At 39.2% G+C, this 60,948-nt stretch overlaps 7 protein-coding genes and 2 long non-coding RNA genes across 17 annotated transcripts; 6 read left to right on the top strand and 3 right to left on the bottom strand.

Annotated features, from left to right (window-relative positions):
* The first annotated feature begins 7,464 nt into the window (after positions 1-7,464).
* On the top strand, positions 7,465-9,156 carry LOC112166962. The gene is made up of 3 exons (XR_002923512.2): positions 7,465-7,699; positions 7,788-8,364; positions 8,482-9,156. It is a non-coding gene; the product is annotated as an uncharacterized LOC112166962 (long non-coding RNA).
* A 4,270-nt stretch (positions 9,157-13,426) lies between these two features.
* On the top strand, positions 13,427-14,305 carry LOC112203413 (phytosulfokine receptor 1). Its single transcript, XM_024344383.1, has one exon. It carries the CDS (start codon positions 13,427-13,429, stop codon positions 14,303-14,305), a length of 879 nt encoding a protein of 292 aa, XP_024200151.1.
* A 465-nt stretch (positions 14,306-14,770) lies between these two features.
* Positions 14,771-18,662, top strand: LOC112201490. Its single transcript, XR_002936775.2, has 3 exons — positions 14,771-14,995; positions 15,095-15,193; positions 18,356-18,662. It is a non-coding gene; the product is annotated as an uncharacterized LOC112201490 (long non-coding RNA).
* An 11,006-nt stretch (positions 18,663-29,668) lies between these two features.
* On the top strand, positions 29,669-30,535 carry LOC112203414 (leucine-rich repeat receptor protein kinase EMS1). Its single transcript, XM_024344384.1, has one exon. The coding sequence runs from the start codon at positions 29,669-29,671 to the stop codon at positions 30,533-30,535; it is 867 nt and encodes a 288-aa protein (XP_024200152.1).
* Positions 30,536-31,668: 1,133 nt separating this feature from the next.
* LOC112202479 (ubiquitin carboxyl-terminal hydrolase 25) lies at positions 31,669-37,447 on the bottom strand. Of its 3 annotated transcripts, XM_040506032.1 has the most exons (10): positions 37,364-37,447; positions 36,902-37,194; positions 36,275-36,803; positions 36,101-36,176; positions 35,861-35,953; positions 34,583-34,669; positions 33,759-34,492; positions 32,987-33,115; positions 32,222-32,359; positions 31,688-32,130 (listed from the first exon to the last, which is right to left on the bottom strand). In XM_040506032.1, exons 2-9 carry the CDS (start codon positions 37,086-37,088, stop codon positions 32,257-32,259), a joined length of 1,938 nt encoding a protein of 645 aa, XP_040361966.1. In that variant the 5' UTR covers positions 37,089-37,194; positions 37,364-37,447; the 3' UTR covers positions 31,688-32,130; positions 32,222-32,256. The 3 variants fall into 3 exon arrangements, with proteins under 3 accessions (XP_040361967.1, XP_040361966.1, XP_024199259.1); XM_024343491.2 differs by having other exon boundaries at positions 36,902-37,426; XM_040506033.1 differs by lacking the exon at positions 34,583-34,669 and having other exon boundaries at positions 31,669-32,130; positions 36,902-37,426.
* Positions 37,448-38,500: 1,053 nt separating this feature from the next.
* LOC112201877 (probable sugar phosphate/phosphate translocator At3g14410) lies at positions 38,501-44,327 on the bottom strand. The gene is made up of 8 exons (XM_024342805.2): positions 44,169-44,327; positions 42,163-42,270; positions 42,005-42,039; positions 41,421-41,533; positions 40,988-41,249; positions 40,631-40,899; positions 39,114-39,272; positions 38,501-38,880 (listed from the first exon to the last, which is right to left on the bottom strand). Exons 1-7 carry the CDS (start codon positions 44,268-44,270, stop codon positions 39,151-39,153), a joined length of 1,011 nt encoding a protein of 336 aa, XP_024198573.1. The 5' UTR covers positions 44,271-44,327; the 3' UTR covers positions 38,501-38,880; positions 39,114-39,150.
* A 1,047-nt stretch (positions 44,328-45,374) lies between these two features.
* On the bottom strand, positions 45,375-48,855 carry LOC112165572 (tricin synthase 1). Of its 5 annotated transcripts, none has more exons than XM_024302132.2 (10): positions 48,460-48,855; positions 47,909-48,232; positions 47,737-47,790; positions 47,297-47,338; positions 46,912-47,037; positions 46,638-46,705; positions 46,336-46,405; positions 46,145-46,210; positions 45,990-46,067; positions 45,375-45,770 (listed from the first exon to the last, which is right to left on the bottom strand). In XM_024302132.2, exons 2-10 carry the CDS (start codon positions 48,200-48,202, stop codon positions 45,729-45,731), a joined length of 840 nt encoding a protein of 279 aa, XP_024157900.1. In that variant the 5' UTR covers positions 48,203-48,232; positions 48,460-48,855; the 3' UTR covers positions 45,375-45,728. The 5 variants fall into 5 exon arrangements, with proteins under 5 accessions (XP_024157900.1, XP_024157898.1, XP_024157901.1 ...); XM_024302130.2 differs by having other exon boundaries at positions 47,297-47,380; XM_024302133.2 differs by lacking the exon at positions 47,297-47,338.
* A 105-nt stretch (positions 48,856-48,960) lies between these two features.
* On the top strand, positions 48,961-53,931 carry LOC112165571 ((S)-2-hydroxy-acid oxidase GLO1). Of its 3 annotated transcripts, XM_024302127.2 has the most exons (12): positions 48,961-49,098; positions 49,596-49,762; positions 49,891-50,015; positions 50,861-50,907; positions 51,535-51,612; positions 51,756-51,880; positions 52,104-52,170; positions 52,248-52,310; positions 52,747-52,816; positions 52,895-52,995; positions 53,107-53,211; positions 53,549-53,734. In XM_024302127.2, the coding sequence occupies exons 2-12, from the start codon at positions 49,623-49,625 to the stop codon at positions 53,732-53,734; spliced, it is 1,107 nt and encodes a 368-aa protein (XP_024157895.1). In that variant the 5' UTR covers positions 48,961-49,098; positions 49,596-49,622. The 3 variants fall into 3 exon arrangements, with proteins under 3 accessions (XP_024157895.1, XP_024157896.1, XP_024157897.1); XM_024302128.2 differs by lacking the exon at positions 48,961-49,098 and having other exon boundaries at positions 49,623-49,762; positions 53,549-53,931; XM_024302129.2 differs by lacking the exon at positions 48,961-49,098 and having other exon boundaries at positions 49,651-49,766; positions 53,549-53,931.
* Positions 53,932-58,036: 4,105 nt separating this feature from the next.
* LOC112203415 (probable transcription factor KAN4) lies at positions 58,037-59,533 on the top strand. The gene is made up of 6 exons (XM_024344385.1): positions 58,037-58,139; positions 58,258-58,334; positions 58,477-58,513; positions 58,861-58,966; positions 59,225-59,297; positions 59,387-59,533. The coding sequence occupies exons 1-6, from the start codon at positions 58,037-58,039 to the stop codon at positions 59,531-59,533; spliced, it is 543 nt and encodes a 180-aa protein (XP_024200153.1).
* Positions 59,534-60,948: the final 1,415 nt, after the last annotated feature.

Here is a 60,948-nt window from a genome sequence, read left to right on the forward strand (position 1 = left end):
TTGCCTCTCAAGATGTATTCCACCTTCTATGAATGCCATTCGAATTAATACTAATGCATTATGGTTCAAAGACTCTTTTATGTGGAATAGCAGCAATTGCTCGTGATTCGAATGGTTTGTTGGTTGCGGGCAGAGCAATATAGAAGATGGCCCCTTCTGCAATGGCTGCAGAAGCTTTGGCTATTATAGAAGCTGTACATACCTCTACTAGCAAGGCTAGTTTGCTATCTCACCAAGCATAATTAACACCCTCTTTGGGACACCCACAAGCCATGGTGAGGCCCAACCGCTACTTGCATCTTGTAGCCCTATGTTCAAGCTACGCCACGGTATCCGGAAGAGGCAAATCCGTCGCCGGGAAGCCACGTTCCCGTCCTTGCCAAGATGCCTCCACAACATGGCTTTCTACAAGCTTCTTGGACTAGCTAGAATTGTGTGGTTGCTTGTCCCACATCGAAAACCATGTAAAGGAAGAGCATTCCTTCACCTATAAAAGGAACTCTCCTCCCACTTAAACACCATTCATTCCATTACAACCAATCCGATTACATCTCTTGTAATCTTGTTAGGCCGCAAGGCTCGACACACTAGTACACATTCAAGTGGACGTAGTTTCCCGCTAAGGCGGGAAGCGAACCACTATATATCTCGTGTCAATCTCTCTCTCTCTCTCTCTCTCTCTCTCTCTCTCTCTCTTAACGCTAATTAGATCCCCACGGATCCAAACATTAACATTGGCGCCGTCTGTGGGAAGCCGACACACAAAGGCTTCGTTACCTACCACGAGCTTTGGCCTGTCAGCATCCGGTCAACGCCGAGCAAGGCTGATCAATGGTTGGTCAACGCTGACCATGGTTGGTCAGCGCTAGCTCAAGTAGTCAACGCTACACCAAAAAAAAAAAAAAAAAATTTGCCAATTTGCTATGGACACCCAGAAAATTTCTCTGGGCACCCATATTCATTCTTCGAATCATGCATCAGCGGTACATTTTCCCTCCAGCTACTCCCAGCAAAAGCAACATCCGCTCAGCGATCATCCGCTAGCTTCCTACTCGCCAAAAGGAGCTCCGCCAGTCAAGGCTTCACCGCCAGCAAGCTCGACTGCTACCTCCAGTAGGCCATCCTCCGCTGGAAACGGATTACTAACCAACCTCCGACGGAAAATCCTCCGCCACACTGTACACTGTACACAGCTAACAAGCGGCAAGTATCCGCCACACTTCTTCAGCGGCCAAAGCTCCGCTAGGAAGCAAGCTTTAATCATCAGCGCCTTCGCTGAACTCCAAACTCCGCTCAGCAGAGCTTCTTCCGCTAGGCACCGTCGCTGGTCACCACCGCCAGCAGACCAGTGCACTCCGCTAGCAAGCTCCAAACGTGCCAGCAAACGTCGCTGGCCATCCTCCTGCTAGCTCCGCCGCTAGCCATCCATCAGCGGCACTGCAAGCGCCAACCACCGGCGACAAAGGCTCCTCCGACCAGGAACTCCGCCACCCAAGAGCTCTGCTACGCTGGACAAGGACTCCGTCGGCCAAAAGTTCTGCCATCCAAGTCTCCACCGGACTAGAGACCGCTAGCAGAGTATCGCCAGCAACAGCAGCTCCACCGGACAACCCGCTAGCCAACTCCGCCGAGCTCCAGGTCTGCCATCTTCACTGAGCTCTGAGTTCTGCCGACCTTCGATCCTCCGCCAGACTATATCCGCCGGACTGTACACCGCTGACCCCCAAACTCAGCCATCGAAAATTCCAGTCCGGTCACGTCTCCACCATCCTCCGCTCCGCTGAGCTCCAGGCCTGCTGTCTCCGCCTCTCTCTGAGCCTCCGGCGACCTTGGGTTTCCGCTGACTGCACATGTCAGGAGCACCATGCCTCCGCTGACTCCATGACTCCGCTGACTTCGGGTCACCGCTGAAAACCAATTCCCCCACCACCGCTGAGCAAGTACCCGCCAACCTCCAGCGTCAAGAAGAGTGAAGCTCAGTCATTACCCGTGAAGCTTTGATCAAGCATCAACTGAACAACCAATCAATCAACCTCCAGCTAGGTACCACCGCTAACAAAATCTTAACGGAGCATCAAGGTCACCGCTGATGTCCCAGGCTCCGCCGGACAAGTACCGCTGATCCGCTGACCCGCCCAAAGGCTCCGCCCCGCTGACACAACTTCGCCAAGCCTGGTACCTCTTCTAAACAAAGCTCCACCAGGTGTGCCCGCCAATCGACTTCGCCACGAGGCTCGAACTTGACGGGTTCGCCAACTTGTCGGGATTGCCACCGCGAACTGAAACTGACAGGTTCACCACGGTCAACTGAACTCGACTGCGTCTTCACCGTCATCCCCTCATCAATATCTACTCATCATCTCCGCCCACTTAAACTTGTATAACTCGCCTTCTGGAGCTCACTCTGATACCTGAGAAATTGATTTTGCCATCAAGCTATGTTCTCCTTCAATTAGTCAATTGGCGGGCATCTGGGCACCTCCCTTCAATCATGTCTTCGCGCTTCAGCAATCTGTGGTGGTCAGAACAGTCAAAAAAAAAAAAAAAGAGCTGAGTCTTCCTTCACTCTGTACCTTATCCTATCTTTATTGATATGCACAGCTGCACACCACATGCCTCTGCTCTCTATCATAGGTTGTGAGCACACACACTTGCCGTCTGTCCACACCTACACCTCATGTATATATATGTTTATATTTGGCCGCGTGCGACGTCTCCATCAACTATGGACAAATACACCTTTACTGTTGAGCCAATTATCAAATGGGTAAACATATGTCAGACACCCATGAGTTATGTCAAAACTTCTTTGACTTAATCATGCATGCATATGGCAGAGGTGCATGAATTATGCACGTATATATATATAATTATGCTCCACCTTGATTAAACAAGGCATGGCCACAAACAAACGGGTCAAAATTTCAAACTAGTATGCATGCAGGGCATACCAATGTTTAATTAAATTATAGACTTTGTCAAATTTTGTCCTAAAGCCCACATATTTGCACTGTGATTAGCTCACCTCAATCTTGCATATATGGCTCTACATCCCGAATGGCACTCTCACATTTCAAAATAGCATGAACTTTGTTGCCGACTACAATTTTGCATATATACACTTTGCTCAAAATCTCATCAAAGTACATATGCAAAGTATTAGTGTTGATTTTACATACTCATGTACTAATCACCTATTTTGTTCGAAGGAAATTCAACTATTTCTATTGAGCATTCAACCTCAACTACGGGTTGACGGATATTATCGGAGTACTTTATCCGCCACAAGCAATGGACCGCCATGCTCGGCCAACTCTGCTAGCCTCCAAATCGGCATAAGATAAGTAACTCTATCTTATCTTTTACGCTCCTTCAAATTGAGCTAATGTCATGCCAATCACATGCTTTCACTACTTCTAAGCATGCTTATACAATATCACACTTGATATATCTTTACATGCTTCCATAACTTTTAAGCATGCCTACGACATTTTGTAGATTTGGCAACACCTTCTAGGCCTTACATGCTAGATATGTACAAGTACATGCTATGCACATATGCCATGCTTCTATTTTAATTGCAAAATTAAATAAGTATGGGACACTCAAACAAAATTTTATTACTTTCTCTATGTGTTTATCATTTTTCAACCAAACCGCCAGGCGGTAAGGCAACGCCTCATAATGACAATGACCGCTACGCGGCATTGCAGTCAAGTTTCTCCTTCGAGAAAACAGCTAGGGACTAGTTAACACAGCCCACGGCAGCCATTGATCCGGCAGTTAACCCCGACGCTTGGGTATCTAAGATTGGGCTCGCTACCCAACACCCTCTGCTCCGCGCAGCTCCCCTCATCAAACAATTTTCAGACCATCCGGAGGTCTATAGCCAGGAGTGGGGGACTCCTCGCAGGGCCTGGCAGGGGCCCACCCGAAAGGGCAAAAGCGTTCGCTCCAACCAATTCTAGATGGACGACGCACTCGCACTAATTATGCTTGATATACGGCACGAAGCTACGCTTTGGTATCAACCCGCGAGAACACCTTCCTTGACTGGGGACTTCGGGGACTTGTACGTACAGCCCAGCATAATTAGCAACGGTCACGCTCATGCCTCAGGGCATCACCTTCGAGCTACCCGTTAATGCCTTCCCGGCACCCCGAGCTTCCGCTCACGAGCTTTCCGTTCATGCCTTCCCGGCACCCACGAGTTTCCGCTCACGAGCTTTCCGCTCATGCCTTCCCGGCAACCCACGAGCTCCCGCTCATGCCTTCCCGGCAACCCTTGAGCTTCCGCCCACGAGCTTTCCGCTCATGCCTTCCCGGCACCCACGAGCTTCCACTCACGAGCTTTCCGCTCATGCCTTCCCGGCAACCCACGAGCTCCCGCTCATGCCTTCCTGGCAACCCTTGAGCTTCCGCTCACGAGCTTTCCGCTCATGCCTTCCCAGCAACCCACGAGCTTCCGCTCATGCCTTCCCGGCACCCACGAGCTTCCGCTCACGTGCTTCCCGCTCATGCCTTCCCGGCACCCCGAGCTTCCGCTCATGCCTTCCCGGCACCCCCGAGCTTCCCGCTCATGCCTTCGCGGCACCCCCGAGCTTCCCGCTCATGCCTTCCCGGCACCCACGAGCTTCCCGCTCATGCCTTCCCGGCAACCCACGAGCTTCCACTCATGCCTTCCCGGCACCCCCGAGTTTTTCCGCTCATGCCTTGCCGGCACCCCCGAAGCTTCCCGCTCATGCCTTCCCGGCAACCCACGAGCTTCCCGCTCATGCCTGCCCGGCAATCCACGAGCTTTACACTCATGTCTACTCGACACACCACACGTTAATGGAACATTGAATTCTTCTACCATTTGTCACTTGCGACAAATTGAATTCTTTTCGCGTTCCATTAATATGAGCGACAACCAAACAAACACAAGCGTTCAAGCATTCATCATTCACGAATTACAAACGCTTATGCAACTTACATTTATCATATGCAATCCATATGCTCACACGACCATACGCGTTCTCGAGTTTGTACGTCATAAGCGATCGTACTCGGCGCCATTCGAGTGTATACATCAACATGTATCATGCACCCCGTACGTTCGTATATGCCAACGCATATAAGTGCAACTCACATTTGTTGCCCAATGCAACGAGAATCCTACATATGCCTATTTTTTGTCTTTGTTTTGCAGGTTCACGAGTCCCTTCTTGCTTACGGAGTTCGGGGACTTGTAGGGGCTCCGTACCGCCCGGTTACTTATGCTTGGTGACATCATGTGTATAACTCCCCAACCAAGAAGCTCCTCTTACTTGGGGACTTCGGGGACTTGTACATACCTCTACTAGCAAGGCTAGTTTGCTATCTCACCAAGCATAATTAACACCCTCTTTGGGACACCCACAAGCCATGGTGAGGCCCAACCGCTACTTGCATCTTGTAGCCCTATGTTCAAGCTACGCCACGGTATCCGGAAGAGGCAAATCCGTCGCCGGGAAGCCACGTTCCCGTCCTTGCCAAGATGCCTCCACAACATGGCTTTCTACAAGCTTCTTGGACTAGCTAGAATTGTGTGGTTGCTTGTCCCACATCGAAAACCATGTAAAGGAAGAGCATTCCTTCACCTATAAAAGGAACTCTCCTCCCACTTAAACACCATTCATTCCATTACAACCAATCCGATTACATCTCTTGTAATCTTGTTAGGCCGCAAGGCTCGACACACTAGTACACATTCAAGTGGACGTAGTTTCCCGCTAAGGCGGGAAGCGAACCACTATATATCTCGTGTCAATCTCTCTCTCTCTCTCTCTCTCTCTCTCTCTCTCTCTCTCTCTCTCTCTCACTTATCGTTAATTAGATCCCCACGGATCCAAACATTAACAGAAGCTATGCATCTGCCAACACTTTCCCGTTGCAGGGTAAAGTGGATTTTGCTTCTTGCAATGTCAGTATGGAAATCAAATCTCTCAGGATGCAGCCGTGCCTTAAAGTCATGGAGTAGAAAAATAGTTGGGAGTCGAGTCAAGGACTGTGACCTATACATAATCACTCCAAAACAGAGCCAACCCTCCTTCAGTACGAATCGGGTCAACTGAATGGTAATTAGAAAAGCTGCTCTTGGTTATATCAAGGATTCTATCACCAAGAAGGTGAGAGGCTGGAAGCAAGCTACTTTTAGTCAGGCCGGCAAGGAAGTTCTAATAAAAGCTATAGCGACAGTAATTCTAGCCTACCCAATGGCTTGCTTTAAATTCCTAGTTTCTCTCTGCACCCAACTCAATGGGATTTTAGCAAATTTTTGTGGGGAAGTTAGGAATCTAATGGTTTGCACTAGAAATCTTGAGATTTTCTTTGTCTTCCCAAAAAAGATGGCGGTATGGGGTTTCGAAACTTGGAGGAATTCAACAACTCTCTCTTAGCAAAACAAGCTTGGAGAATCATTCAAAATCCTATAGCTCTTTGGGTTTGTCTTCTTGCAACAATGATATTATCCACTTTACTAGAGGGGCTAATATGGCGGCTCATGTAGTAGCAGGATTTGTAGCTCGTGATAATGGGTGGTATGTTTGGTTAAGGGTTTGTTGAGGAAAAATTGCATACAGTGAGCGTAAATGTCACTCAACATAATTTCACTCGTATTCATTAAAAGAATAGAGTTTTAATTAATTCGGGTTCGACCCATTCGAGACAGAATGTGTTTTTAATTACAATCCCCATTACAGGGAAACACCCTTGATTCCTATTATGAAGAAATCAATTGTCGGGATTTGTGTGTTTGTTTGTTTTTGTGGCTGAACCTAGATGTCTGAATGGGTTGCCTACGTACCCTTGAAGATGGATCAAGCCATCCGTAGATCAAGATTTCCAATGGGTGAATGACCCATTGGAGGGTATGGCTTTTTGGAATAGGAATAGTGTTTGGACGAATTTGGTGTGAGTGAACCAGGGATTCGATTTGTTTTGGATTTGTTTGGGGAGGCTATGACGTTTCCTAGTGTTTGACTGATGAGGTCAGAGATTCGAATTAGATGAACCAGGGAGTCAGGGTTTTTGTTTGGACTTGCGGTTGCATCTAGTGGATCGCTAAATTGCCTACATACCCTCAAGGAGGGATCAAACCGTTGTAGTTCTTGAGAATATGTATTTCTGGTGTTGGGAAAATTTGTGTTGGCGGATGTACATATTTATTTTGAATCCGTCGAATGTATTTCTTCTGCAGACACTCCAATTTAATTTGAGTACCCAATGTATCAAAACTTTTATTGGGCCGTGAGAATGGACTTTTGTGTTGTCTGGCAAATGAATTTGGCCGGGCCCGAACGTCGAGATAAACTGTTTGAAAATGGGCTTCAAAACTCGTGAATGAGTGATTCAGCAGGCCCATGTATTGGACACCCATCTTTCTTTCCAGGCCCTTTAGCTTTAATGTCAGGCCCAAATGAAAGGCTTGCTCCATCCATGAGACCAAACAGATAGACTCCATCTTCACTCTGGCCAAACTGATCAGCTGGATTTCTTCTAGGCGTAGTTATCCCAAGCGGATAGATACCAAATTAGAGATGGGGGTCGATCTCAATTCGAATTTGAGAAGGAGATACCTTCTTGTATTCCCAGTAAAAGGGAGGGCTCCGTCGCTCTGCTCTATACCCCTTCTCCTACAGGCAAAATCTGAAATTGCTCTATTGTGCGGAGAAATTGGGTAAAGATCCCATCTTTGTCATCTCTCTCAGCTGGGGTTTTATTGATCTGAACATTGACAAGATTTCTAATGTCTTTCGCTGCTGCAGATTGAGCATTTGGTGTGGCAATTGGACGAGCGACTGGTGTGCAATGTTAACATGAACCAATTTGATTTCTGGTACGGTACACCACTCTGAATGAAAAAGGATCATGTATATGGCACCGCTTCATTTCGATTAACATAATTGCCACCACGAAACAAGTGTTCAGATCTGAATTGCTTTGTCTATGATCACTTAAAGTTGTCCCCATTTTGCTGTTGTGCCACCTGCTATTACACATTCACACCACCGTTTCGATTAAAAGCACTTTTGTCTTTTCCTATTTTTCTTCTTTGATTAAAAGATGAGCACGGTTAAGCATGTATGTCTTGGTCAAAATTGCATTCAATACCATTCTACAGCCCACTTGTTTAATTATATCACATCACCGCTTCAAAATAGCTGACCAAATTAATTAAATCCGTCACCCCTTCACAAAGCATTTACCATTACAACTTAGCTTGTCTCATCTTGTATTTCTTGTTAATTAAATCCACATAGCTTTGTTTTTTAATTAACAATTCAAAGCTTTCATGTGTGCAAATTTAGCTGACCACGAAGCCCTGCTGCCAATTTTACAGAGGTAAGCATTGCAAAGAAATAGTTGCCTACAGCTCTTTCCTTCTGTCTCTTTTCTTTTCTTCTTTTCCTCTTGTCTGCAACTCTGCCTTCTGACTCTTTTGTTTTTTTTTATTTGCAGGTCACAGAGAAGGATTAAAAACAACTTTTAAAGGGTGAGGCTTTGATCATTTCTCTTGGTTGATTGACTTTGTATGGCTTGTTTTGGGAAGTGGTGGTGCAAGGCTTTTACTATGGTGGAAGAAGGAAAACGAGGCAGGGCGGGGAGCTTCTTGTGTGATGTATATTGCTGAGATTGAAGGAAGAAAGTGTGGCGTCTTGTGCAGATTTTTAGCGTTGGAACTTGGCCATTCATGAATGACTCTACTTTCCAGCGTTAGAAACTGCAGCAGCCAAGCACGTTGAGACTCCGGCCGTTCATGAACGACCATATTAGTCTAAACGCAAGAGGAGAGTTTCATGAAGCCGGGCCGTTCATGAACGACCATGTATTTCTTGGTAGCTTAAGAGAGTCACAACAAAAGAGTAAAGGTTGTTCAAGAACAACCTATCTTTTGTTGACAACAAGCTTGCTGAACAGTATTTCCCTGCCAAAGAGCACGACATAAATTGTATACTTGAGCTTCACCTTCTAGGGTTTGAATTGTTGATGGATCTGCTTGGCTTCACACTTTGTTTTGGCAGGACTGTAGCTTGTTTTTTGAATATTTTTCTCCTCTATCTCTCTATCCCTCTGTGTGTTTCTCTTCAGCGTGGCCACCTTTATATAATAGTGGTTGAGAAAATTTTCAACTCACGTCCCCAAACTATGCTGCCAAGGCCAATTTGATACCTGAACTCTCAAAAGTATTAATGTGATACCTATAGACCTAAATTGACATCAACGTGATACTTCCGTCTAAAATTTCTGACGGCACCGTCTGTTTGCTGACGTGGCAAGCACATGGCAAAAAAAAAAGAAGGCAAAATTGACTTTTTACCCTTTTTTGGTAATTCATTTTTTTCTTTTCTTTTCTTTTCATTTCTTCTTCTTCTTCTTCTTCGTCTGGGATTTTCTTCTAGCCCAAGATCAGTCCGACGACGATGGTGACTCTCTCCCAAGAAATTAAAAAAAAAAAAAAGGCTTCTTCTTCTTCTCTCTCCTATCCTTCTCCTCCTCCCAAACCATCACTAACGCCATCAAGATCCTCTCCAATTCTTGCTACAAATCCATCTCCCTCGCACTCTTGTGGATTAACCACGATGTTACATGATAGGAACAAGAACCAAAAGAAATGAAAAGGGCTGAGTAGCAATTAAGTGAGAGAACATTTTGGAAGAAATTGCAAAATGATTCATGAATCAATCTTGAGTCCAAATCAAGAGTTTAAAAATCATAATCTTGATCATCTTCACCCTTCTCCAGTTCATCATCTTCACCCCTACTCAATCCCGAAGCTTTGTCTTCATTCCTATGATCAAATTCAACTATCTTTACTCCACCATCTTCAACCATGTTGTCAACTCTAACATCTTCAACCATCTGATTTTAAATAGAGAAACTAACTAAACAAATCACAAATTAACATGCCCAAAATTGCAGAGAGAGAGAGAGAGACGTTGTACCAAGACCCAAATTAGTAGGCTACGCCTGCAATTTGAGGAAAAATCGAACAGCCCAACAAAACCCAAGCCGAAGAAAAGAAACGGATTCAAGAGAAGGCACCGGTTCGCTACACACCAAATTTCGGCGAACCCAGCTCCACCAACCACCTCCTCCCATCGCTTTCCCTATTCGATCACTCAAGTCCCTCCCGTTCAGCGCCAAGATCGCTATCTTGCTCGACGGCCTCTCTCTCACGGTACCTTCCGGCTGACCGCCTCGTCTCACTCAACAACTCGGCGGCCCCAATTTACGCCGACAGGTCATTGATCATCTCGGCACCAGCAGGTTCTTCGACCGGTATCGGGTTCGATTGGGAGCTTCAGCCCCAAGCTGCTTGGCTCCACGAAACCCTAAGAAGAAGAAGAAGAAAATCTGAGAAGAAGAAGAAGAAGGAAGAAAAAGAAATGAAAACGAAGAAGAAGGAAGAAAAAGAAATGAAAAGAAAAGGAAAAAAAAAAAGAATTTAAAAAAAATGGTAAATTGGTCATTTCACTTTTTTTGGGACCCACGTGCTTGCCACATCAGCAAATAAATGGTATCGTCAGAAATTTTGAACGGAAGTATCACATTGATGCTAATTTAGGTCTTTAGTATCATATTGATACTTTTGAGAGTTCGGGTATCAAATTAGCCTTGGCAGCATAGTTTGGGAACGGTAGCTGAATTTTTCTCATAGTGGTTGGATAGCTGATGCCTTGTATTTGAATTTGAATAACAACCATATCTTTATCACTTGTTATTTTTGAATGTTTGAATTGGTTGAGATATTAATCAACACTTGAATAGTCAAAGGCTCAAAGCTAGCAGAACTTATCCTTGACGTTATTCAAAGCCAAAAGACTTTGAAAAATATTTGAATAGCCCCCCTTGCTTGCTGTTTGAACTTGGTCAAAGATAAAACAAGCTTATCCATGTGGGATTTGGAATGTGATTCATTGCAAGTGTTTTTTTTTTCTTTTGTACGGCAACCATGTAGCTACCGATTTTTTTTATATCTCAACAGGGTTGAGCCTTCTTGGCTCATGGATGTCATCGCTGGTGACGGACTCATAACTGGTTTGGTTAGTAGGGAGGAGAGTGGGGATCTAGTATCCACCACCGGTCATTTCCATATTTTATAATTTACTACTCCTTTGAATAAAAATTTCATTCATTCTCAAAAAAAAAAAAAAAAAAAAAATCTCACTATGAGCTCTATCACGATTGTCAACAAGTACATTGATGCTCTTTTTGAAATCTGATATGGTTTTGGTCTACACTTCTTTCAGTAAACATACCTTATCTACAAGTATATACAAAACTTTTTATTGTAAAGTTGATTATTTTGAGTAATTCCTGGGGCCTTATATAATGCTCACTTATTACTTTATTAGTTATGAAAATACCTAGCAATCTCTCTCTGCTAGAGTTGAGAGTAGAGGTGGCAAACGAGCCACTAAGCACGAGCACGGCACGGGCCCGGCACGGTTAAAAGCGGCCCGGCACTGCCCAATCCCATTAGTGGCCCGGCAGACCCGAGCACGTTAGAATAACGGGTCGGGCTGGGCCTAAGAATATTGGCCCATTGGCCCGGCCCGGCCCGGCCCGTGCACGATATATTGTGGGCCGGCCCGTTACAAACACAAAATTTCATTTTGTTTTTAAAAATATTAAAAAACTACAATGATGAGATTTGAATATGAGACTTTTTTATTTAAAATCTCATGACAATTCCACCAATGCTTTCTTTTATATTGTCAAAATAATGAAACAAAACATTATATCATTGTTTTGACATAAGTATTTTTTTCTAAATATTAAATATATGTTTATTAATAAAGACTGATCTCATAATAATACAACTATAGAATGAAGGAAAGAATAATAGATACTAAATCTTCATTATATTAATAAAAATTAATCTCACAATAATATACTAAAAACAATATATTTTGAGTTTTTTTCTTTCTTTCTTTCTTATAGTGGAATATAAAAAATTATTAGAAATCTAATCTTAAAAAGCTAAGATTAAGAAAAACGTTGTAGAACTTAATTTATTTTAATTTTCTAAATAGTTAAATAAAATTAATTTTTATTTGTTCAAATTAAGATTTTTAAATCGTGTTTTATAGTGGGTAGGCACGAGCACGGCCGGTTATTAACCCGGCACGAGCACGGCCCGGCACGATATGGGCTCGGGCAGGGCTTAATGTTTATGTAAATGGGCCGGCACGAGCCCGGCACGATAATAAATGGGTCGGCCCAAGCACGGCACGAAGCACGACTAGGCCCGCTTAAAATGGGCCGGGCCGGCCCGTTTGCCACCTCTAGTTGAGAGAGCGTCACCCTTGGCATCAGTCACAACACCTTTTTCCATAATCGATGGAGAGCTATTCTGGTACCGATTTTGGTGTCAGCTTTATTGAGCATGGCTTATACCATTTCCTCATGCCAGGAAGTTCGCCTCGCGCTAAATATGCTTGAAAGAGATATTTTCAAAAGCTTTGCTGAGATTACGTATGTCTTTAACAATAAATCTCATTCTCCAGGGAGTAGTAATGTGATTATTAATGCTGTCATTTAAAATCTTTGAATCACCTTCTATTTGGATACATTTAAAACCCTAAATATAGTTGTTAGTCCTGTGCGAAGAGATTGGGCCTCGGTTACTAAAACAATATTTTCTCAATAGTTTTTGCTGAAGTTAGAATACGATAGCCATTAGAATCTCTAAAGATAAAACTAGAGGCTGCTGAATGATCTTGATTCATGAATAACATATCTATCAAAGTACAGTTTGATATAATTTTCAGAAGGGAGAATCCATCTAATAAGCTTTTCAGATTTCTTTTTCCTACTAGTAGCAAGTTCATTTTCTGATTGTAATTATGAAACATTGAAGCAGAAGTAAAAACAATTTTAGCATTTAATTAATCATTAATCCATTGCTATTGAGTACCTAAAACAATCATCATGTCGTTGAATTTTATACCCAAAGCATGAATTAAATATCTAAACTTGGAATACCAAAGTAAATGTCCTTCCTCCAAAACGATTACATGGGTTATAAGGAAGTAGCCAAAGGCAGCAGATGAAATCGCAGGGCGGAAGTAGACAAAGATAAAACTAAATAAATAGGGAAAAAACTAAAAGATTAAGGGAAAAATTTTGAACAAGAGGTTCATATACTAATGTGATGTGGATGTGTGAAAAGCACACATAAAGTGAGTTTCATTTCATTCTCTTGGGTTCCCCCGTCCCCGATGCGACTCTTTTACTATGCTTTTTTGGTTTGAAGTCTGAACCATTTACCTACTTAAATCTTGACGAACCTGCCATTATTCCAACTTTCTCTTGTAATTCCTTGTTCTTTCTTCCTACAGTCAAGCTTCTTAATTCATCCTTAGCTTTGGTTCATCATCGATTTTCAGTGTTCAAAAGCATGTCGTCTCAGTTCTCCATGGCTAAGCTGCTAAGGGCCACAAATAACTTCTCTTCAGACATGATCATCGGCTATGGCGACTGCTTCCTGCTTTACAAGGCTCAACTCTCCAACGGTCTCACCGTCGCCATCAAGAAGCTTGACCCGAGAGAGTTCCCGGGGTTTCGTGAGTTTCGGGCTGAAGTCGAAACGCTTGGGAAGCTTCGTCACCCAAATATCGTCAAGCTCTTGGGGTACAGCTCGGTTGGACATTTTGTGTATGAGTACATCGAGAGAGGCGATCTTCATTGTTTGTTGCATGACTCTGAAGTTCGAGATAACTCGTTACCATGGGAAACCAGGTTTCAGATTGTCAGAGGTGTGGCTGATGGGCTAGCATATTTACATGGGTTGGAAACCCCCATTGTTCATAGGGACATTAGAGCCAAAAATGTGTTACTTGACTTGGAGTTTCAGCCACATATTACTAATTTTGGGCTCGCTAGAAGGATTGAATCACAGCATTCGCATGTGTCAACTTGTACCGATGGCGCCATAGCATACATGCCTCCGGAGTACCTAGTCGGTTGCAATGTGGCTACCTTGAAAGGGGATGTGTTTAGTTTTGGCGTTCTGATGCTGGAAATCGCAACGGGGAGATGCCCAAGCCTACTCAACGAGCTTAATGGCAAGAAAAGGGGGTTAGTGGAATGGGCCAAGCGAATGATCACAAGTAATCGCCAAATGGAAATGGTGGATTCGAGGATTCTAAGGCAGGATTTGGATAAAGTTATAGTTGAGCAATATATGTCCATTGCTTGTTTGTGCACTTTTAATAATGATAAAGGGAGGCCCCCAATGAGAGAGGTCGTTGAGCTTCTAAATGAACTTTCAATGTGAACTAGATAATGATATCTGTGAGTTCGTTGTTTGCAGTTGGAGTTAATTTGATCATGTAAGGATGATATCATGAAATCAATGCATGTTCATTTTATTGATCTGAGACTTGGAGACACTCTCCCTTTGCAGCCCCTTTTAGCCCAAACCACATGCCTAGCTAGGTCTCCAAAGCATATAACCAGCTATATATAGAAGGGAATAAGTAGTTGACTATGTCAAAGGTGTGAGACCCTGTGAGAAGTATGCTTCATAATTTCTTGAACTCAAGTGTGCATTTCCAAGAGAAGGAGTTCGTTGTACTCTTCGTTTATTTTTTTGGGTACTCCTAAACTGTTTTACTGAACTTCTGAAGGCTATTGAAGGAGCTAGAATTGTATATATATTCACTAGGGCACGTGGCGTATTCTGGGGCATTCAAAAAAAGACAAAAGCCTAGACTTTAGCCACGCGTTCACTCATGCCGACCTTATTGTTCTGTTTGCTTTTTACCTTCTGAACCAAAATTGAGGAAGCTTCATGGATGACATCCTGTCTCGTTACTATTGCTGTCAGTCAACTTCGATGGATGATTAGTACTACATCTGGGATTCTTTTCATCCAGAGTTCTTCATGAAACTTGTTCGAAATCATGTCTTCTATTCTGTGCTCGAAAATCATAACAATGCAACGGTTGGATTGTTCTCAATCAAGGTAAAACCGTGTATTGTTCAGGAAAAATCCTGTTTTGATATATAGTTGCCATTTTGGTTCTAATTTGTGTTTGTATGTCCAATTTTCTTCCAAATTCAGTTCATCCTCGCAATGGGTCATGTTCCTACAGTGATGTTTAGTTTAACCCATGAGATCTTCACCTCAATCTTGCTCTGAAACTTACAAGAGTGCTAATTGGTAAGTTTCATGACGTACATCGAATATCTTACTTCTTGTTCAATTTCTATATATTGTTTCAAGTTCAATAACAGTGATCATTAGATATCATGCGCCTCTAAGCTCACTCAAAATCTTATCTCATTCTCTTGTGCAATATTAGCTTACTCTGTTTCAAGTTTTTGAAAAGATCATCTTTTACAATCTGCCTTGTAGACTGTTTGATAAATTGTCCTTGATATTGTTGGATTCACCCTTTGAGTTGGACTTGTTTCAAAATAGACACCTAAATTTTCGTTTTAAGATGGATTTCTTTTCAGTTGGAGTTAGATTGAATTCTTGGTGATTTTCAAAGTAAACTACGCTGCTGAGATTTTTAGTCTGACAGTTCAGTCAGTTTGTATTCATCTTTTTCCTTACTTTCCGACTCCAAATGGGATGAAATTTTAGTATGTTCTACCTTAACCTGTTACCTTTAAATCTGGAAAGTTTCACTGTCATTGGTTTGAAATTTTAATGATTTTCCAAACCTTAGCAGTTCCTTTCATTTCAACCTTTGTTCTTGTACATTTGGTTCCAAATCCTTCCACTGAGTTCCCAAGTGTACAGAGTTGTAAGATATTCATTTCAAACCTTATCTTCATCCCACTTCTTGATATGTCACTACTGTCCTTATGAGTTATGAGTGAATTGAGAGTTTAGACATCGTAAAAGTTGCACAGAAAATGGAGTATGAGATTGAAAATCTACAATTTCTGTTATACTAGGACTTTGGCCAAGCTTTGGACTGAAATCGATGGAGGACCAGTGACTTGGATACACATTTACGCAAGCGTACGAATCGTTGTTAAGTAAGGGAAGTAATTGGACCTTAGTTTATCGTACCTCGGGGATTAGGTGTTGGACCTAACCAAGATAATTGGCGGTAGGATACTAAAAGCACACAAGAAAAATAAAAAGTAAAATAAGACTATAAACAATCAAGGCACCAAGCCTTGGCAATGCTCGGCTTAGCTCACACCAAGCCTATTCAAAGCCACTAACTTGTAGCCTCAAGATGGGTATACACAAATGAGTCGATGGATTTAATGTTTGAGAGTGGATTTAAACTTAACAAAAAGTAATAAAATGTAAAGCGATTAATAAAAATGCAAGGAAATTAAACTAGAAAAGTGTGAACAATATAATGGGAATGTCGGGTGCTAGGGAGGTTCCTTCACCCAAATCTCATGTGTCAGAAGCTAATCTAATGTAGATGCAAATTTCCTACTTTGGCGGTAGTCGTATCCAAGGCGATTCAAGGCTCAAGGACCGAAATTCCCTTTCATGGTATTCCTACTCCGGTTCAAGGGTCGTAGGAACTCACTTGGCATGAATTAGAGCCGGTTCAAGGGTCTCTAATTCACATCAAGAGGCCTAAAGATCGAGGAATTAGACTACTAAGCGACCCGCCCACGCATTCACGCAACGGGTGTAAATCACCATGCTTATAACCCCTCGAATACGAAATTGAAGGTTTCTAGCTTAAGAATTAGAGGGGGTCAAGCCTCTAACTCCATCCTAGACATGCTCAAAATACACACCCTAGAGTTGACTAGGCTCCTAGACATGCATTTTAACCTAACAAAAATTGATATAAGCATCCAACAAATTAAATTGCATCATGACATTAAAATAGGCATTCTTTACATAAAATTTGGACTAGGGCACACAACCCTAACCCCCAACAACAAAACTACTCACTACCCATCACCAAACTAACATCAAAATACATAATTGAAAGAGAAAAAAGTGAAGAGAAGTAGAGAGTAACAAGAACAAGCTACAAATTGCTATAGAGCAATTATGGCTAGCCTTGATTTATGGCTCCCACTTTTACCCAAATTTGATGTTTATGAAGCTCTTGATGTTTGGGCTCCTCTTTGAATCTTGTGGAATTGATGAAGTCTTGTGGTGGAATAGTGAAGAAAATATAGAGAAATGGTTGGAGGTGGGTGGTTCGGTGGGAGAGAGAAAGGGGATGGGTGCGGCGCTGTTTCTGTGTTCTCCCTTTCTGAAGGGTTGGCTGGTATATATATATGCGGTCGTCCCTCATTGATGCGAGAGAGAGATATGGTTAATTAAAACCATGGGCTCAGGAGATGGGCTGCGATAAAAAAAAAAAAAAAAAAAAAAAACTTAATAGTAGAAAGATGGGGTCCGTGTGTGGCTGGGAGAGCAGACAAAAAAAATGGATCAGGCTAGCTTCTCGCTATATGTGGATGGACATAAGAAATGATTAATTGAATAGCCCATGTCTTAATTAAGCCAAACATGCAGCTGCTCTAGTTAGGCTACCATCATTATTCAATTAAACTAATGCTTATTAGTTTAATTAAATTAAATCTGCTGCCCCTTTCATTTCCGTCTCATTTGCTTATGTGCAAACAAGTTTTGCCCCTTCCAATGAATTGCCTCGAAGTTGACTTTCGTTGATCTCTTTGTCGAAAACTCAATTTGCTTCAATTTGCACCACTTTGACTCGTTTCCGCAACTCCGCTTATTTTCTACAAAGTAAATAAAAATAGATTAATTACATATTAATTGACATGGAGATTTGCTTATTTATAGTGTTTTAGATATAATTATACGCATATAAATGCGTATAATCAACCAGTATAGGAAGTTCATGTGCATCGATATGTCACCATGAATTAACAATCGAGGTAGGGAGGCTCACCCTAGTTAGCGGCTTTTCTGAATTCTATTATTGTTTGTAAATGCTTTCTAAAATTTTCTTACTTGAGTTGATGAGGATGACTTGAGAGTGAGCGGGGCATAACGACTTCCTTGGGTTTTGATCCCCTAAACCTCCGGAGGGGCTATACGGACGGGATAGTGTTTGACATCCTTTGAGGTGTGACACTAGATCTAGGTGGTACGGCGTAAATGGACACTCTCGCTGCTCTTCACCTGTTGTTGAAGATTTAAATCTTCGGTGAGGATGTAGTTGGCTAGTATTAGACCGGTCATCGGGTTTGAATTTTACCGGGGTACTCTTGGATTTCCATTTTATTTTACATTGGAAAAGCTTCTATCGATTTTATTTCGTTTTACTCAACTGGCGCCAATTACTATTTGGTTTTCAAACCTAGCTAGGATTGATGTTTGAGCAGCGAGGACGAAAGCTCACCCCTACTATAGTTGGTCTTGTAGGTACTGTGCACAAGGAATCAAGGATTGAGGAGGACTTCAGGATTGAGCTAGGTGTTGTGTATTCACCTTAAATCTTTCGGTATAATTACATTCACATATTTAATCACCTCTGTTTTAATTGTCATTGTTTCTTTGAGGTGACAGTTTGATTGTAATGACCTCAATCTTTGCTTAGTTCCTTCCGTTAATTTTTATTTGGTGTACCAAGTGTTCGAGACCAACTTGAGTTTCATGAGTCTTATTTTGGATTGTTCTAAATTGAAAACTTCGTTATTATGTACTTTCACAAAAGTGATGGCTGGAACTAAAACCCATTATTTTTAGTATTCCTTGGGTTGCCATTTTAACTGACCTAACGTGGTCAATATCACCACACTTTGAACTTCTTTACACTTTCCGCCAAATCCTACCATTCAAATTTTTAAACTAATTTGCCTCGAGTTTCTTTAGGACATGAGTTAAGCCCTCTTAGCTTGCGTTCTTAAAGATTCGTGGCACTGTAACACTTCCAATTTGGTGTCACGCATATTGGGGTGTTACAAAAGGTCTCACTCCCAAAGTTTCGTGCGGAGGCAGTGAATGAGTCACACACGATTCCAATAATATTGATATTTTCCTCAGCCACTCGGTGAAATGGGTATATGATTTTAATATAAAAGACTTCAATATAATATGTGTGCTATCATTCCTTATAACCAAAAGATAACTCTTCACTTTAGCCATCCGGGTAAAACGGTTATATGGTTTTGATACAAAATGCATTAACATAGTATGTGTGCTATCATCTCTTATAATCAAAAGATAACTCTTCACTAGCTTTTATGATGTGGGATTTCAAATGGCTCTAATCTAAACCACACTTCTCATCGACATGATCGAGCCATCTCCAATTGTCTCATGATCTAAATTCCAATAGCTCAACCTCGATCACAAGCGTCCAAATTCCAAATCTTGTGATCCCAATTGAAACAAGAGCTCTTCCAAATTGCAATTTGACTGATGAGACACCAATCTCAAGTGTTGCCTGGACTTTGATACCACTTGTGGGGAAGCAACGAATGAGTAAGACACAAAAGGGTCTAATAATGTTGATATTGCCCCCACTTTAATAAGTGGAATGAAGAACGGGTATAGGGTTTTAATACAAAAGGCCTCAACCTAGTACATGTGATATCATTCCTTATAACCAAATTCTGATGTGGGATTCCAAAGAGCTCTAATCCAAGCCACACTTCTCCAACACAAAGTAGGTCTTTTTCCAACAGCTCGACACATTCAATAGTCAATAAGCTCTTCTTGGACTTCATCTCTGGTCCCTACACCAGCTTTCCTGTAGAATTGATCTGCAATGAACAAGCTCTATAAGTTTCACGTATTGAACTTGGGATATACGGAGCTTTGATATCATATTACTCTATCGCATGGTCTTATAGTGCAAAAAACTTAAAAACTGTGACAATATCTTCTTGTTAAAGGTTCCACATTTGAAAAGCTGAAGAACTAAAGAAAGTAAATGAATTAGTGAACGGAAAGAGAGACCTTCTTGCCCACCACGGCTCAGCTATAAGGATCAGAGGGAAGAAGATGAGCTTTGTGATTTCAAACGTCATCGATGTATTAAACAATGACAAGCGATTTGCACACTGATCTTCTCTTGTGGATCAAAAATGTGATTTTTCTTGTGAACGGGGTTCATCTTGAGAAGCAGAAGTTCTTGCGCAGTACTTCTTCTCTCCGACTCACTCAGTGCCCTTCTCAGCTAAAGCAATCCTTATTCAAATCAAATAAAACCACTTCATTAGCGGCATGGTTTCCTGCTTGAGAATCTGGTTAGTTCTTAGGCTTTTGCCTTTTGGTGGGTTCTGGTCAATATGGTTCTCTACTTTATAGAGAGCAGAGTCAAATACTCAAATGTTGTAGAATTTGCTTGGGTTGCCGTTGCTTTGTGTAGACGCTTCTGGGATCTGTCACTTGCGTCTCAATCACATAACAATAAACCAATTACACATACACTTAAAAAAAGTGAAAATACCTTCATGGTCCAGTAAAATTAATTGCATGCACCAACATATAACTCATTCAAAATGTTATCATGGTTTCCACCATCTTTCCATAGGGGAGTTGGAGATAATTAAACAAAAAGTAATACAACTCTAGGAATCCGATTCCTAATCTTTTTCTTAACTATCCGACCACATTTTAATGGAAGAGTTGTAATCCATAATAACGCGGACTAAACCAAAAGAATATCATAAATGAATATCTCTAATCTCTTCACTTGTACCAATAACACCGCCTCGAAAGAGCAAAAATTTTGGCAATTTGAATTAGCACTTTCATCTCAACTCGACATCGTGCACCTACAAGTACATTGCCATTGGCAAACGCAACTGCTGAGACACTTGCTGAAGAAGGGTTCAGTTTATAGCATAATACTCTGCTTCTCGGGAATACAACAGTTTCTATACAAATTATACACCAAGTCCCACCGGGTAAGAGTGTCAGCACACTGCAAAAATATAAAAACAGATTGTCATGACACCAGCCAAATTCTTATATGCACATTTCAAATCAGTATAAAGAAGGTTCCTTTGACATAGCAGGTTCAGTGTTAATCAAGACCACAATAATGTCACTATTCTTGGCTAATTGATTTAATACGTTTGATGAAGCCCCCTTTCAAAGACTCTGGTATCTTTGAAATAAAGTTGATTTGGAATCCCTGATCAACAGTTTCCTGCATTGCATAAGTAGAGTTCACAGTGAATCTCTAATAATACCAATGCAAAAGCTATTACACTCACTGAATAATTACCAAAACTTAGAAATAACCAACAAGTTAAAAGGTATTCACAAAAAAATTAAAAATTAAAAAACTTAAAACGGTGATGACAACAATTAATTGAGAGATCAAAATTTGGTAAAATTAAAAAAAGAAATCTGTAAGAATAACTTCAGAAAGCACGAAATGGTCAGGCTTTAGTCTTCTACAATCTAGTTACTAGGATTGGCATTTTTTCAGTCCATGTGAACTGCTAACTGTGGTTACCAGAAAGATATGTTAAAACAAATTCTAATATACCACTCAATTTCAACTCCAGGGAAAACAAGTATAGGATAAGTGCATCAAGTAAAAAGCGTGATCTAAACTGCAGTAGATCTCTAGAGAAACTTTCAAGGTATTACGAGAAATAAAAACTTGGCCACTGAAAGAAATTCAATTGCAGTTGGTAAATGATAGGAAATGGGCACATATGCAACTCAAAAATCAGGAAAAGAAATTACACGATATAGGTATATAGGAGTCAACAACATTTCATAAAATAAGTACAACATTGAAAAATCTTACTTTGCTTCATCACCATTCTGAGTGAGTCCAACTTGATCTACACATAACCTTTTCCGAGAACGCATAAAACTGAAAACCTCATCTGCCCAACCGCATGATCGCAAAACTGAAAGAGCTTCTTTCTTGAGACTAAGCAACATAAAAAGCGTGTCAATAGGCAATAGAAAAACAAAAAATTTAGGTAATAGTTGTTTTTATGCTGTGACTATAGCGAATTATAGAAACACTGTTTGAGGTAACAAACTCAAATTACATGCATTAAAACAGATGCATGCAAACACAAAACACAGAGATAATAATAAATTACACACCAAGAAAACCTACGACCCTAAACACCAGATAAGAGTCTACAATATGATACAAATGAGTTGAAAATGGATATGAAAGCAACAAAGTCTGCACAAATAACAAAATTAGAGGTGCACGTAAAGCCAAAGAAGTGTTGTCAGTCATATCTAAAGGCATCACAGACATCGAAACAATCTAATCATATGCCCCGGATTAAGTCACTAGACTGTACAAAGCTAGGAATTAACATGAATGACTTAATCTGGCCACAAACATAATGAGCACATCTCTAGAATGTGGGACTTTTGAAGATATAAACATGAAATTTGTAGTCAGCAAATGTAAAGCCACATATCACCGGCAGATCCTAATCCAGATAAGTCTACACAGTAAAGAGATACATTTCATTTCAACGAAGGTAGAAGAGTATAACATACCCTTCCTTCAATTCTTCAACTTTTTCCAGAGATTGAGCATCACGTTCAAACAAAATGCATGAACCCCAAGATTTCCTTTTGGGCCCAAGGACAACGGCGTGGCCATGGAGACCACTGCCATCCAATTCAGAGTGATCAGGGAGTTCGGTTTTCACTGAACCAGTCCCTTCAGAGAGTTCGGATTTCACTGAATTAACCCACACTACCATTTTCTATTGGTGAAGAAAATGGTTGGCTGTTGTTAGCTTCAACAGTATCGATCAGATGTTATATTCCTGTTCAAACAATCCCCATTTATCAAAGACATCTTGCTTTCTCACTTTTGTCCAAACTAACCAAGTTCTTCACCTCCCCATTTGATCCCACAGATTGGTTCTTGTAAGCAATTTTTCCATTATCAGTTGCAGGAGTTCTTTTGGTGCTAAAGTTTCCATTGATGTTAAACTTCATCCGTGGGCCTGACAGCACTTTATCAGCCTGAGATTTAGTAGAAATATCCTTCCAAGAAGACTGTTCAGAAATTTTTATTTGTGGTCCTTCTGGTGGAAGAGCAGGCTTTGGTTTTTTGGAAGCTTCATGACCATTACAATTTTGTGACTTTACCCCATTTGAAGCTGCATTAACGGTCCTTTGGTTGGTACGGGAGAAGAAAAGGATGTAAACCTTTTCAGATAAGACATCTAGCAAAGTTGAAAGCGAGACAAACTGATCGTTGCAGCAATACCAACGACCCATTGCATCCTGTAGACGTATTACGAAAAAGTCAGATAGATGATGGAATGTTTTGTTCAAATTTATTGATAGAACAGAATGTAATGAGTGTGCACAGACCTTAATATATGCATAATAATGACCAGACTCAGGTGAAAACCCAGTCCACAAAGCTTATATTCCGGACGTGGATCCTGTATTTGCAGTAAAAGCATTTGGCACCATAATTAGTACATGGAAAAGAAAAGAAAATGATGTAGGACGAGATTTAAGCCAATTTCAACCAAAATTCTCGAAAAGAAAGAAGCGTCTTCACATTAAGAAGAATAATTTGAATATTGAAAATTGGTATTCAAATAGGCTTCTTAATGATGAAATTAATCATAAATTACTCTTTTGGATATATCGGGATTCTCGAGCAAAATCTTGACTGAGATTCCAAACGTAATATTTTTTAGTATCTAGGATTTTATTTCCGATTTTTATTTAATCAGGTTTAATTAGGTTTCCTAGTTTTAGTCTACAATAAATTGTTCTTTATATTTTCTAGTTGTATTAGGTTTATGCTATGTGCCCTATATAAGGCACCTCTTAGATTGTAATTTTTATTCAAGTTATCAATAAAAACCCAAATATTAGAGAAGTTTCTCTATCTTTCTTACGGCTGTGCCCGTAATTGCTAGTGGATTCTAGCTCATCTCATATGGCTTTCAACGCTTGATGGAGCCTCTTACTATCGTGTTCACGCTTCCCGCATCATTTGGTATCAGAGCGGGTATCGCCCGCTCCTTAGCAGACGACGATCCAAGGGAGAAGTTCACTACCACCAACCGCAACGACGCTGGTCGTAGAGTATCTATCAAAATAAAGTTTCGTTGAAGAGGAATATGCCAAGGGATTCGCCCTAGGACAACCTCATCAATCCAAAAAAAAAAAAAACATGGAACGTTGGATATTCACAACGCCAGATTACGACGACATCCGAACTACATGTGTCATCAAAGACAAGGTATGCTCTGTAATAATTGACAGTGGTCTACGAGAGAACTTTGTAGCAAACAAAATTGTGGATTATTTTCAATTACCGACAGTGAAGCTGAGTGATCCGTACTGGATTCCATTTGGAGAGGATGAATATGCACAAGTAACAGAGGTTTGTAAAGTTCCTGTCTCTATGAGAAAATTTTATAAAGAAGAGATTACTTGTCATGTGATTGACATGGACGACACTAATGTGCTTTTTGGCAGACCATGGCATGAAAGCGTCAAAGGTGATTATTGCAAAGACAACACATATTTATTTAGGTGGGAGTTGCACAAAATTAAAATCAAGCCTAGAAGGAAGAACATCAAGAATGACCATCCTGAGGTGTGTGAAAAGGAACATGAAGAAGCAACTTTGAAGATTGAAGAGAAACTCATTAAGGATAAGGAAGCTGATTCATTTATCACATCGATATCCATGTCATGCATGCCTAATTGTGTTCAAGATCAACCCAAGGATAAGTCATTAACCATTCCTTTTCAAGTGGAGGAGTTCAAGTTTCAAGATGCTTATTCTAAACTTGTCTAAAGTATTGGATTCATGGTGATACCTTTTAATTTCGATAATATTGAAGTTGATGGCTTATCATGTTTTATTCCTACTAATGATCGAGCTACATTCAAGAGGAACTCGAGGTCGAGTTCTTTTCAAGTGGAGGAGACTGATGTAGGATGAGATTTTAGCCAATTTCAACCAAAAATCTCGAAAAGAAAGAAGCGTCTTCACATTAAGAAGAATAATTTGAATATTGAAAATTGGTATTCAAATAGGCTTCTTAATGATGAAATTAATCATAAATTACTCTTTTGGATATATCAGGATTCTCGAGCAAAATCTTGACTGAGATTCCAAACGTAATATTCTTTAGTATCTAGGATTTTATTTCCGATTTTTATTTAATCAGGTTTAATTAGGTTTCCTAGTTTTAGTCTACAATAAATTGTTCTTTATATTTTCTAGTTATATTAGGTTTATGCTATGTGCCCTATATAAGGCACCTCTTAGATTGTAATTTTCATTCAAGTTATCAATAAAAACCCAAATATTAGAGAAGTTTCTCTATCTTTCTTACGGCTGTGCCCGTAATTACTAGTGGATTCTAGCTCATCTCATATGGCTTTTAACGCTTGATGGAGCCTCTTACTATCGTGTTCACGCTTCCTGCATCAGAAAAGGTCTGCAACTCGGCCACATATAAGGATCAATAGAAAGAAACAGCAGTCTCATGATACAATGGTGCAAATAAAATATCTGTCTTAGCAAAAGTAAAGGTTCATAAAGATTTAAAATGAGTAGAGAAATATAACATCCTTTTTAATGTCAATAACTGGTGTCCATTATTAGAAAACAGAGGAGATATGTAACTAATGAAGCCAGCATTTCCAAAGGATGTAACCACTAATCCAACTCGACCCACTATGTTGACGATGTACTTCCCCTTTGAAGCTCTACATAAATCAACCATGATTTGGTCCTTTGTCCACCAAATCAACTTGGCCATCGACACATGAGAACCAGATTGAAAAATCAAAACTGGTTACAGTTCATTCTTAATGTGCTCACTTAAACAATTCTATAGGAAACCACTGTCATCCTACCATGGTTTTTTTAATTTTTTCAAATTCTAACCCAGTTAAAAGTCGGATTATAATGAATTTCCAGTAGGATTAACTCTTATAACAAATTTTAATTATTTTAGACAATTCTTTGTAGGACGAGTTATGTAATAACTTCACCAAAACCAATGTTCAAACGGCTGCCGAGGCTTTCAGTTGCACTGCCCAACTCAACAAGTAGACCAATTTCCCTGATCTGAACAGGAAGACCATTGTAGTGCGAGCAAGGCCACCATTCCTTCCTTGAGGGTAGCCTAATTGGAAGTTTTTTTCATGTGTGGAATCCGGTGATAGTGGTGCCACCAGAGGAAAAGCACCCTGAAACCAAAGGGGCTCAATATATTGGATCAAAGAAAGAGGCAAAGCCTAATTTTATGAGGGTCTATTTAGAGTAACTGTGGTGTTTTGTTTTCTGTTGGTAGAGATTTGAGGGTCTATTGGGTGGGAAGATTGATAAATCCATTGCATTTGAAGAGTTTTTGGTGAAGTCGAGCTTCATGTGCAAAACAAGCCAGGTATGTTTATGTTGTTTTTTCTTTGGTCTCAAGGTATGTTTAAGTTGTTAGTTAATGAAGTCATAACAAATCATGAAGAAAAAAAGAGCAATGGTGTCATTGCATTGGCTGGCCTATGTTGTGCTTATTTAGATAGTCGATGAACCTATTGACTATAACAACTTACCTTGTAAGAAAAGTTTATGCTTATTGTCAATTTTGCATTTTCCAAGGATATAGATAATACAGCAAATGAGGTGTGATTTTACAGCCTCTAGATGATGCTGAACCCTTGACCACAAAGCTATCAAGAAGAACCACTTCCTAGTAGAATTTTCCAAAATCTAGCAAACAGATGTGAATTTACCCAAAAAACTTTTCTGGTATAATTTTGTTCAACTCTTACATGCTTATGCATTTTAAGATTGCTGGAATATGATTGGCACTGGCAAATTGTTGAAATTAATGTGGTGGAGTTTGGAGTGTTACAATACAGTTCTGTATGAGTGCTTGCCTCTCTTGGAAGAAAATAGAGAGGCTATCCCTGCAAGCTCTAAAACTATCAAAGGAACTTAAGAACCCAAAGTGTATACCTTGGTAATCATGTTGAGATTCTAATGTATGTTTGGTTTCTGCTTGTAATTAGAGTTATAGAAAATTACATAGTACCACATGACCAAAGATGTAAACACAGAAAACTCACTTTCAAAAAGATTTATACAAATAAGGACATGAGCTCAGACCCAAAAGCCAAATGATGCAAGTCTGACTCCTAATTTTAATGTAAAATGACCAGAATACTTGAGTTTCATTATAATTTACGGGCATTGCCACTGACCCAATATCCAGAAAACTCAAACCGAGCGAAGAGCGAACACGAAAACAAAAAACCCAAAACCCCAATTTGCACAGAAGCTCGCTCTCTCTCTCTCTCTCTCTCTCTCTCTCTCTCTCTCTCTCTCTCTCTCTCTCTCTCTCTCTCTCTCTCTCTCTCTCTCTCTCTCACGCCCTTAACCAAAAAAAGGGTCATTGACCAAAAGCACCAAAATGAGCCAAAATTATCCCACTTATCCAGGCAATAAACCCACTAGCCCCATTTAAAGGGAAATGATTATTCTGCCCTCAGCTTAATTAATGAATTACACATTTCCACTCACTAATCTCTCTCTCTCCTCTTTCTCTCTCTCCCCCGATTGACCTCCTGCTCCGACAACATTCCAGGTCCTCCGACGCTCCACCCAGGCCCTGCCGCGTTCGCCTAGCCCCTCCGGCGCTAGACCCAGCCATTCCGGTGTTTGGAGTTGAACCCAGGCGCGATGGACTTAGACCCCCCAGCGTTCGACGTAGGCCCTCCGGTGTTTGACGTAGACCCTCTAGCGTCCGGCGCTCGATCCAGCCCCTCCGATGCTGGACCAAGGTTCTCTAGCGCTAGTGGCGGAGGAGAACGATCATTAGGTGCCCAGATCTTTTCTCTGGGTGCCCAAATTAATTTCATTTTTTTTTTTTAAGTAATGGGACATAAGGAAAGAAAAATGAAAAAGTTTTGAATTGTTATTGGGGGGCAATAGACTTTTTGAATTGATGTAATCTCCTTGTTTTTTTTTAATCAAAGTTTTATTTGTCTAATTTTAGGAAGATTAATTCTCATTCCGCCGACCGAAAGTTCTATTGAGAGGCAATAAGGGTCTATTGGGGGGCAATAGAGGTTTATTGCCCCTCTATTGGGGGGCAATAGACATCTATTAGGGGGTAATAGACATCTATTGGGGGACAATAGAAGTCTATTGGGGGCAATAAACTTTTCTGGCGACCTCTTTAAGGACCTTCAGTGAGGTTTGCAGAAAAATCTGATGGGCGGCGGCTGGTGACTATATTCCAGCGAAAGTTGGCCAAATTCTGGCGACCGATAACTAGATTTCGGCAAAAGTTTGCCGGATTCCCGCAACCGGTGACCAGATTCCGGCGACCGATGATCGAGCTCCGGTCGAAGTCTCTTATGGTTTCTCTCTCTTCCATTTTCTCTCTCTCTCTAATTAACAAAGAGGTGAAGGTAAAATAGTCTAAACAAAAAAAACAAAAACAAAAACTTAATAGGGTATTAGGGAAGACTTCCTTAGAATGTTTTGGGTAAGGGAGAATTAAAAAAACTTAATAGGGTAAGTGAGAAAAAAAAATCCCTAGAAATGAGGTAAATGAACAAAAACCATAAAATAAATGTAGGACACAAATATAGGACTGAGGATTGGAGATAGATGATCTCAAATTCTAAATAAATAGTATTGAAACTTTAGTCTCAAACTAAGATGTAGGAACTCGTTTTGGATATAAGGGTTCGGTGTGGGCTTTCATGAGAGATATACAATGTGTCTTTTTATTTTTTATTTATTTATTTTTCATATCATATTTTTTCATATCATATCTTTTATATATATATATATATATATATAATGTTTTTTGATAAATCAATAAAGAGCTAATAATAACATATCGAGGGTGGTATTCTTTTATACTTGCTTTGATCAAGCAAGATTTTAAATCCTATCATATCTTTTTTTTTTTTCATATCACTCAAGAAACCTCCTTATCACTTGCCTACGGGTGGGGGATACCCTGGTTTAACGAGATATATATATATATATATATATATATATATATATATATATAATTGCTTAGGTAAGGATATCCTTACCTAAGCTTATGGAACGGATTTCTAGTTTTTAATAACTTTTCGATCACATATTCATATATTAGCCGTTCAGTTTTTAGGTCATAATATATTGATCATCTCTGCAAAATTTTAGCCAAATTGATGATCATTAAGGTATTCAAAACTGTAATTTACAACAATATATATAAACATGTCCAAGAAAAACGATTTAAACAGAAGAGTGACCACCCATGACCGGAGTTTTATATTTTCTAGTTTACAGTTTACACCTACCCCCTTGTGATTTGTGAATGTAATTGGTGAGATTTCATTTTCTTAATTGGGTCTTGATAGGATCATTTACTCTTCATTCCTGGCTTTCACTGTGTTAGTCCATTATCTTATCTTAGCTTTAGCTCATGGGCTTGACACGTTTTTGTTTTAGCATGAATAGTTGACAGCTAGTTCAGCTTATAACATTTTTGTGAAGTCTATATTTGTTACTGTGGGAACTCTGTTCTGGGCATGATTGAAAATGCAGTTTCTTTAACTTTTCCTCTGTTTTTCCTTGCTTTTGGTAAGCTGACTCTACCAGGTCTCAGGTCAACCTGAACCAAACACGGCATATCATCCCAAACATACGTTTCTCCTGTAATTTTTCCTTCTTCGATCGTTCATAGCTTTGGTTCCTTGATCTTGAGTTTTTCTTAAAGCATGTCATCGTCTCAGTTCTCCATGCCCAAGCTTCTCAAGGCCACCCAAAACTTCTCGCCAGACATGATCATCGGCCATGGGGACTCCTTCCTGCTTTACAAGGCTCATCTCTCCAACGGTCTCACCGTCGCCGTCAAGAAGCTTGATCCCAGAGAGTTCCCAGGGTTTAGGGAATTCCGAGCTGAAGCCCAAACACTTGGAAAGCTTCTACACCCAAATATCATCAAGCTCTTGGGATACAGCTCTGATGGACATTTCGTGTACGAGTACATTGAGAGAGGTGATCTTCAGTGCTTGCTACATGACTCCGATAACCCTTTACCATGGTCAACCAGGTTAGGGATTGTTAGAGGTGTGGCTAGTGGGCTCGCATATTTGCATGGCTTGAAAAGCCCTATTGTTCATAGGGACATCAGAGCCAAAAATGTGTTACTTGACTTGGAGTTTCAGCCACATATTACTAGCTTTGGGCTCGCTAGACAGATCGAATCATCGTATGTCTCGACTATTGATGATGGCGTCATGGGGTACATGCCACCGGAGTACCTAGCGGGGAGCAATGTGGCTACCTTGAGAGGAGATGTGTATAGTTTTGGGATTCTGATGCTGGAAATCGCAACTGCGAAATGGCCCAACCTGCCGATCATGTTTGATCACAAGAAAATGAGGATTGTGGAATGGGCCAGGAAAATGGTCATGGGTGATCGGCAAATAGAAATGATGGATTCTTGTATTCCGATACAGGATTTGGATGAAGACATAGTTAAGAAGTATTTTTCCATTGCTTGTTCGTGTTCTCATGAGATTGCAAGAGAGAGGCCTCCTATGATCGAGGTCGTCAAGCTTTTAAATGAGCTTTCAATGTGAAATTTGGGAGTTTATTATTTATAGTTGGATTCAGTTTGTTCATGTATGAATCATATCATGAAATCAATAAATTTTCTTTCTAAGCTCCAAAAGAAAGTCATATATGCAACTTCGTATTGATCAGGCAGACTTGGACACACTCTCCCTTTGCAAGCACCTCTTACCCCAAGCCGGCCATAAGCTTGGACACTCTTCCACCATGCATGTGTTTGATGTTTCCATAAGTCTCCATAAGAAAACCAACTTTGTATGCCAAACTCTCACCCCTAAAGTAGGTCTTGCTGTTCTCTAGCTCATTTTCCAACAGCAATTGATGCACTCTATAAGCTCCCTTGCTGCTTCTTTTTTTTTTTTTCAATCCTTTGCTGCTTTTTGGACTACAATTTACTATAGAACAGATCTTCAACAAAAACACTCTATATATGAGTTAAAGGAAATCATTAACTTCTCGATTCTGTAGAATAGATCTTCAAAAAACAAGCACCCTAGAGGAATAGAGCAGGTTCCACATGTTAGAAGCTGAAGAACTAAAGAAAGAATGAATTAGTGACTGGAAAGAGAAACCTTCTTGTCCACAGAGCCCAGAATCTAGCCTTGGCTCAGGTATGAAGTTCAGAGGGAAGAAGACGAGCTTTGTCTTCCCAAACGTCATCAATGTATTAAACAATGACAAGCGATTAGCATACTGATCTTCTCTTGTGACCAAGACTGTGATTTTCTTGTGAACGGGTTCATCATGAGAAGCCGAGGTTGTTGCTCAAATCTTCTTCTCTCAGACTCATACTCAATGGCGATGCCCTTCTTGGCTAAAGCAATCCTCACTCAAATCCAATAAAACCACTTCATCTGCCATGGTTTCTTGCTAGAGAATCTGAGATTAGTTCTCGGGCTTTTGGTAGGTCTTGTTTCTTTGCTTGGTGTGCAACAAAGGCAAACGGTAGAGTTTATAGAGATCGGTGACAATATTGTAAAACTGGCTTGGACTGGATTGTGTAGACTACTGGGACTCTCTCACTTGTCTCAGTCCCATAGCTAAAGTTAACCATTTTTCTGACCAAGAGTATAAAGCAGTTAAACCTCTTTGACACAGTTGAAAAGTGAAATACCATCATGGTCCAGTAAAATTAACTGCATGCACCAACAAATAACTCATTCAAAACAAAATGCTATCACGGTTTCCACTATATTTCAGTAGGTGAGCTGGAGATAATTAAACAAAAAGTAATACAACTCGATTCGATTCCTAACCTTCTTAACTATCCGACCACATTTTGATGGAACAGTAGTAATCCATAAAAACGAGTACTAAACCAAAAGAATATCATACATAAATGAATATATCTCTAAATCTCTTCACTTGTTCTCTGCCCAAAACCAATAACACAGCCTCGAAAGAGCAAAAATTTCGGCAATTTTGAATTAGCACTTTCATCTCAACTCGACGGCATGCACCTACAAGTATATTGCCATTGGCAAAACGTAACTGCTGAGACACTTGCTTAAGAAGGGTGTATAGCATAATACTCTGCTTCCTCAGGAGATACAAGAGTTTCTATACAAATTATACACCAAGTCCCACCAGGTTTGTCACCACACTGCAAAAATATAAAAACAGATTGTCATGACACCAGCCAAATTCTTATATGCACATTTCAAATCAGTATAAAGAAGGTTTCTTTGACGTACCAGGTTCGGAGTTAATCAAGACCACAATAATGTCATTATTCTTGGCTAAATGATTTAATACGTTTGATGAAGCCCCCCTTCAAAGACTCGGGTATCTTTGAAATAAAAGTTGATTTGGAATCCCTGATCAACAGTTTCCTGCATTGCATAAGTAGAGTTGACAGTGAATCTCTAATAATACCAATACAAAAGCTATCACACTAACTGAATACCAAGGCTTAGATATAACCAATAGTTAAATTTAAAAGGTATTCACAAAAAAATAAAAAATAAAACTTAAAAGTTGATAACAGCAATTAAATGAGTGATTAAAAATTGGTAAAATCAACAAAACAAAAAAAATATAAAAAAAATCTGTAAAGCATAGCTTCAAAAAGCACGAAATGGTCAGGTTTAGTCTTTTACAATCTAGTTGCTAGGATTAGCATTTTGGAGTCCATATCTTTATATCCATGTGAACTGCTAACCGTGGTCACCAGAAAGATATGTCAAAACAAATTCTACTATACCACTCAATTTCAACTCCAGGCAAAACAAGCATAGGATAAGCGCATCAAGTAAAAAGCATGATCTAAACTGCACAAGAGAAACTTTCACAGTATTAAGAGAAGTAAAAACTTGGCCACTGAAAGAAATTCAGTTGCAGTTGGTGAATAATAGGAAATGGGCACATATGCAACTCAAAAATCAGGAAAGAAATTACACGATAAAGTTAAGGGAGTCAAGAACATTTCATGAGATAAGTACAAAGTTGAAGAATCTTACTTTGCTTCATCACCATTCTGAGTGATTCCAACTTGATCTACACATAACCTCTTCCGGGAACGCATAAAACTGAAAACCTCATCTGCCCAACCGCATGAGCGCAAAACTGAGAGAGCTTCTTTCTTGAGACTAAGCAACATAAAAAGTGTGTCAATAGGCAATAGAAAAAAAAATTATTTAGGCAATAGTTGTTTTTTATTTTGTTGGGGGCAAGTGCTAAAAAATAATTAGCTACAAGTTTATGCTGTGACTAGAGTGAATTGTAGAAATATAGTTTGAGGCAACAAACTCAAGTTACATGCATCAAAACAGATGCAAACACAAAACACAGAGATAATAATAAATTACACACATCAAGAAAACCTATGACCCTAAACACCAGATAGGATCTACAGTATGATACAACGGGTCGAAAATAGATATGAAATCAATAAAGTCACATCTAAAGCCAAATAACGAAATTAGAAGTATGCATAAAACCAAAGAAGTGTAGTCAGTCACATCTTAAGGCATAACAGACATCGCAACGTCTAATCATATGCCCCGGATTAAGTCACTAGACTGTATAAAGCTAGGAATTAACATGAATGACTAAATCTGGCCACAAATATAATGAGCACATCTCTAAAATGTGGGACTTTTGAAGATATAAACATGAAATTTGTAGTCAGAAAATGTAAAGCCACATATCACAGGCAGATCCTAATCCAGATAAGTCTACACAGTAAAGAGATACATTTCATTTCAATGAAGGTAAAAGAGTATCACATACCCTGCCTTCAATTCTTCAACTTTTTCCAGAGATTGAGCATCATGTTCAAACAAAATGCATGAATCCCGAGATTTCCTTTTGGGCCCAAGGACCATGGAGTGACCTTTGGGACCACTGCTATCCAATTCAGAGTGATCAGGGAGTTCGGTTTTCACTGAAGCAGTTACTTCAGAGAGTTCGGATTTCACTGAACCCACACTACCATTTTCTATTGGTGAAGAAAATGGTTGGGTGTTGTTAGCTTCAACAGTATCAGATGTTATATTCCCGTTCAAACCATCCCCATTTATCAAAGTCATCTTGGCTTTCTCACTTTTGTCCAAACTAACCGAGTCCTTCACCTCCCCATTTGATCCCACAGATTGGTTCTTGTAAGCAATGTTTCCATTATCAGTTGCAGGAGTTCTTTTGGTGCTCAAGTTTCCATTGATGTTAAACTTCATCCGTGGGCCTGAAGGCACTTTATCAACCTGAGATTTAGTAGAAATATCCTTCCAAGAAGACTGTTCATAAATTTTTATTTGTGGTCCTTTTGGTGGAAGAGCAGGCTTCGGTTTTTTGGAAGCTTCATGACCATTACAATTTTGAGACCTTAACCCATTTGAAGCAGCATTAACCGACCTTTGGTTGGTACGGGAGAAGAAAAGGATGTAAACCTTTTCAGATAAGACCTCTTGCAAAGTTGAAAGAGAGACAAACTGATCGTTGCAGCAATACCAACGACCCATCGCATCCTGTAGACATATTACGAAAAAGTCAGATAGATGATGGAATGTTTGATTCAAACTTATTGATAGCACAGAATGTGATGCGTATGCACAGACCTTAATATATGCATAATAATGACCAGACTCGGGTGAAAAACCAGAATGCACAATAGTACCACAAAGCTTATATTCTGGACGTGGATCCTGCATTTGTAGTAAAAGCATTAGGCACCATAATTAGTACATGGAAAAGAAAAGAAAAGAAAAGGTCTGCAACTTGGCCACATATAAGGATCAATAGAAAGAAACAGCACTCTCATGATACGGTGCAAATAAAATATCTGTCTTAGCAGAAGTGACGTTCATAAAGATTTAAAGAATAGCACGTGGAGTGGAGAAAAATAACATCCTTGTTAATGTCAATAACTGGCGTCCCTTATTAAAAAACAGAGGAGATGTGTAACAAATGAAGCCAGCATTTCCAAAGGATGTAACCAATAATCCAACACTACCCACTATGTTGACGATTACTTCACCTTTGTAGCTCTACATAAATCAACCATGATTTGGTCCTTTGTCCACCAAATCAACTTGGCCATCGACACATGAGAACCAGATTGAAAAATCAAAACTGGTTACAGTTCATTCTTAATGTGCTCACTTAAACAATTCTATAGGAAACCACTGTCATCCTACCATGGTTTTTTTAATTTTTTCAAATTCTAACCCAGTTAAAAGTCGGATTATAATGAATTTCCAGTAGGATTAACTCTTATTACAAGCAGAAATCAAGCATATATTAGACTCTCAACAAGATTACCAAGGCATATACTTTGGGTTCTTATGTTCCTTTGAGAATTTTAGTAATTGCAGGGTTAGCCTCTCTATTTCCTTCCAAGAGAGGCAAGCAATCATACAAAACTGTATTGTAACACTCCAAACTGCACCATATAGATTTCAACAATTTTCCAGTGCCAACCATATTCCAGCAATCTTAAAAAGCACAAGCATGTAAGAGTTGAACAAAATTATACCGGAAAAGTTTTCTTGGTAAATGCATATCTGTTTGCTAGGTTTTGGAAAATTCTACTAGGAAATGGTGCTTCTTGATAGCTTTGTGGTGAAGGGTTCAGCATCACCCAGAAGCTGTAAATCACACATCATTTACTGTATTATCTATCCTTGGAAAATGAAAAATTGACAATAAGCATAATTTTTTTTTCCAAGGTAATTATTGTGATAGTCAATAGGTTCACCTACTATCTAAATAAGCACAAGATAGACCAGCCAATGCAATGACATCATTGCTCTTTTTTTCTTCATGATCTGTTATGACTTCATTAACTAACAACTTAAACATACCTTGAGACCAAAGAAAAAACAACTTAAACATACCTGACTTGTTTTGCACATGAAGCTCGACAGCACCAAAAACTCTTCAAATGCAATGGATTTATCAATCTTCCCACCCAATAGACCCTCAAATCTCTACCAACAGAAAACAAAACACCAGAGTTACTCTAAATACACAAAGAAAATAACAGCAACCGACGGAGTAACTTTATCACCTATAGAATTAAGTTGGATTACAACAATACAATAGGGACAAATCTTTTGGGAACACAATGCACTCACCTTAAGTTGGATTACAAGAACATTAGGTGCTTGAAGTATAGACATTTGCTTCCTAGCCGCCACCAATTTGTTACATCTAAAAAAGCATAAATAACTCCATCAAAAGCCAGTTCCGAAGAGAAGTACAAAACAACGAGGAAAGTAATCAGAGAGAGAGAGAGAGAGATGATATACCTTTCGCACTTGTACTTGTTTTGGCCATCCAAAAGCTCAGACTGGAAGAACCTTTGCAAGGCGTCTTTAAGCGAATTACTATGCAAAACATCAAGACTAATATCCATTATCTCATCAACCTTATTGGACTCTGTGCCACAGGATAGACACTTCACCTGGCTCTGCATAGCTCCCCCGAATATCTCCATCACCACCGTGGACGACGCCGGAGCCGTCCCATTGGCTTTGCCGTTGGCCTGACCATTCCCGTTGGCGTGGCCGTTGCCGTTGGACAAACCATTGCCGGTGATGTTGCGCCGAAGCTTCTTCAGGCGAAGGCAAGTGTTGTGGCAAGCATCAATAACGTAACGCAGGAACTCATGAGCGTCTTCCTGACGACCGTGGCGAAAGTGTTCGGCGAAAATATTCAGACAGCTCCGAATCTTGGCCGGCGCATCTAGACTGAGATCCACACTGAGGGAGCGGACTATTCGCCTCTCCAGCATGCAGAACGGACACTCGCGCTTGCGTTCCTTGTCGGAAGAGTCACCTGAGACCAAATTCCAAAATCAATTTCAAATTTCCGAAACGAAATTGGGAGGTAGGTAGGTAGGGTTAGGTGGGGGGGGGGGGGGGGGGGGGACTTACAGAGGGAGGAGTGCTGGTTTCGGAGGCAGAAATTGGCGAGAGGAGGGGTGTAGGTGAGGCACTGAAGGACGCTGTTGAGGTAGCAAGAGTTGCCGAGGTTCTTCAACCCTAGAGGCGGGCCTGTCTTCCGCTTCTGATTCAGTAGACTCGGCTGCCAACTCATCTGCAATTGAAATTGCAGGCCCATCAACGTCGGCGGCCACCCGCATCGCACGCCCACAACGACGACGTTTCGATGCCTCCGCACCACCACCGCCTCCACCACAATAGCATGTCCCTCTCTCTCTCTCTCTCTTTGGAATAAAAAAACACAGAGCAAAAACGAAGAAGCAAGAAATTTAATTTTTTTAATTTTTTTTTGAATTAAAAGTAAGCAGTAACTGAAGGGGAAGGCGGGTAGACGCAGAGAGAGAGAGAGAGAGAGAGAGGGGTGAGGAAGAGGAAAAGCTGTGGCGCCCTTACCAAACCCAAAATCCCTCCTGGTCTGATTTTCGAGGGTTCATGTCGTCCCCTCTTCTCCTTCTTTTTCCCTACTGTTTCCTTTTTGTATCTCGTAGACTTGGTACATAGTCAAGCGGTTTATGGGCCTCGTTCGTCTAGTTGGGCTTCGGCGGTTAAGGCCCACATGTAATCTCTGTGAAGAGAAAGTCTTGTGTAGGGCATGCGTAAAGGACACGTGGTGGGGCTGCCCAGTCAGGCTCTTAGTAGGAGATATTTTAGGTATTTTACTTTAAAAAGCAGGGGCAGTTTTGAAATTTATGTAAAGTTTGGTGGGTTTTGATTGGGCGACCTAACTGTAGTCGTGCGGCTGCCGTATGCAAGAATTTTTCCTCTATGAAAGGCGATCCGTTTAATAATCTCTGTGTCAACTAGCATTTGGTCTAATAGTATGAGAAATGTTGGTAAAGATACGATTTTGTTTACCAAAGAGACTGTTGAGGGATCACATGTAATAAAATTTAAATGTTGAAATTAAAACATTTTAAAATTGTGTGTTTACCCTCAATTATCACATGTATTTGTCATTTACGGTCTCTTAGGTGAGCAGCTATGACTAAAACTATGGAACTACAATCACTTGGTGACAATCATGATTAGTTTGCATAACCTTAATCCAATAGGCCGGATTCCTTGCTTGCATCCTTTTGATGACTTTGTATCTCCTCCTTGCTGCACTCTTCTGGTACATAGCAAAGGACCAGACTTTCGATTTTGCGTTGTATTCTTCACCCCCAAGCTTTATGCCAAGTACCTAACTAAATTAAAATGCATGACTTGGGTGTCGGTGTTAATCTCGATATCGCAGCTTTTGTGAACCGTTGTGGTGAACTTGTTGGCCAGTCATATAGTAATATAGTATCAAGTTCAAATCTCCTGTCCTCAACTCTACGAGCAACACAACCTTCCTTCTTGTACTCTTGACAAAATTGAAATAGCAACACCAGTCTCTAGCAAAGAGGGAAAGAGAACTGCAAGGCCCGAGTCTAGAATTTGGTCTTAAGATCAGAACTCCAGGAAAAAACTTGATCAAGCCTCACCTCATTTCAAGTATGATAACAATTCAAACATGGCCAAGCCTACCTCTTTTTTTCATCATAGTTGAAGGAACCAACTTTCGATATGTATAATTTGAGAAAACTTGACCTGGCAAAAGCAGGTTCCAGGTTCAGACTACAAATTTTTGCAAAGAGGAAGCCTCGTGTGTGCCTAGGAAGTGATACAAATGTGTGAAGTACAAAATTTTCAAAATTCTATAAACAGGGTATTCCTATGACAGTGACCCTGGCACTTGCTTTACAAACAATTCATCTATGATTATACGTGCATTAGACTTTGAGTGCCCTCAGTATCTATCTTTGTGATGATGATGATGATACAATTGTGTTAACATTGATACATTAATGTTAATTTCACATCTTTGAACTTGTAATCTTGGTTCTGCTTCAAACTGTCGCAAAATTTTGCCAACACAGGAGCAGCTGCAACAACGACACACTATGAACACCTTATCCACAGGCTTCAAGAATCCGGAATATAAAATTATGCATACATTTCCATCAACCTATGTAAAATACAAAACGATATGCAAGTAGTGTACTACAAAGCCTCATCTATTTCGAGGGGAGTGGAATGTGGGAATCCAAGAAAATAATAATAAGATGAAATAGTCAATTTGGGAATATGATACGGTTTTAAAAGTATTAGTGCATACCTCGAAGATAACTAGGTCAACTGCTCCTGTGACATTTCTACTTGGAATCTGATGTTGTGGCTGCCTGTAGAGGTTGAGAACTTTCAGATTCTTCAGGGGTGACTCTGGAGGCTTCTTTTTTTAACTTGAAATTATTGTATGCTGCTACACCCGTTATGGCTGCAGAAAACAATGGTAACATTACAATTTATATTATTATTCATTTGCACTTAGTTTTCTCCCTTACTGGACAGTTCGGTAGTTTATGTTGTTATACTACAAATTGGTACCACACACATAAACAAGACTTGACCTCATTAGATAATTAATATTGTACATGACATACCAATCAGTGTAGCAAAAGAACATTACCCTCCTCACTCACTTCACTGTCAAAAATCCCATCACTTGATACTGTTTCATACAATTTTAAAAGAGTTGCACATAATGCTGTTTTGTTGTCTAAAAAGCCTCCTACCAGATATAAATGAATATTCAACAACCAAGCTACTGTTAACTTCAAAATTAGGAACTTATCAGTTCCTAGTATTGGTTCAAAGACTTCAAAATATTATATCATTTACGACATAAATTACTTAGAGAAAATATTTCAAACAGTACCCGAACTAAGGCCGACTCCTAACTTCAGTACCCGACTATGCAAAACTATCACTTTGGTACCCCAAGAGCAAGCATCAAACTTGAAATTCAATATTGATTCATAAACTCAAAGAAACAAAAATGTTGGATTAAACAAACAAATCACCAGCTTAATTTCATATCATCACCACCAATTCCCCATGGGTCAGCCATGCCAATTTCTTCTTTACACTCAAATCGGTCATGGCTCATATAATTGAATAAGAAGACCACACCACACACTTCCAATTCTTCATCAACACTCAGAAAAGCATGAAGCAATCCAAAATGCAAATCCCCAAATTGGAGGGGTGAAGAACAAGCCCAGTTAAAAAGGATAAAATCAACCAAAAGTAATCAAACAAATTGAAGGATCTTGATGGAAACCACGTTGTCGTTGGCCTTGGCCTTGGGTCTGAGAGTAAAGTACAGTAGGAAAAGAAGAATAGAAGAGAGAGAAAGGGAATGAAAAGAGAAAAGGGGATCTGCAAAAGATAAGGGAAGAAGAAGAAGGGATCTGCAAAAGACAAGGGAAGGAGAAGAAGAAGAAGGGATATGCAAAATAAGGTTTGGGTAACGAAATGACTCAAATTCCCATCCAAATTTAGCATGTGGATTGTTAGTTAACACCGTCATGGACGGCGTGTATGAATGTTGGGTCGGGCTTCAAACTTGGGGTACCAAAGTGATAGTTTTGCATAGTCAGGTACTGAAGTTAGGAGTCGGCCTAAGTTCGGGTACTGTTTGAAATATTTTCTCAATTACTTATTCTGTATCATGTAAATGAATATGCTGATCTCAAACACGCAACTACGAACCAAGACTGGACATGTGACAAATGAAATGATAAAAGGGTTCCTATATATTTAAAACAAAAATGTGTATATTCAGACACTTACCAATGGCATATCCGACTAGATTTATAAGAGTCAGCTTTGTATCAGCGAAAAGAAGGGCAGAAATTAAGACAACCACCCAGTCCTTGACAACTCCAGCAACACGAATGGTCAAAGCACTTGTATGAGTAATCACAAGGAAGACTGATAAGTTGAGGGCAAAGGTGCACAGAGAATTAAGTGTTAGCACCACGATTGGAAAGTTCCATGATGCATCTGCTTCCATCTTGGTTTTCTCTAAAAATATCCATGGAATGAATAGGCAAAGAGCACTGCATAGAAATTCAATACTCATATCATGTAGGCCTATAATATTGTACAAGGTAAGGGATAATGAATTTTATAAGTGGAAAAGCATACCTGCACGGGCTAACATAGAACATAACAGATATTGGATTTAATTTGAGACCCTTCCTTTTGACAAAAATCTCCATAAAAATAAGTCTCAAGGCTTCTCCGACAACTCCTCCCATTTGATAAACTACTCCAATCCAGCTGATATTTAGTTCACCATAAGAAGCCACCAGAACGCCAAAACTTATCACTGACATTATCAATAGCATTCTGCAGCTCATTACCTCAAGTCCTGCAGCTACTCCAAGAACAAAAACAGCTACGGGCACTGTATACAAATGTCACTAAAAAAATCAGATATTCTGAGAATGTATTTCCCAATTATGATTTGTTAATAATAACCACTCTCGTTTACCCACTTATTAGATTAAAAAGCTATTCTTAAACTCTACACTTTAGTTAGAGGCATTAAGAAATAAATTAATTAGTGAAAACTTACTGATTGCTTTCAACATCTGTGCGAATGCAACAGAAATATACATGTAGGCAGTATTTCCCAGCCAAAGAGTCATTGCAAACATTGCACCAATTGGCATTACTGATGTCACGTATCTGCATAACCAAAATGGAAAGATATGAAATGTTATTAACTATTGACACAATCGACTCAGTCACAGGATCAATCATCTAATGAAAAATATACAAGGTACAGACCTGCCAGAGGGCAAGGGACCAGCAAGCAAAATTGTTCAGGCAATCAAATCCAGCAAATAAATAAAAAATGATAATAACAACAATGATGATTTAGTAGGTACATCCTTTTTATTTCCTTTATATCAATGAAACTGATTTCAGAGTCTTAGAATTTCAAAAGAAGGCACCATGATTTAAGAAGATGATAGGGACCCTATTAACTCCACATGCTTCAAGACAGAGAGAACTTAGATATGGGTAGCAACCCAACATTGCAATCCGACTTGTTGTCTTAAGTAGCACAGAAGGGACTGATAAATGGACAGATACCATCTTTGAAAACAAAATATGAAATACAGCACGTCAGCAAGTGAGTCCCTCTTTACTTACATTTCTGTAGTCATCCCTTCCTCAACCTTCAAAATCTGTAAGGAAATAAAATGAGTTTAAGAGTACTGCTGGAATGTTAGGCTCAAGGTTTAGCACAAAGTCTGTAACCTGAATACCTTAAAAACGTTCTTTTTTTATATAGAAAATTACAACAATACCTTAAAAACCTTGGTGAGTAAAAAGCATAAAACGGAGGAGAAGATCATGTGAAGTAGAGTCAATCCCAGAGGGTAAGGGAAGTTGATTTCCTTCGAAGACAAAACCCACTGTTCCACAATTCAAACAAAAACCAATTGTTAGCCTTGTAAAACAACCTCTTAAAAGTTGTCTCCACTTAATTATTTTAACAGCATGTCAAGGACAAAAAATTTAGAATAACAAAATAGAAATTAAAAATAATTCAAATACCAACGAGTCCGTAAAAAATGGAGACTAATCTTGTTAACTAAGATACTACAATGCACAAAAACAAGGAATTATATCAAGTACAAAATGCTAAGATAGTAATTGTAGTGCAAGATTGCAAAAAAGACATGTGAAGAGTGATTTAGGTTTCTTGACAGACTAAAAAAAAGAGAAGAAACATTGAAAGCACAAAGGCAAAATATGTAGGCCTAGACACTTCCTTACTTTATGTTGTTTGTTTTCATACAAATTAGTTTACCAGAAACAGGCATTGTAGCAATAAAGGTGGACTGTATGAAAACTTTTGAAGAAAAAATTGCTGTACGGTTGTCTGCAAAGAAAAAGAAAGGGTACGTGCAGGTGGGGGGGGATGGCATTTACTGTTACTGTTATAGATTTAGTCAGTTAAAACTGAAAATTAGCCTGAGCAATCTCCATCTCAGAGTTCTTCCATGACACTGTGAATACTATCCTGACACACACTTTCCTCTTAAATTTCTTATATGCATATTATAATTTAGCTTAGAAAGAAACTCTTTAATCACTATCAAAAGTTATTGGTTATGCCTTCATCCAAATTTCAACCAGAAAACTCGACTAAAAAAGACCCAGTTAAACATTCATTGTACACCATGGTCAAAATTTGGTGTAATACTTAATTTATCTCTACCCCAAACTGCACGCTTTCTCTAAAACTGTACAATTCCTTAAAAGCACACATCAATACTATCATTTTGGCCACTAACTATAAACAAAGACAAGCAATAGTACTTCACCGTTGCTGCTGTCTTTTCTCACTCGCTTCAACATTGTAAAACCAAGTATAATGAAATAACAATCCAGCACCTATTTTGAACATCCAAAGTTACATGTATGCCTAATATAAGAAAGTATTACCCTCTGCACCAACAACAATATAGGGTGGTTGAAAAAGATGGATCCTCCCAGATTTCCAACACTCTCTTATGTTTGGAGACAAGTTTAGTGATATGGAGTCCACCATCAACATCACCAGACATATGAATGAACTCCAAAGCTCTACTTGAACTTTATTGCATATGCAGTCTTCTGAAACCCTCAATCTTCAAAAAGAATGAGGGGGAGGAAAGGCATGGTTGGTTTTTTTTTGAGAAACTAAATTCATATCCCGAGTATTAGTTTGCAGTTTTTCTTTCATTTTCCCCCTACTTTCTAGGTTCTAACACCCAAACACACAGTATCATCCAATCTCTGTGTGCATTTCTCTTTAAAATTCAATACATTTCATGCCATTGCTAAGGCCCTAAGACAACACACTAACCGCCACCAGAGAACCAAACGTAAATTCTTCTCATTGTTTCAAAGCATTGAAATTTCCGCAGAAGGGAGCAAAACCCACTACAGTACTACGCCTTGTTTGAAAAAGCAACCAGGAAACAAAAGTGCAGCATGTATTTAGAATTGGGTCAATTGCCTTTTATCTCCAAGCTTCTTCTTTCCCTTTTCTTTTCTTCCATGTCTTACAATAGCCAATTAAAACCACCCCCATCAAGCAAAGCTAAAATTCCAAAGCAATAGAACCCCTAAACATGCAAATTCATCTCTTTTACCTATACTTCACCAAAGAATCCTACTTTCCACCCTGTATTGGTCTTCACAGCATTGCAATTGGCCAATGTCAAACTGGGCTGTCCCAAGATTTTGAGGGAAACCCAAATGTTGATAGTGAAAGCTGAAGAGATCCAAGCAAGCAATGTATGGATGAATGGGGGAGGGTTACCTTGTTGAAGAAGATCTGACCGCTGGAGAGAGCGATGTAGAGAAGAAGATAAGAGTAAGTGAGGACCTCATCCTTGCAGAAAAGACGCGCCCGATCTGCCATTTTGTGTGTGTGTGTGTTGTGTTCTGTCTGAACCCAAATGGTTTGAGAATGAAGGTCAAAGCAGTACGTAAAGGAATTTTGAGGGACACTGCCAGCGGTCGGATTCATTTGTGATTTCATGGGTCCCATGTTGATCTAAGGTTGGACATTAAGCCTTTTTGGCGGTGACAAAAAAAAAATTCGTGATTCAATAATAAAAACATGCATGTATTGAAGAATGTTTCATTAAAAACATGGAAAAGAGTTGGAACTTTGGAAACCCGATAGGAAGATTTTGGGTTCTTCATATCGGTATTATATTTGTTCTTGATTTGATTTGGTAAGACTAAAGAGAGTTTACTAAAATCAAGAAATGAGGATTCAATGAGGACTTTTAAATTAAACGGTTGGATGGTGGTGTTAATTTTAATTGAATTATTAATTCTACAACAAATATGTCATCCTTGATTTAAAAGTCCTCATACAAAAATTTGGGTATTTTTGATTTAGTATTCTTAATTGGTATTCATGTTGATTTTCATTTTTAACATTTTTATTTAGCTTTGATCTCATTTTGATTTTTGTGGTTATACCAAAATTGTGAAGTAAGCTGGTCATCCATTATCCAAATGGCACTTCACTTCACAATTCAACAACCAGTACGAATTTCTCGAATTCAGCTCCAACAGCACTAATGTTAACTTTTGCATACTAAGTAGTGGTCTGTTAGTTATTTGAAATAATCGACACCGTAGAGGTTATTGTTTCAAATCTCACTGACATTAATTAGGATGGATATCAAAATTGTCATTTCTACATAAATAAATAAAAAAAAAAAATTTGTCAACTTTTTGCCATAAACCAAGAAACATGGTATTTGAACCACCACAGCTGGTTGAGTTGGTAAAAGCCTTCAGGTGTGGAACTCTCACACTCGGGATCGAATCTTGGCGACGCTAATTGAAGTTTAAATCCCGATCTATTCTTGGTGACTATGGGGAAGAAGCGTTTTGATATGATCCCTTTCACATGGATTAGTCTCTAGGCCTAGGAAGCTTTTGAGGATACCATGTGATCTCGATAAAAAAAAAAAAAAAAAATGGTATGTGCATATGGCTCATATGATTTTCAGGAAAATAAAAATTAAAAAGTACAATACAAATTACAATGATTATAATGGTAGGCCACCAAATACTCAAACTGATGAGACATTCCTTAACTGATGTAAGCCTGAACGGAAACGGTGAAACCATGTGAACCTTCGCCTTACAATTTTTCAAGACAATTCTGCAAAAGCTCATTGTAATGGAGCATCATGGAGACGTTCTAAACGCTCAGAAAGTAAGACAGAGTCAAAGGCAGCACAAATCTTCCTCTCATACAACATCTCTTGATCGTTCATTGAACTGAGTATATATGTGACTGCAACTCCAATGCAGCAACAACAGATTAATTCTTGAACCTCCTGTTATGATCAGATCAACTTTTTCGACAGATTGTCATGCCATCCCCGATGGGTACCTGATACTCCAAAACATTTGGTGTCATCAAAACAATCAAGACTAGTCTCTAAGGGCCTGTTTGGTTTCCTACTCGGATATAGTATTGAGATTTCAGAACCGAGTACATTCAATGACCGTTAGTCATAAAACTTGTATCTGGAAATTGAAAATAGTATCCTAGTTGGATCTGAAAATGGCCGACTTTCTTAGGTTTGAAAATACAAGGGATAAGACTCACCATACTAATGCTTACACGCTTGTCCTCCACTAAATCAGCATTGAAATTTCTAATGCTGACAGTCTTGGCATCATTTACCTGCTCAAAGAGACAAAACATTAAGAATGTACATTTACAAGGGAAGAGAGTTTATAAACCGTGGTTATTGGTTTCACCTCTGGATCAGCAACTTTTCCATGCCAGAGGACATTATCAAACACAATTAGACCCCCAACCCTCACCTGAAACAAGAGCAAAAGCCTATATTCAAACTGCTCAAAGAAACCAAATAAGCACAAAGGGAATATGATCCTGTTCAATTGGTAGATGAATTTGAATATGATTACATAAATTATTTTGGTCTTACGAGTTGAAGCAACAATTCAAAGTATTCTGGATACATTCTCTTGTCAGCATCAACAAATGCAAAATCATAGCTGCATATAAGAGTAGATATATATGAGAAAAATGTTATTACAATTATTATGGTGCCTCATAAATTATGGTAATATGTGAGAACAAGTAAGTGATACTTGGGCTGATTTTTGAAAGGAAAAAAGAAAAGAGAGGTTGACAGAATATTTGAAAAAAAACTTATTTACATCAAAGATGAAACAAGATCAAAAGGACAGATATAACTTGCTATTTAAGATGTCTTGCTGCAATTACCTACATGCTTCACCGTTCAGAATCAGTGACCTTAAGGTATCTGCTGCAAGTCCATATCTAATATCCACCTAATACCAAAATAGACTTTCAGAGTAATATCTTGAAAGATGTATTAGCCAAGACAGTTGTAGATATAGGTGTGGAGCTGTTATCTCAAGTCTTTTTCTAATATCCTCAACGCCCACTTAGCACTTTACCACAATGTACTGATGACATAAAATTAGCTACTTTCGTAAGTTCTAGAAATAGTAATGGCAAATGGAAGACATACTACCTTATGGGAAACATTGGCTTTTTCATAATACTTTTTTGCGACCTCAAGACTTCGGGCATCTCTTTCACAAGCTACTAACCTACCTGATTCTGGAAGGACCAATGCAATAGCCAATGATGAATAACCCTGAAATAAACAGCAACAATTATAACTGATGCAGCTAATTCATGTAATGAACATGTGAGCTATTCTTGTTTTTTCTTAGGTTTCAGTAACAAGATTCAAATAGAGAAGAAAAGGAAGGAAGGCACCAAAGTGAGGCATGAGCCTTAGGGAGATTGGTATAATCCTCATGCCCCCAAAAAAGAAAGTGTGATAAAAAAAAATTCCGAAGAAAGCAGTCAAGTGAGCAGCAGAGTTAATTTGAATGAGGAGAGAAGCATACTGTATATACACCAACTTCAATACACTTTTCTGCCCCATGAATCTGCACAAGCATTGCAAGCAGTTGTGCCTGGTCAGGAGACACCTATTCAGAGGACACTACATCGTCAACTTTTCCATGCACAAAGATGTCAGACAGGCCATGCCAACTCCAATTTGAAGATTATTAAAGTCGGCATTTGTACACTGCTGTAATGGAAAAGCAAGTTCCTGCTTGGTTTTGTTCAATTCCCATCATAGCTTCTGTCAAGCTAATCCTTACAACTCTGATCCATACTCATTCTATAGTGTATAAGGCAATTTACCTTTGAATTTCGATAATTATTTTGTAAAGTGTTCAGGAGGTTTTGGATGCCTCAAAAACCAGTAGTTTCATTTTCCTATTCAATTTCCCATATTTTTCATTCTGAGTTTGACGTAAAAGGATTCAGTAACAAGTACCTGCATCATACTACCACGCATGGAGGCAGTCTCCTCCCTAAGTTGTCGTAGAACCTGAAATCAACTCTATCCTCTAATAAGAAACCAACAAAGACTGAAAAATATAAGATCCTAAAGAAAGAATTTTTGTTGGACACCAACCAAGGGAAACTCAGAGTGCGAATTTACTTACCTCTGGCTCTCGTACATTGGCAAGGATGTAATCATAAAGCCGCGGAGTAATACTGATAATCTGCTTGTTCCCATACTTTTTATCATCAGCAACAACAAATGCATTGGTGGCACAACCTCTAATGCTCTTCTTTAACTTACTGCTGCAAGCCCTGAAGCCAATGCCACCTCTATGACACCTCTCCCAGGACAAAGAATAAAACTTTGGTTGTAGTCGCGCAGATCTTTGCGGAAGAAGTACTCGCTGACGAGCCAAGATAGGCCACCGATGAAGCCCCAAGCTTGTGCTCCCCATAAATACAATGTGGCAGAGCAGAACGGCAGACTGCACACAAAATGCTCATGACAATTAGAAGAAAAAAAAAATTAACTAAATCCCAATGAGGGAAAGTAATGCAAAACTAAAATGCAGACAGTCTCTCTGTCTCTCACTTTTTCTATTGGGCATTTCCACAAACACCTGGTGCGCATACCACAATGGAAAATATAAGAGCAAAACCAACACTATTACACCTCACTATCTACACATGTTGGCTTGAACAATATCAATACCTGGGTTTGGGATCTTCTGGGTATGAATATATGTCAAACCCACATACACTGCAAGTGTTACTTCTCCAAAGTTTGAAACTTTAGAACTTCACTGCACTCCCGCGGATTTTCCCAGTCTTTAACAGAAAGCTGTTACTCTCTGTTGGGCCTATGGGTATCGTGGGCCTCGACCCGTAATCTCAACCCGACCGGCTTCCTCCTCAGACCAGTCACACCAGTCCTCTTTGGCAGAACGTGGCCGTCAAACATCAACCATGAGAGAGACCAAGAGAAAAGACTAGAAATTTAGCCACCCTTTGTCATTTTCCTTCTTCACTAATTTTCCTTTTTATCCATATTTCCATATCCCCATTATCCCAATTGCAATTTTTTGGGGTTCAAAATCATAATAATGGAGGAAAACTGTGAAACACACAAGGGTTTTGTGGATGAGGCCCTCTCTATCGGATTTGGTTGCAAATGCCCACCTCCAAATGCTCATCCATTCTCTCTCTCATTCCCATCTATTTCTCTCTCTCAAGAATTATGCCATAGTTTTTTGTGCCCCCACCATATTTGTCCTCATCCTCATATTTATAACCTCTTTATTACTATTCCTCTTCATGCACTCTGTTGCATAATCTTCATTCCAAGATTAAGGTCAGCTCCTCTCTCTACTCTCTATAGTCTCCAACTCTCCACTCTTCAATTTCTGTGTTGCTTCTTCTTTAGTGTCTCACTGCTTTGGTCTCTCTTTCAATTCCTTGAAACGGTTCTTTGTGCTAGTAGAGTGGATGAAAGTAACTTTGGTTATTTGGTCATGAAGCTAAAGAACATACTTTGTATTAGAATTTTGAATCCCAAGTGTAGTATCCACCTCAAGAAAGTGAACTGTGTATGTTAGTTAATGCATGGCGATGTTGAACATGAAAAGGTTTTATCTTTCATATGTTGAGAAGATATGTGGCTCTGCCCTTCTTCAGTAAATTTGATCAGTGAATATTTTCAATTGCTTTTTGTGAAGTTGGTTATCTAATTTTTCAGTGGATTCTTTTAGTAGTTGAAGAATGTCCCATTTCTTTGTAAAAACTGTACGCACATGCAGATTATTATCTAGTTTTCGTGATGCTAGATTAAATTTGTCTTTTTATCAATAGGTACGCGTTTGACGATCAAAATTTAAAATGGGGGAGATAACCAACGTCAGTGAGTATGAGGCAATTGCAAAGCAGAAACTGCCAAAGATGGTGTTTGACTATTATGCATCAGGCGCAGAGGACCAGTGGACTCTGGCTGAAAACAGAAATGCTTTCTCCAAGATTCTGTAAGAGTTCGATTTTTATTTAGACTTCTCGGAACTAGCAGAACTAAAAGTTGATTATAATTTTTTAGCACTAGAAGTTGATAAGGAGTTTGTAATCCTCTAAACAAGCACGTTAATATCCAATACAGGTTTCGACCCCGTATTCTTATTGATGTAAGCAACATCGACATGACCACTACCGTTTTGGGCTTCAAAATTTCCATGCCAATCATGATTGCCCCAACAGCCATGCAGAAAATGGCTCATCCTGAAGGTATGTCATGGTTTCACCTTATCATGCAAACGGGAGCATTTCGGTTTTATTATTGAAAAGTACACAACACCATTTGTGAGCCGTCTTGTTCCTTGCTTTTGTAATGGTTTCTTCATAACTGGCTTGAGTCGTACTGCATCATACGTGCTAATATCATTCTTACTCCAATTAAGCAATTAATAAAACAAATAGTTACCCTGATATCTTTATTAAATGTGTCTGAGTGTCTCTGACTATGAAGTACCTCTTGACTAGTGTAAGTTTTCCAGGAGCAACATGATTAGAACAACATCAATAGTGTTCTGAAAGTCTGCTGAGCTTGAGGACACTTTTATGTTTGTCTTTGTGTTTGAGAGAAAAAAAAAATGAGGATATCCTCACATGATCACGTGTATGTTTTAAGACTTTGGAAGAAGTCTAGTGGACCTCAATTCAACCAAACTGAAATTGCTTGGTTTTATTTGAATCAGTAAACAAATCCCATTTTGTATGATGTGCCCACTTTCTGAATCCAATATGTTCAAACCGTGCTATACGTGTCCGCAGATCCTGGATTAATCGATGTCGGTAAATAAATGTTTGCTTTCAGGCACAGTTTTCTTTTCACTCTCTTGGCTATGTGAAATTGTCATGGCTTATAGTAGATTTTACTTAATTTGACAAGTTTGTGGAAATCATGGTCTGCTTCTTTATTTCTCACTAGATGGGGAGATGTAATATTATGATTACAGAATACTTACAGACTATAAAATGCCCTTGAGCTTTTATCCTCATCCCATATCACACCCTAAACTGTTGAGACAAGCGAGGGTGTCTGTCTGACATTGTAATGTGAACTATTTCAGGTGAATATGCTACTGCACGAGCAGCATCATCAGCAGGAACAATTATGGTACTGCTTTTGACCTTGATCCATTGTCTCCTTATGCTCAAATAAATTTTAACCCCACACATTCTTATTAATTCTGTAGAGATAAAGTGCTCGTATAAGTATTCAATAAGTTTAAGCAATCATAAGTGAGAATTCAAAGTGTGTACTGCTGGTAATAAAGAGTCAAAGGACTTCTCTTATTTCATTCCTGCGTAGTCTTAACTGGCAAATGGTGAAGCAGATGACCTGGCGCCTATGTGAAATTTGTGATAAAAAAAAATTGATACAAGCCAAGGAGAAGTACGGTGTTACATTGTAAATGGGATCAGAGATGTTTGCAGAAGATTTTGGGAACTCTATTGCATATCATAAGTCGTCAAATACTTTCTCTATCTTCAAGTGCAAGTTCTCTGGGAATAATGTTTCCTTCAATATGGGCATGCTTTCGTGTTAGGAAATAAAGAGCGATGCAATTATTCACATATTTTTCATCATATCCCTGGAGAAAACACTTCTTTGGGGACAAGTATATGTCTTTGGTTGTAAATATTCTAGTGAATTTCATTAATGGGAGTTTGGCATGCTAGTGTTATCGTGTATTACAACTTCTTTCTATTTTATGATTCAATTGCTTGTCCATTGTATCAGACTTTATCATCATGGGCTACTTCAAGTGTTGAAGAGGTTGCTTCAACTGGACCTGGAATCCGTTTTTTCCAGCTCTATGTAAGTTTAAATAACTTTGGTTATTCCTTGTTTGTTGGTTACTACACTTAATTGTCCCTGGTCTTCAGTTTTGACTATCTGGTATAAGTTTCCTTGCTTTACAAGATGTTGTGATCCATGATTTTTCTGGTCATAATTTTCAGGTATACAAGGACAGGCATGTAGTTGCTCAGCTAGTGAGAAGAGCTGAAAGAGCTGGGTTCAAGGCAATTGCTCTTACAGTTGATACTCCAAGGCTGGGTCGCAGAGAAGCTGACATCAAGAACAGGTCAAATTCATGTCCACAACTGTCATAGCAATACCAGTTGCTGAAAACATTCATTCCAAGCTAATTCGATGAAGGGATAAACATTTGCTAAAAGAGTTCTGTTTGCACGCATGTGTTGGTTTTTTTTTGTTTTTTTTAATGGTTTAATAAGGTTTGATTCAGTTCAGCATTTGACGTCAGCTTGGTTCACTCGTATTAATCTCTCTTATTGGTTGTTTGGCAGATTTACTCTACCTCCATTTCTGACACTGAAGAACTTTGAAGGTTTGGACCTTGGAAAGATGGACGAAGTGAGTAGAAACTGTGACTGCCTTACAATTTTAAGAAAATTCATTGTTTGTTCGACTTGCTCACTTTAGTTTTGCAGGCTAATGACTCCGGACTTGCTTCATACGTTGCTGGTCAAATCGATCGTTCTCTTAGCTGGAAGGTATGTCCACTGAGAGCAAATGTTGAGATACATGAACTCGGAAAAGCATGACTCATAATCTTTGGAACAGTTACAATTGGTGCTCATAAATTATTCTGTTATCGTCCACTGAGTTTACACTTGTTGAAGAAATTATGAGTTTCATAATTTAAAGTATGAACCACTTGAATTGCCACCCTTCCCCATCTCCAATAAAGTTTCTAGAAACATTACAATTTCTAGTTCTCAAAATGGGATGTATTGGAATTACAGACCGGGATCTAGTTCTTGCATCTTTTGATTGGAAGTATGCAAATTCAAATGGAAGGTAGAATGTGTTTTGGCTGGGAATATTCAGTAGGAACTGTGTTCAAAAAAACTAGTTGTCTTGACATCTATGCATAGGTTTGGATACAAAATTTGATGCATCTAATAATCTGTTTTGTTATGTGGACAGGATGTAAAGTGGCTCCAGACAATCACCAAACTTCCTATTCTTGTCAAGGGTGTTCTCACTGCTGAAGATGGTATAGTTGAACTCCTTTTCTCCCAGTGTTCTGATAGGTTTCTAATGCTCGATTAACTCTTTTATTTTCATCTTGCAGCAAGGCTTGCTGTACAATCTGGAGCAGCTGGGATCATTGTATCCAATCATGGTGCTCGACAACTTGATTATGTCCCATCGACTATCATGGCCTTAGAAGAGGTACAACAGCTTGGCTATAGATGTTGGTGTATCCTGCTTGTAGATAGCATACAATTGTTCAATCCTAGTTTTCACAATGTTTTGACATGATAGTGCTGTCTTGATAACTAGGTTGTTAAAGCTGCGCAAGGACGTATTCCTGTTTTCTTGGATGGTGGTGTTCGTCGTGGAACAGATGTCTTTAAAGCATTAGCATTGGGTGCCTCTGGAATATTTGTAAGTAGAATTATGATAATTTTGACACATGATCATTGAGGAAGAATATACTCGGATGGAAGTACTTATTCAACTTCTATCCACATATCTCTCCCTCCTCACTCCACAAAAAGATAAACTGCAACCTCCCTAAATATTATGTTGAGTTTAGGAGATGTTTACAATTCCATCTACTGTGCATCTGTGATGGTTAACAAGCATGTTTACTCATTCGTCTACAAAATAAGCTGGTCATGCCGTCACTTGATTATCAGAAAGCTCCATTAATTCAGCTACAGTTTGCTTTGCATTATTATATTGTCTGTCAGAAGTATACTGAGACTGACTTCTATCACAGATTGGACGCCCTGTAGTGTTCTCTTTGGCAGCTGAAGGAGAGGCTGGCATTAGAAAAGTACTCCAAATGTTGCGTGAGGAGTTTGAGCTAACCATGGCATTAAGTGGATGCCGTTCACTCAAAGAAATTACCCGCAATCACATTGTGACTGAGTGGGATGCTCCTCGCCCAGTACCCAGGTTATAGAGACAAATCTTGAACCGCTGGTTGCCTGCCTTTGTTTCTTGAATTACGTACATCTCTGCATTCTGTAATGGTAATGGATGGTGATACAATACACCCATGGCTACTGCTGCCTTCATTGTATATTCTTTTCATAAACAGACATGTATTGATGATGACATAATTATTGCAACATGATTTCTTTTCTTCGTTTGGTTGTTGATAAGGAAAAAGGTTGGCTTCCTTTGTGTTTTCGCCATACTAGTCCTAGTTGAAAACTAAAAAGTGAGGGTAGCTTGGGCCTCTAAATTTGTGTTTAATTCTTGTAACCTTGTCATTTTATATACCATAAATCCACGTGAATGGGTGTATCACCATGAAATGTAGTGTCACACCATGATTTTACCACCCGGTTTATGGATGGAGAAAAATTGGTGTCTCTGTGTGAATTGAACACACAGGCACAATGCTTTCCCAGTGTTGTGGCACACAGCAGTGGCTGCAATACCTCTATCTATAGCAGGTAAAACTGCATATCCATGTTGAACTTCACACTTCCAGCTGGTGGAAGAGCCCAGTGATGACCATTGCCATAAGTTCCTCCTGAAGCGAGGGAAACTATTTCACGAATCAACTTAAAGATAAAATTAAAATAATAATATATTAATAATAACCTCATGAAATTATCGAAGTAATAAGTGAAATAACATAGAATCACTAATAATGCTTCTGAAGGAACATAAACCATGGAAGATAACTGCAATGCAAATTATGCAATCCAACCTATTCTGACTATAGTATTTAGTAAGAAATAAAGTTGGGTAGGTCAAGTAAAACAATGCTCTCTATAAAAGAATCCATAAAGTTGTAATCGCTGTCATGGTTTTCAATATGTTTATGTAGCTCTAAGTTAAGGCCAATCCATCTCCAACCTCCATAAACTGAAACCCTGAACAATAGTTCACCATTCTTTCGAAAACAATATGGCTTGACAAAAAGTTGAGAATGCACTCCTCCTATCGTCATTAGTTTAGTCCACGATTCTGCCACACCATACTCCTTCATCACCCACAAGTGAGCGTAATAACTATCGAAACCCTCAAACAACAAGGCAAGTGACTCACTGTATCTTGATATATAGCAATCGTGCGAATCTTTCTTCAGAACTTCAGGCAATGCAATCTCTCCAAATGAATCGGAGGACATAGAAAACAGCACAATGGATTAATTTGTGCCGGTTTATGTTACAGGGTTGAACCCAATGCAAGGCACCACTGACAAAAACATGCTTTCCATAAACAAGTCTTCCACGATCATGCAAATAATCAGGCTCACTAGGTCTAAAGTTTGCAGGAATAATAGCAGGACTAAGACTCTTCCATGAGCCTCGGGCTAATGACCAAACCTCAACTTCACATGGGATTTGATTAGAATCACGAACCACGCTTCTCAAAAGTTTATAGTCATTGGTAGAAGCATCATAACCAAAGGCATAACTTGCAAAGCCAAAACCCTTCTTGAAGGATACACTAGGATTAGGTAAGATCACAAACCTTCTAATAGAAGGGTTCCAAATTATTGCTATAATATCCACCCAATCATCCTCACCAAAATTAATGCCAGTAAGGCATACTAGCCCATTACAAGTTCCAATGGAGCTAGGGTTTTCACGGAGCTAGGGTTTTCATAGGAGAGAGTATATGCTAGGTCAAATAATATGAGCCGCTAACGAAGTTAGCAGTTCGAAGTGTTTTAGGCCAGGGTACGGGCCGGACCTCTCCACTTGGTTATCGGTGGGGAAGAGGATCCTCTCCTAGTCTCCTGAGCTAGAAAACTAGCTGAGCTTCCTAACCTTTTCATCTTATTCCACCACGTGTCCAGAAACAGATCTAACGGCTCCTACCTATTCATGACCATACCTTATCTCCTCTCTCTCTCTCTCTCTCTCTCTCATATCTGCTATGCCCTGAAGCCTCATCAAACTCCATGTTGTTGCACCTGCTCCGGCTTCGAATTCCCATTCACAGCAACTTGGAGAATCAAATAAAAAACAAAGTAGATATTTAATTGAAACAGAAACAGAAACAGAAACTTGCTTTTTATTTGAAAAACCCAGTTCTCGAATTTGCTAAACGATCGACTTTGAATTCCCATTCACAGCCATTTGCTTTTTACTTGAAAAACTTCAAAATATTCAATTTTCATCTTCTATTTCTTAGAGATTCCGGTTGATATTTAATTGAAAATACAACCTTAATTTGGTCTGGGTAGTTGGGTAAGAAGAGAAAAGAGTGAATGCCAAGGGTGAAATCTGAGATTCAATTTTCATTTAGAATTGATATGATATAATATGATTCGGGCATTTACAACATATATTGATTTTCAGGAACAATTTGTTGTCCTTTTTTTTTTTTAATCAAACTTGAACTAGCCTTCATATATAATACTTGAAATTAAACAACATAGATACAAGCATATAGACTACAGAAATAGGAGAATACCATTCTCTCTCTCTCTTAACTTTCCAGCTGCTACTCTCTGTTACCACTTACCACCATGGCCATGGACGCCACGTTCCCGCCATTTGATCGATCTGTTTGAGAGCCCTTTTGGCTGTTTCTCCTTTAGTATTAATGAAGAAATTCCTTCCAAATTTCTAAGTAAGCCCTCCACTGCATGCGCTTTGCTTACGAAACCAGCCTGGTCGTTTTGCTGACGTCCTCATCCCCGACGTGTCTCCACTCTCCAACCCAGAGATTCTCGACGTCCTCATCCTCACTCTTTAGATGCTTCGTGTTTATCGAGGAATGGGATTGTGTTGGGATCAATATCTGCTTTGTGATTGAGTAAATGACTGGGGGAGTGCAAGAACACACTTCTTTTCGGCAGAAATTAGGGATTGTTTTTTAGGATAATATTATATGGGACGTCTGACTACTTAGTCTGTAGGATGTTTCTTTTAAGAATGCATAGCTTTTGTCATGTTAACTGGCATAGTTTTCTTTGGCTTCTTGTGTCAACCATTCAATTTTCTCTCTTATAACGTTTGCTTTATTGGCTCTAACTCGTGGATAAAATTTTACCTGCATACCTTTCCCAAGCTCTTTTAGTTTTGGATAGTGCCGGATAGTCTGGTAAATAAAGAATGCGTAGAAAACGACCCCAGTAAGAAAATGACGGCATCAACACCTAGAACTTGAAGTTGAATTGAAAAGTACATGACTTTTTTTCACTTTCACCCAATCATGAAGGCAGTACAACCGGCTTACCTGGGACTACAGGCATCAATTTATGTGCTGAGTCCTCTTATTATTATTATTATTTTTTTTTTTTTCACAAATGGAAACTCTAATCTAATGACTAAAGTGTACGTCCATCTGGACATGAGGAAACCTGCCACCGAAGGACACAATGACAAAATGAGCAAAGAGGTCACCTTCTGTATTTATTCTATTTTCCTGTGTATGTTGCACAATTGCCCCTATCTAGCTCTCTAGCTCTCTGAGTCTCTTCTGATAAAATAAATAGCAAATAAAAGCTCCCTCTGCTCCAAGATAGGGAGCTCTCTTAGGTTAGGGGATCAAACAGGGGTGAACAATTACAATTACAAAGCACTCCACATTTCTCATCCTATGAGAATCAAGAAAGGAAGACTGAACCTCATGAGCATAAGGGAGTTCGCCGTGTGAATTTGCAAGCTGAAAGGATGATCATGCCGAGACCCAGGGGCGGAGGGAGGTAAAGGCACGCTGGGTCACGTGCCCCAATTATGATTTTTATATATATATATATATATATATATATATATATATATCATATAGTAGGGGATGAGTGAATGAAAGATGGTTTTGTTCAGTACTGCAGTTGGTAGAGCACAAGGCTCTCAACTTCATTTTTGTGATTTCGATTCCCGCATTGGGCAAAACCAAAGAAAGAAGGCAGGGCAGTTTTGTCTTGCACCCAAGTTTTGAACTTCGATTCCTGAACTCTTTTGACATGGATCATATAATTAATTTTAGTTAATCATTTATAATTTTTTTTATTTACAGATTTTCAAGTTTAATACAAAAATTATTAAAAAATTATTTTATTAACATTAATGACGATTATCAGTCAATTCTTTTCTCAATTATAAACCCTTTTTTTTTTTTTTACAGAGATGTTAAAATACTTGAAAAGAAAATTAAAATTAAATTATGTTGTAGAAATTGTCGGATATAAGTTGCTTATTAGTGTTATTTTGATATTATTATTTTCATTTTATGCCCCAGTACACTTAAATTTTTTACTCCGCCACTGCCGAGACCTACTGGCCAGTTGGCTGCTATGGTTAGACCTTATGTTCGCTCTAAAGTGCCTCGGATTCACTGGACACCTGATCTCCACCGCTGTTTTGTGCATGCAGTTGATATCCTTGGAGGAGCAGACAGTGATTATCTAACTTCGCTCTCTCTCTCTCTCTCTCTCTCATATGTTTATGTTAGCCTCTCCCAACATTTTGTGTTTGCTTATTTATCTGTTTCTCTATCGATCTTTTCCAATTTTAGGAGCTACTCCAAAGAAGATCTTGCGAATCATGAATGTTAAAGGTCTCACCATGAATCATATAAAAAGCCATCTTCAGGTAATTAAGCCATCATTGTAGATTTCGGTTCTGAACTTCCCCAGCCCTTTATTTTTGACAGGAGGGGTTCAATTGGGTTGATTACAGGCTTTGAAATCTTTCATAATTTCTTTTCCTCACGGTTGAAGTTTTCTATGAACAGATGTACAGAAACATGAAAGATGAAGAATTAGTACAAGGTATATGTATTAACACAATTTGTTTTCATACATGCCTCACACCCAAATTCCTGGACTGATATTTTCATTCAATAATCAGTGAAAATTAAAATTGATCATTTCATTAAAATGATCATTACATCTTAATTTCATGCTGCATTATTAGTCCAGTGTAAGTAGGGTTGATCATGTATAGCTAGGATGGAAATAAATTGATGAAAGAAATCCCATGAGAAAGAAGAACATCAAAATAGCGAGGCACTGAATAAGCTTAATTAATTAAATAACACACACACACACATATATGCATATTTGGCACCATCAAGATTAATTCTTATTAATTAATCTCCTACTGAAATCTGTTGCAGAAGCAGCAGCTGCAAGAGCGGAGGCGAATGAGAAGGGGAAGCACTCCTCGCATTCAAATGACTCGTACCTAACTGAATCAATCAATAGCTCCGCTACTCCACCCTGGTATTTGACATCCTCTTCTTCATAAAAAAAAATATATATAATAAAAAATAAAAAATAAAAGCAATAACAGGTACTGCCAAAATAGTAATAGGGTCATGAAATTCATCTACAATAATGCATCCTGTCTATGGCAACTAATAGAAACTATGTTATTGCTTTCAAAGGTTGCATGTTGGGTAAGTAGGATTTACCTTTGAGAATGTCTAACAATATATCTGCAACTTCTGACCTTGCTAGCTGGGTGCGTGACTTTTGCAGGAAAGATGAGAAGAAAACGAAATCTTACCTCATCTTTACAGATCTATTTCAGGGATTAACCAATAATACTCGAGTAAAAGTCCATCTCTCTTCACTGTCTTCTTATTGCTGCTAAATGTACAATGAACTTATTCCATATATGTGTGCATATGACATTTACAGGAAAGCAATGATGATGAAGGGACTGATGCTAATATTCGAGGAGCTATTGATGCCACAATGCCTCAGACACTAAACTCATCATCAAATGCTGGGAGTATTTCTAATGTAAATGATGTCTCCCTTGAACTCGAGCTCACTCTTGGTTAAAACCAATCATGCACATATGTAAACAGTGACAGTTCTAATGTAAATGATGTCTTGAACTCACTCTTGGTTGAACTCTCTCTTGAATTCACTCTTGGTTAAAACCACTTTCTAACAGTTTACACTTCTTCACACATCTTCACATTTTCTAGTATGTGAAGATGTGTAAATCGTGAGAAAGTGGGAAAATTACGACCCTAAGAGCAAGTCCACCCGTTGAGATTGGCAAGTCAATACTATTCATTGCTTTTTGCCTTTCATTTCCACTATTTAGGTTGACAAGTCAGATACTGTTCACAAAAGGTCACTCTAGATCACTTTCTGGGTCAATTTCTTGATTAGCCAACTGACATTCGGTGACCTTTTGTGAACAGTATCTGACATATGGCAACCAAAATGATTGAAATGAAAGGCAAAAAGTAATGAATAGTATTGACCTGTCAACCTCAACGGGTGGACGTGCTCTAAGAAAATGTAACTATTCTTTTGAGCGAATTTTGAGGTTTTCTAACATGTTATCAGTAGAAAATAGAATCAAAAGCCTTGACCCCATGAAAAGCAAGTTTATATAATATCAATGATGAGAAATTCTATTACCTATATGCACCAAGAAAATTAAACCAGACAGGATGGAAACAATCCTATTTACCTAAGAAAATTAAATCTGGAAAATGATGTAAGATTTCGGTTTCTTCGATCTCCCTGCAAATTCAATCTGGAACTATAAGTGAGTGCAATAAATTACGCACCTGAGTTGTCAACGAGGCTGGACATCCACCAAAAGATGCAGTAGCCCAGGAGGAGGTAGGATCCGGCCAATTCAAATAAGTAGGTTTGACAGTCAATTGGCATTGCAAAATAAAGAACGATCAACGGAGAATAGATCCATGGAGATAAAAAACAAAAAGGCCAAATGCAACCAAGAGAAGGACGTGGTTGTAGAGGCGGGGCAAAGTTTGAAAATTTAGGCAATTAAGTTAGCTTAAATTTGGGACACTAGGTATGGGCTATAGATGAAAATAAAATAGGTGTGTTAACTTAAGTCTACCAAGTGAAAGAAAGAAAAATATTGAGCTGGATACGTAAACAGGTTTTGAACTTCGCCTCTAGATGAAGGTAGAGAAATCTACCGTTTCGAAAATAATCAGATGAGTTTGGTCTAGCAGTCTAGGAGACTCGGAAAAGCAAAGTGTGGGAAAAAAAAAATAAATAAATAAATAAAACAAAAAAAACTCAAATTTGAGATGGTATGTGTAGCGCCGGTGATTATCAACGGAAAGGGACTACAGAGTGAAGCTTTTCTATAATGGAGTCATTTGTCTCGCTTATTTCGATCACTGACAAAAGTTCTTGAGAAGAAAAAGTGTTGATTTAGATCTAAGCTGATCTTGATTAAAATACCTAAGGAGGGTGTGAAC

Source organism: Rosa chinensis, chromosome 5, assembly GCF_002994745.2.
Source record: "Rosa chinensis cultivar Old Blush chromosome 5, RchiOBHm-V2, whole genome shotgun sequence".
Lineage (NCBI taxonomy): Eukaryota > Viridiplantae > Streptophyta > Magnoliopsida > Rosales > Rosaceae > Rosa > Rosa chinensis.

Bases quoted from the DNA above. Each gene is read 5' to 3' on its own strand.
- LOC112202479 (XM_040506032.1), bottom strand. From the start codon at position 37,088: ATGGGCCTGCAATTTCAATTGCAGATGAGTTGGCAGCCGAGTCTACTG. The intron at 33,116-33,758 runs GTATGTGATACT...TATGTTGCTTAG, and splicing joins GTTGAAGAATTGAAGGCAGG to TCTCAAGAAAGAAGCTCTCT. The intron at 32,360-32,986 runs GTAAGATTCTTC...TATGCAATGCAG, and splicing joins CAGAATGGTGATGAAGCAAA to GAAACTGTTGATCAGGGATT.
- LOC112201877 (XM_024342805.2), bottom strand. From the start codon at position 44,270: ATGGCAGATCGGGCGCGTCTTTTCTGCAAGGATGAGGTCCTCACTTAC. The intron at 42,040-42,162 runs GTATTGTTGTAA...ATTTCCTTACAG, and splicing joins TACTCACCAAGGTTTTTAAG to ATTTTGAAGGTTGAGGAAGG. The intron at 39,273-40,630 runs GTAAGTGTCTGA...TGTTTTCTGCAG, and splicing joins TCTAGTCGGATATGCCATTG to CCATAACGGGTGTAGCAGCA.
- LOC112203415 (XM_024344385.1), top strand. From the start codon at position 58,037: ATGGTTAGACCTTATGTTCGCTCTAAAGTGCCTCGGATTCACTGGACA. The intron at 58,335-58,476 runs GTAATTAAGCCA...TTCTATGAACAG, and splicing joins ATATAAAAAGCCATCTTCAG to ATGTACAGAAACATGAAAGA. The intron at 59,298-59,386 runs GTAAAAGTCCAT...TGACATTTACAG, and splicing joins GATTAACCAATAATACTCGA to GAAAGCAATGATGATGAAGG.
- LOC112203413 (XM_024344383.1), top strand. From the start codon at position 13,427: ATGTCGTCTCAGTTCTCCATGGCTAAGCTGCTAAGGGCCACAAATAAC.
- LOC112165572 (XM_024302130.2), bottom strand. From the start codon at position 48,202: ATGGGGAGCACAAGCTTGGGGCTTCATCGGTGGCCTATCTTGGCTCGT. The intron at 46,068-46,144 runs GTGAAACCAATA...CTCTTTGAGCAG, and splicing joins GAAAAGTTGCTGATCCAGAG to GTAAATGATGCCAAGACTGT. The intron at 45,771-45,989 runs GTGAGTCTTATC...TTGGAGTATCAG, and splicing joins AGCGTGTAAGCATTAGTATG to GTACCCATCGGGGATGGCAT.
- LOC112203414 (XM_024344384.1), top strand. From the start codon at position 29,669: ATGTCATCGTCTCAGTTCTCCATGCCCAAGCTTCTCAAGGCCACCCAA.
- LOC112165571 (XM_024302127.2), top strand. From the start codon at position 49,623: ATGGGGGAGATAACCAACGTCAGTGAGTATGAGGCAATTGCAAAGCAG. The intron at 50,016-50,860 runs GTATGTCATGGT...GAACTATTTCAG, and splicing joins GAAAATGGCTCATCCTGAAG to GTGAATATGCTACTGCACGA. The intron at 52,171-52,247 runs GTGAGTAGAAAC...TTAGTTTTGCAG, and splicing joins ACCTTGGAAAGATGGACGAA to GCTAATGACTCCGGACTTGC.